This window comes from Salvelinus fontinalis, chromosome 6 (assembly GCF_029448725.1).
Source record: "Salvelinus fontinalis isolate EN_2023a chromosome 6, ASM2944872v1, whole genome shotgun sequence".
Taxonomy (NCBI): domain Eukaryota; kingdom Metazoa; phylum Chordata; class Actinopteri; order Salmoniformes; family Salmonidae; genus Salvelinus; species Salvelinus fontinalis.
The window spans coordinates 16,178,445-16,245,864 of record NC_074670.1 but is presented as its reverse complement, the minus strand read 5'-3'; the positions used below and the strand labels follow the sequence as shown (position 1 = coordinate 16,245,864).

The following is a 67,420-nucleotide window of genomic DNA, read 5'->3' as shown; positions in this document are numbered from 1 at the left end:
TCTTCTTACTCTCAACTTTTTCTTCTCCTCCAATCGTCTTCCTGATCTTTCTTCCTGTCCTTCTCTTTACCTTTCCACCTCACTCTTCCACACTCTCCTCGCTTCACTCTTTTTACTCCCTTAATTTTTCCTTCTCCAAGCTTTAATAATAAATAGTACACTATTAGATAAAATACTTTGGTTAACAGATTCCCATTGCTTGCCTCATTTTGTATTTTATCTCAAAAACATTGTTTGGAATAATAAATTGGCAGGCTCTGTAATCATATCTTTATCTTTCCTCCTATTTCCTTCGCTCTTCTTCCTATCCAGTCTTCCTCCTCTCCACTCTAACAGAAAACATTATGCTAATGTTATCCATGAAAATTTCGGAATATATTTTCACACTACTTATAATGCCAAACCATTAAAATTATAATATACAAATAAATATTCTAATAATTGTGCATTAATTTAATATAATCATATTTTCAAAATAGCCCGTCCACTGCATGTTTACATGTGAACGTTTTTTAACCTAGCAACCATGACAGTAGCTGGCTAACCTAGCTAGATAACGTAGTTGGCATTGTTGGTAAATGGTGACAGACTGACTGATCTGCAAGTAATAATAGATATGTATTTGTTATGCAAAGTGATTTGTAGATCAGTCAGTCTGCGTGTGGAGGAGGATGAAGACCTTTAGTGACGTGCAGGACATAGTAAAACACACACGCTATAAATGATATGCAGCTTTTCTCATAGACGGGGGAGGTTACTATGTGAAGGAATTTGTTAGGATTTGAAGTTTTCTCTTTATGTTTTTTTTGAGATGGTACGGCCTCTGAGGACCCCCAAGACCAACTGGATGAGGCTATTAAAAAGGCAGAACACCTTGCTGAGGAGCTCAACCGAGAGAAGGACCCACAAACCCAACTGGATGAGGCCATTAACGAGGCAAAAAGACTGGCTGAGGAGCTCAACCCAGAACTGGTAATGTAACAAGTCGTACATTACCGGTAATGTAACCCCTACAGCTCCCATACGTGCATAAATATTCCCACCACAACCCCAGCACCACACACAGCGTTATGATTTATCATTGCTTTTTGTTTGTCAAAGTAGACCCCATATGGCACAATGTGAATTTAAACGTAGACTCCGTGATATGATCTGAACACGGGCATCAATGATGTTGCCCATTGAGCATGAGGCACATGGATGCACTTGTTAGCATCCTTGTGAATCTCTACACATGTTGGCTGTGTGAGTGAGACAGAACGTGGGTCTACTGCAGGTGCCTTTCCTCAGCTGACAAATCACTTCACCTTACATGAAAATAAAATTCTTGCTTGTGCTCCATATGTGCACAAGCAAGCCATGCTTGTGGGAGACTTTTATTGGTGGGCCAGCCATGATAATTGAAATGCACTTTTTAGGAAAATAAGAAAAAAAAGACAAACAAGCCTCTAGGGATTAGGTTCAGATGGAGACAAAGTGATGAGAGAGGACAGATTGTTCCTCAAACCAGAAAGGCAACTACATCCACTTCTGTTGGTAAGTTTCATCCCGTCTAGGTGTTTAATTTTATTGGTCCCTGATCTGACTTTTTCCTTTCAAACATACTGTATCATAGCATATCAAACGTTAGTTGCCGTGCCATAGGCCGGTCTAGTACCATCTACCCACAGCACATAATACATTACATGCAGGTCTGATCCGACCTTTCCCTGTCTCTAACTGTTGTCTGTTGCTGATGAAAATACATATTTAACCAAAGGAGAGTCAGAATTCCAGCAATTTTTTTGAAATAAAAACCTTTATGTTACACATTTTTTTCAGCTCCAAGGGCCAGTACATCAAGAGCCAGACTAGTGCAACATTTTGGGCCAGTCACTGAGGAGGAAGAATCAGGTATTGATGAGCGATTGAATATATTAATCTATACAATTCCTTGTTATTCAGTGGGCTTGTAATTCATTTATTGTATTTTTATTAAATCTGTAATTGGTAGTTGAAACAATAACAAAGCACACTCCCCTCCCCTGTTTTGGTTAAAAGCTAGGTGATGGGGTTGGCGAAATGTAACCACTTTCAATTTATTGACAGAGCTATAATTGCAATAACATACCATCAATGTTATTAAAATAATAGTTTTAACCATATATCATTAATATAAATTCAAAAAAGGCTTTATCAACTTCTGAATTCCCCTTTAAGTCTAATCCTTTCCTTTTTTGCATATCTTATTTTAGAGACAAGGACCAGTGGATTGGATTCCACTCCAGTTTTAAACATTGATGAAGGAATAGGTATGTTTAAATTGTCTTACTTTCAAAATTGGGGTCATCTTGGTGTTACTGAATTATACTGCACTACATCTTTATTTTGACAGTGATGCAACATTTTTAAATGTCTCAAGTCTCCAGAATTTTGGATTTGAGATTGTGTTATGGGATTTTCATGAATAATGACAAAATTATGTATACATTTAACGTAGAACTATAACTAAAACTATCCTGTCATTGTATGATTGTATGAAATTTATTAGAATCATACCAAATCAAATCAAATTTTATTGGTCACATACACATGGTTAGCAGATGTTAATGCGAGTGTAGCGAAATGCTTGTGCTTCTAGTTCCGACAATGCAGTAATAACCAACAAGTAATCTAACCTAACAATTCCACAACTACGACCTTATACACACAAGTGTAAAGGGATAAAGAATATGTACATAAAGATATATGAATGAGTGATGGTACAGAACGGCATAGGCAAGATGCAGTAGATGGTATAGAGTACAGTATATACATATGCGATGAGTAATGTAGGGTATATAAACATAAAGTGGCATAGTTTAAAGTGGCTAGTGATACACGTATTACATAAAGATGGCAAGATGCAGTAGATCATATAGAGTACAGTATATACATATGAGATGAGTAATGTAGGGTATGTAAACATTATATTAAGTGGCATTGTTTAAAGTGGCTAGTGATATATTTTTACATAATTTCCATCAATTCCCATTATTAAAGTGGCTGGAGTTGAGTCAGTATGTTGGCAGCGGCCACTAAATGTTAGTGGTGGCTGTTTAACAGTCTGATGGCCTTGAGATAGAAGCTGTTTTTCAGTCTCTCGGTCCCTGCTTTGATGCACCTGTACTGACCTCGCCTTCTGGATGATAGCGGGGTGAACAGGCAGTGGCTCGGGTGGTTGTTGTCCTTGATGATCTTTATGGCCTTTCTGTGACATCGGGTGGTAGAGGTGTCCTGGAGGGCAGGTAGTTTGCCCCCGGTGATGCGTTGTACCGCTATAATCCTGATGTGTGTAGTTTTAGTCAGAATTAGGACAAGGACTTTTTGTTCCTTTTTAGTATGTAAGCAGGGTGCAAGTGTGAGACAATGTATGAGATAAGAGGAGCTATCGACAGACAAGCTCTACTACTGTGTTCCTTACAGGACATTCTGTCCCCACCCAGGGAGGGGAGAGACCTTGGGCTTGTAGTAGATTGTATAACAGGTGGCAGACAATGTATGACAGGAAGACTTGTGAACTATATTGTCATTGTTTCTGAGAGGAGGGACATTTATGACGAAATGTGAGGTATATAGACCAATGTACAGGAAGTAATAGGCAGAATGTTCCCGTAAATAAACATTTGACTTTTGTAGACTGGGCCTCTGTCTGTTTTTATTTCTATCAGTATCCTACAAATCCTGATATAGCAGACTGAGTAATTTAATTTAATTGGTTAAAGAATATGAGAACTTAATTCTCCTAACAGATCAAATCTATGATATGAGGTTACAGTACAGAATGTCACCTTTTATTTCAGGGTATTTTCAGACTTCTGATTTACCGTTTTGAAAGCACTTTATATGTCTAGTTGCAAGTTTTATTAGTCGTATGTACAGGATACTGATGGTAACACCATCCAACGAAATGCTTACTTGCAGTTAACTTCTCGACAAAGCAATTGAAAATGCTGGAGTATAGAGACAAATTCAACATTTTAGCATCACTGTCCAAATACTTCTGTAGGGGATTGCAATAACAACATCCCGGCAGCGCTTTTTCCTCCACATTTCCTTTAATATGAAGCAATCTGCCATTCCACATTATGGAATTAGTCTCAGTTAAATTCATTCAAATCCACTATTGGAATGTTTACATAGAGTCGTTCCTTTTGTAACCACTGTCTGTAATTGTGAAAGCTGGAAGAATTTGCCTTTGAGGAGAGTTTACTCTGTAGTCAAAATACACTGAGTGTACAAAATATTCCTAACATTGAGTTGCACTCCCTTTTGCCCTCAGAACAGTCACAATCCGTCAGGGCATGGACTCTACAAGGTGTCGAAAGCGTTCCACAGGGATGCTGCTCCATGTTGACTCAAATGCTTCCCACAGTTGTGTCAAGTTGGCTGGATGTCCTTTGGGTGGTGGACCATTCTTGATACACACTGGTAAATGTGATCGTGAAAAACCCAGCAGCGTTGCAGTTCTTGACACAAGCCGTTGGACCTGGCACCTACTACCATACCCCTTTCAAAGTCACTTAAATATTTTGTATTGCCCAGTCACCCTCTGAATGGCACACATACACAATCCATGTCTCAATTGTCTCAAGGCTTAAACATCCTCCTTTAATCTGTCACGCCCTGGCCTTAGTATTCTTTGTTTTCTTAATTATTTTAGTTAGGTCAGGGTGTGACATGGGGAATGTATGTGTTTTTTGTAGTGTCTAGGGTGGTTGTAAGGTTTAGGGGGTTTATTAGAGTAGTTGGGTTTATGTTTAGTATAGAAGTCTAGCTGTGTCTATGGTTGAGTGTATGTTTCTAGGTATGTCTATGGTTGCCTGAGTGGCTCTCAATCAGAGACAGATGTCTTTCATTTGTCTCTGATTGGGAGCCATATTTAAGGCAGCCATAGGCATCATGCATTTGTGGGTAATTGTCTATGTCTATGTTGCATGTTGTGCACTTAGTCCTTGCTTAGCTTCACGTTCGTCTGTTTGTTGTTTTGTTTTGTTTTTCCCATCTTTAATTAAGAGAAGATGTATTTTCCACGCGCTGCATGTTGGTCCTCACTCTCTCCAAAAGACGATCGTGACATAATCTGTCTCCTCCCCTTTATGTACATTGAAGTGGATTTAACAGGTGACATCAATAAGGGATCATAGGTTTCACCTGGTCAGTTTGTCAGGGAAAGAGAATGTTTTGTACTCAGTGTGTTTTTGCTGTTTTAAGAACATTCAGAATTTCTATTCGACGATGGGAGCAAGTTCTATTGTTTGATATTCCAATTTAGACTTTACTCAATATTTTGGTCTGCCCTGTAATTTAATTTACTGTAGATTCAAAGCTGAGGTTTTTGGCTTGTCACACCATAGATTGTGCACAGATATATTTGCTGTCACCTATTTACAGCCCTATGTGCGTTTTAATAGATTCATTACATAACATTCTTAATTTAATCCTTTTCCCATTTTTGTGTTTTCAAAAAAGCAATACTTCTTAGAGAAATTAACATCCTCCTAGCTGACTTAGAAGACTCTGAGTGTTCAAATCCTGCTGTGCCTGGTGCATCACACAGTTGGAGTGTGACATTTACATTTACATTTAAGTCATTTAGCAGACGCTCTTATCCAGAGCGACTTACAAATTGGTGCATTCACCTTATGACATCCAGTGGAACAGCCACTTTACAATAGTGCATCTAAATCTTTTAAGGGGGGGGGGGGTCAGAAGGATTGCTTTATCCTATCCTAGGTATTCCTTAAAGAGGTGGGGTTTCAGGTGTCTCCGGAAGGTGGTGATTGACTCCGCTGTCCTGGCGTCGTGAGGGAGTTTGTTCCACCATTGGGGTGCCAGAGCAGCGAACAGTTTTGACTGGGCCGGGAACTGTACTTCCTCAGTGGTAGGGAGGCGAGCAGGCCAGAGGTGGAGGAAGGAACTCTCACAGGATAGGTGGAGGGAGTCCAGGCCTGAGATTGTAGATTATCTGCTGGCTGCAGAGCATGCTTCTCAGAAGATCTGTCAGTCATGCGATGTGAAAAGGGCCATTCTGCGAAGTAGAGACTTGTCTACCGAAACAGCTTTAATGCAAAGACTGCGATCTCTCTACACATGCAAAGTTTCCCCTGCACAACAGACAGTCCATGATCGAGGGGTTCTACATGCCCCTTCCTCCAACTACAGCCATATCTCTCCACAGTGATGGCAAATATGCACTTCATGAACAGGGTGTGTTTTAATTTTTTTTGCGGTTGAATGTATTATATCAAAGTTCAAATGTATTCTTGTTTATTGTTGTATATAAATATTGTCCCTAGATTGTTTCTTACCATTGGATGTACCAGAGGTGATATGTGGTTGCCTGACAAGCACCATCCATGTTGGCCCTGGGAAACATATAATCCTCGTAGGAATAAATGGTATGTGCAATATCTATAAACAGTGATGTAGCAATGCAATGTAAAACAACATTAACTCAGACTACATTTTTTCCTCAAGGTCGCTACAATGTCACAGTGCCTGTGCTTACCTGCACAACTTGTCTTAGCACCTGGACAGCAAACTTCGCAGATCTGATAAAGAATGGGTACTGGCCTGCCACTGTCAACTGTGACACCATATACCAGGTAGATCTGTTCAGCTCTTTTGAGGAGCTGAAAGTGTCAGCCCCAGGAATGTCCCGTCTGGCGTTTATGTGGATTTTGGAGCAGCGAACTGACTTCTTTAGCACGGTAACAATCAATTATACTCAGCTTTACCAATTTATGACTTCAGGTTAACTATGTTACATTTTGTTACAACACTTTGTGTAACATAACTTTATTTCCAGTACTATAACTATGTTAAAACTTCAGGTCTCTTACTATAGTATGTGTTAGCCTCCTGCACCACTGTCCTGCCATGCACCTTATCTGTGCCCCTCTTGCATCCAATATTTCCTGCTCTTTACCACATAAGTACTCGTCCTACTTTTGCATTGGCTTGCAGTGTCAGTGGACGGGAACAAGAAGCTGTATCGATTCAAAAAAGGGTATGTAAAACTATTCATAATCTATCAAATAACACTGTACTCTATATCATTTAAACAATCCAAACAAGGTTTGCCTTTTCTTTGTCCAGTGTGAACATTTTCAAATGCAGTTGAGGTCATTTTTAGCTTAAATGTTTTGAGTTTGTAATGGGGTGGAACAGAAGGAAGAAGAACAGACATGCTAACCATCCAGGCCATGGGGTGGAACAGAAGGAAGAAGAACAGACATGCTAACCATTCAGGCCATGGGGTGGAACAGAAGGATGAAGAACAGACATGCTAACCATTCAGGCCATGGGGTGGAACAGAAGGAAGAAGAACAGACATGCTAACCATTCAGGCCATGGGGTGGAACAGAAGGATGAAGAACAGACATGCTAACCATTCAGGCCATGGGGTGGAACAGAAGGAAGAAGAACAGACATGCTAACCATTCAGGCCATGGGGTGGAACAGAAGGATGAAGAACAGACATGCTAACCATCCAGGCCATGGGGTGGAACAGAAGGAAGAAGAACAGACATGCTAACCATCCAGGCCATGGGGTGGAACAGAAGGATGAAGAACAGACATGCTAACCATCCAGGCCATGGGGTGGAACAGAAGGAAGAAGAACAGACATGCTAACCATCCAGGCCATGGGGTGGAACAGAAGGAAGAAGAACAGACATGCTAACCATTCAGGCCATGGGGTGGAACATAAGGAAGAAGAACAGACATGCTAACCATTCAGGCCATGGGGTGGAACAGAAGGAAGAAGAACAGACATGCTAACCATTCAGGCCATGGGGTGGAACAGAAGGATGAAGAACAGACATGCTAACCATCCAGGCCATGGGGTGGAACAGAAGGAAGAAAAACAACCTGCACAGAGTATTGTCCAGAAGATACTTGAAGGTGTATTGTGTGGATCAATACATTTATTTGAGAAGTATTATATCTATGCATTTAATTTATTTTAAAACAATTAATTATTCTGTTTTGTTTTTGTCATAATTCTCAGACAATCTCAAAAATCCAGGAGGAGACCCAGACTCTCGAAAAGTTTAAGAGTGATTTGGGTATAGGCGATGAGACTGGTACAACTGGACAACGGAAGTTCAGCAATGGGCTAATACAGGTAAATGAATACAAAAAATAAATAATCCTAAATGTAACTCTCCTGGACTGTCACCTTGACGTAGTGGAGAGGCTTGCGTATTCCAATGACCCTGAGAGCTAACCCTTAGAGGGTGTATTCCACCGACACATGCAATCAAGCCGGACAGGTGGAAGGGTAGGAGGCAGACAAAACATTCCATAGTTTCCAGGTTGGGGCTCACTCACCCCCCACATAACAAATAATTTGTTACAGAAACCTTTACAGGCCCTATGTTCCTCCAGGAAGTGAGTGCAACTACTGTTGTGGAAAATATTAAATCAAATACTACTCAGATACTGGAGCTTGTGAATTCAATTAGACTTTAATTGCAGAGTGCAACAAAGCCGAGCACCTCCATGGAAGTACTGCCTTCTCATTCTTAGTGCTTGGCTTTTATACATGTTAGCCTTTACATAATGTCATCACCCCATTTGCTTTGTTACATATTTTCCATTCTCTTATTGGATCAGATATTGGGGCATAGATTCTATTGGTGGCGTGACATGCATACCCCTTAGCTAAAGTTTCTGTCCAAAGGTCTTTACAAGTTCAGACCTACATTATCAACGTATGCTTAACTTGTGTGCGTGTCCAGTAGCCTTCACAAGATCAGATATGGCCCAGACCAGTCACGTATTGTTAGTTTACCCTGCCTCATCTACACAGATTCTGCTTACGTTCTGTTCTTTACATGTCTCCAACGGTAACATGTCAATTCGATGTTGATCTAGCTTGGACACTCACATAGGTTTAGCCTTCATTCTGCTTACATATGTCTAATATTTAAGCTTATATTGATTATTCTTTCTACTTCAAAGAGAACAGTATAGGTACTGAGAATCATCCGATGACTGGAAAATCTCCAACACTACTCACCGTTGGAGATACGTTGTTCATTTATAGATTTATTGTATTTCAGAGGAAACAAATGAGAACATGGATCGTCCCCAGGTACTACAGAGAACAATTGAAGTCCTGTTTCTTAGCATCAAACAAAGGAAACAGAACCTCTACTGTCAGACAGGTTTGTTAAATTTCATGAATATTGAATTGCACACACTTCATTTCGCTTTCATTTCAAAGCCATGCAATTTAACAAATAATTCCATTCTCCTTTTGTTTTGATGACAGATGGATGCAAGAAAGATATTGGAAGAAAAGGCCAAATTGACAGCTGCCATAGAGGAGTACAACACCCTTGTACCAGATTCAGCAATACCATCTGCAGATGAGATCCTTTCCGCAGACCTTCATGCATGGCCTTGGGCGCTGCATGGACAAAGTAAGTAGTATGTTTGTGTGTCACAATAACTATGTTTCTGTTTTGCTATCTGTGTTTGTTCAGTTGCGCAAACACAGACAGCACTGCCAGCACTGCCAAAGTTACAAATCCACATTGCATTCTTATGAATTTACAGCTGACCTACTCACAAAGAAAATAGCCTTTGACCGGGTGATGCTCCTGAGCCGGCTGAAGGAGGAAGAGTTAATTGTCCTAAAGGAAGTCAAGCAGCACTGGGAAAGCCTAAAAAGGGAATCGGAGAATGTGCAAGACTTTGCTTCACATGTGGCACTTGACCTAAGCAGGAAAAGAAGGGAACTTTCATTAATATGTACAATTGATGTTGGCACCCTGTAATTGCTATTGTATTTAAGGAATACTTCATTGTATTTACCCTACACATTACGATTGTTGGTGTTAGGCTGGAAATTGAATCAGTCAGAAGCTGGGAGCAGAGGTCTCTTCTCCATGCTTCAGAGGAGAGTCAGCAGCCTCAGAAGACACCAGGACACTGTCAAACTGATATACAGCAAAGCTATGGGCCAAGACACCTCCCTCCTAGAAAATAACTTCATAGATGACCTCCTGGAAGAGGACCTAGATGACATCTATGACAGCGTCCACTAAAGCTCTGATGACGAGGAATCTATCACAGACTGAAGGTGTTCGTTTGGGTGGGTGCAGTTTGCACTGGGTGAAAGTGATTCCATTTGTTTTGCGTATGTGCTTTATCTGCCTAGCTAAGGAAAAATAGTTTGATCATTTTATGGAAAATAAACTTGTATGTTTCTTCCTTGTTGACAATGTGATCATGTGGCACAGAGTTGAGAAGGGCGCTATTACTGCTTTTGCCCGGTTACATGACCAGGTCCAATGCACCCCTTTAAATGTCCAATCTGCAGTTGCTACATCCACTTTTGGATGCTTGAAGAATATAATTGATAAACGCCTCATGAATATAGTTCACCTGCCGTACCCAATCAGATCCCAAAATATATATTTTTTTCTACTTGAATGTTTGTAAATAAGGTAAATGTAAACATACACTAGCATGTGTCAAAATAATTCCACTGTCTGCGGGTTTTCGCTCCTCCCATAATTTATGAATTAAGGTCACTAATTAGTAAGGAACTCCCCTCACCTGCTTGTCTAGGTCTTAATTGAAAGGGAAAAACAAAAGCCAGCAGACACTAGGCTCTCCATGGAATGAGATTGATACCACTGGACTATAGCCTCAAAACATGGTGTAAACTATGGTTCCATTTCTCCAGCCCCATCCCTCTATGGTTCCATTTCTCCAGCCCCATCCCTCTATGGTTATATTTCTCCAGCCCCATCCCTCTATGGTTATATTTCTCCAGCCCCATCCCTCTATGGTTACATTTCTCCAGCCCCATCCCTCTATGGTTACATTTCTCCAGCCCCATCCCTCTATGGTTACATTTCTCCAGCCCCATCCCTCTATGGTTACATTTCTCCAGCCCCATCCCTCTATGGTTACATTTCTCCAGCCCCATCCCTCTATGGTTACATTTCTCCAGCCCCATCCCTCTATGGTTACATTTCTCCAGACCCATCCCTCTATGGTTACATTTCTCCAGCCCCATCCCTCTGCTTTTTACAGAACCATTGGCGGGGAGAACGATTTTTTGTTTCACCTGGTGATTTCCGATTTAAACATTGTTAAACTGTAATGTACTGTGCTGGTGTGTGCTTATTAGTTTAGTTAATAAAAAAACAAAAAAAGGTTATCCTTGTCTTCAAGTAATTGTTTGCATCCTGATGGAGCTACATTAGTCATGGGCTTTTAAGTCAACGATTCCTTATGTATGTATGAGATGTACAAATGCTTAACTAGTAGTGAGTACTTTGACCAGTTACTTCTTTACTCTCAAGAAGTTTTCGAGAGGGCTACTTTACTTGTACTTGAGTACAAGAACTGACTCCCATCAGCTGCAGATGAAACCGGTTAGTTGAAAAATGTTGCCTCGGATCTACAGGCACTCGCAATGAATCATCAAAAGTATGGACACTGAATGATTGAAGTGATTATTGTATTTTATTATGCTGACCCAATTATGATCCATGACATATTATGGGAAGAATAATGCATAGCCCTTGTGTGTTAAGCTGCAAACCTATTGAAATGGGGGTTATCCCATCCTGAACAGGCCAGTTGCACGTGACATACTCTTAGCGCTACTATTAGCAACACCGTATTATTATTGAAATTAGATTTAAAAAATGCACTATGCATTATGCATTATGCAGCCAGGTCTGACATAGTGGGAGAATTGTGAACAAGGGCGTATATATATCTGTGTTGTCACAGCGTTTGGCCACGTCTTGGTTTGGTCGTTGAGTTTTTATTTTTTATTTTTTAAATTCATAATACAAAAATCAACTTACATTGCTACATCAAACATGTCTAGCAAACCAAACACAGGTATTAACAATACTCAAAATTACAAAAAATATCAATAAAAATACAAATAAAATAATACAAAAAATAAACAATTTAAGTGCAATTATATTCACTCTGAAAAGATCTTATTATAATGATTCATGAAGATGTTATTCTTGTTGTTATTCACTAGGGTTCGTAGAGTTGGTTTTTGTTATGTGCGTCGCAATGCCCGTGACGTAATAGGCTATGTTTCTACATTTTCTGATTACATTTTTAAACTGTTCATAAATTATTCTTGCGCAATGTTACTTTCATTTGAATGTCGTAAACATTGTCGGATTCTATTAAATAATTGATGTAACAGATAAATTCTTATGTTAAAGAAACCGGAAAAGTTGTGAACTACAAATGTGGCGCCATTTTGTAGTTTTTTACTAACCCTAACCGGTTTGTTTTTATCAATATCTTCGCCAATATCATTCTAATTGATGTGTAGAATGATCTGTACATTCATTAGGACATACATAACGCTGTACTGCATCAGCACATGCCAATTCAATGTCTGAAGTAGTGCACTTTCTGAAATGTGTTTTTCGTCATAACTATTTAAGTTTGACATGTGTGATTCTTTTGATTTAATAAGGACCCCTTACTAAACCTTCATGTCAAATAACGTTCGGATATGTTAATCTATTCTTGATTTTAAAAATCATCAAAGTTTGGGGAAAAGTCAACTGTTGGTAGAGCTACTGAGCACCCCATGGCCACTAGGGGTGTGGGATTGCATAATTATGTTTAATTCATGCAAAGGATTATTTGTGCCAAGACATAAATCTAAGCTACAAAAAAATATATTTTTTGGGGGGTGAACTCTATGACGAGAGTTTAACTCTTACAAAGGTTTCCTAGGGGTGTATAAAGGTTCATGGCAGAAAACAAGTGTATGTATAGAAATGCTTATATAAACATTGTTACATCGATATTGACGCTTCTAGAAGTTAAAAAATAGACATTCAACAGTCTATATGTGGCCTTTCAACCCCTATACCCATTACCCACATGGCCGCATAACCGCACCTCTATTGCCATGGTCCTCGGCACATCATATTCCTGATAAGCAACAATGCTGAAAATTAATTCTCACTGCCTATTCAAAAAAAGCAGTTGTGAAATGATTTGGCTTTCACCTTCATTAAATATTTTCCGTGGACTACTAGCCTAGAGACCAAGCAGATAGACGGTCTGCATCTATGCGCTAAACATGTTGCATGCCAATATCACTCAGGGGTAGGCCTATATCCAACATATTTAATGCAGGTAAAGTAATATATGTAATAGCATTATATATACTGTATATATAATCTTTATATATGTAATCTATTTTGATTTACACGTAGGCCTATGTATTATAATATATACCCTAGCTGCGCCGAGCCTATGGGCCTATAATAAACTTGGATATGAATTACGAAGTTCAAGGTCAGTCGGCCAAAATGCTGTCCCAAAATGCAATATTCTCATCACTTTTGATGATTCGTTTGTCATTACTGAGACATTCACTAAGTACTAAAGTTGATCAGCCCAATCCACTGCTCATATCTAATGTATCAACATTGTACTATGCGCCTAGGCCTCTGGTCAAAAGTAGTGCACTTTCAAGGGAATTGGGTGGCATTTGGAAAGAAGTGATCCAGTACCTTTATCCATTGAACTAACAGTCAGTAGAAAGACAGAAGGAAACAAGTGACCTTTCAATCTCAGATTTGCATTAATTTGTTCCAAACAGAATGTTGTAGCTTTACTATATTGGAAAAGGCCCACGTAAAATTAAGAACTGTGTATGTTAACCTGTGCGCCTTTTCTAATAGTGCGCCGGCATTTTATTTCAGGACTACGAACAGCTACTTTTAGCTAGTGCGGCAGAAATGCAGGGTATGCCGTGGCGAGTTCAGAACCACGGCAGTGGAGACTGGAGTGTCACTAACAAAAACAAAGACCACAAAATGATTTTTGCCTACTGTAAACATTGGCATTTCAAATCACGATATGAATCTGATTTTCAACAACCATCTGACCTACTACTGTCTGATTCATATACAGTGGGGCCAAAAAGTATTTAGTCGGCCACCAATTGTGCAAGTTCTCCCACTTAAAAAGATGAGAGAGGCCTGTAATTTTCATCATGGGTACACTTCAACTATGACAGACAAAATGAGGAAAGAAAATCCAGAAAATCACATTGTAGGATTTTTAATGAGTTTATTTGCAAATTATGGTGGAAAATAAGTATTTGGTCACCTACAAACAAGCAAGGTTTCTGGCTCTCACAGACCTGTAACTTCTTCTTTAAGAGGCTCCTCTGTCCTCCACTCGTTACCTGTATTAATGGCACCTGTTTGAACTTGTTATCAGTATAAAAGACACCTGTCCACAACCTCAAACAGTCACACTCCAAACTCCACTATGGCAAAAGACCAAAGCGCTGTCAAAGGACACCAGAAACAAAATTGTAGACCTGCACCAGGCTGGGAAGACTGAATCTGCAATAGGTAAGCAGCTTGGTTTGAAGAAATCAACTGTGGGAGCAATTATTAGGAAATGGAAGACATACAAGACCACTGATAATCTCCCTCGATCTGGGGCTCCACGCAAGATCTCACCCCGTGGGGTCAAAATTATCACAGAACCACACGGGGGGACCTAGTGAATGACCTGCAGAGAGCTGGCACCAAAGTAACTGTCACGTTCCTGACCTGTTTTTTATGTGTGTGATGGTCAGGGTGTGAGTTTTGGGTGGGCAGTCTATGTTTTCCGTTTCTATGTTGGTTTTGGGTTGCCTGGTATGGCTCTTGATTAGAGGCAGGTGTTTTGCGTTTTCCTCTAATTGAGAGTCATATTAAGGTAGGGTGTTCTCACTGTTTGTTTGTGGGTGATTGTTACCTGTCTCTGTGTTTGTGTTCTGCACCAGATAGGTCTGTATCGGTTTTGCACATTTGTTATTTTGTAGGTTGTTTGTAGTGTTTCTCTTGTGTTTGTATTAAACATGTTTAACACTAGCCGCGCTGCATTTTGGTCCTCTCCTTCACCCCTGGAAGAAAACCTTTACAGAATCACCCACCAAACCCAGATCAAGCAGCGTGGCAACAGGCAACGGCGGCAGCAGCAGCAGCAGCGGGAGCTAGCAAGGCAGAGTGGCTGGAAGCCCGAGAGGCTCCCCCAAAAATTTCTTGGGGGGGGGGGGGGGGGGGCACACGGGGAGTATGGCTGGGTCAAGTGGGAGATTTGAGCCAGTTCCCCGTGCTTACCAGAAGGAGCAGTGGGCTAAATTGAGGTACGAGTCGGAGAATGTGGAGGAGTTATTGGACAGATTGGAGGAAAGTGAAAGGATGGGAGATTATGAGAAATTTGATGAGTTGTTGGTGATATTGGGGGAGAGCGAAGAGAGAGAGATGTTGGTTTGGCGTAGCATACACGGTACTCGCCCTGAGGTGTGTGATTACCGTGGAGAGCGGGAGTATGGGCAGACAACGTGTTATGCGGAAGAGCGCACGGTGTCTCCTGTACGCGTGCTTAGCCCAGTGCGGGCTATTCCACCTTGCCGCACTGGGAGGGCTAGGTTGGGCATCGAGCTGGATGTCATGAAGCCAGCCCAACGTATCTGGCCTCCAGTACGTCTCCTCGGGCCGGCGTACATGGCACCAGCCTTACAGGTGGTGTCCCCGGTTCGCTTGCATAGCCCAGTGCGGGTTTTTCCACCTCGCCGCACTGGCAGGGCTACGGGGACCATTCAACCTGGTAGAGTTGGAGAGGCTCGGTGCTCAAGAGCGCGTGTCCTCCTTCACGGTCCGGTATATCCGGCGCCACCTTCCCGTCCCAGCCCAGTACCACCAGTGCCTACACCACGCACCAGGCTTCCAGTGCATCTCCAGAGCCCTGTTCCTCCTCCCCGCACTCGCCCTGAGGTGCGTGCCCTCAGCCCGGTACCTCCAGTTCCGGCACCATGCACTAAGCCATCTGTGCGTCTCCAGAGCCCTGTACGCACTGTTCCTTCTCCCCGCACTCGCCCTGAGGTGCGTGCCCTCAGCCCGGTACCTCCAGTTCCGGTACCACGCACCAGGCCTATAGTGCGCTTCGAGAGGTCAGTGTGCCCTGTCCCTGCTCCCCGCACTAGCCTTGAAGTGCGTGCCGTCATCCCGGTACCTCCAGTTCCGGCACCACGCACCAGGCCTACTGTGCGCCTCAGCAGGGCAGAGTCGGCCGTCTGCCCAACGCCTTCTGCACTGCCTGTCTGCCCAGCGCCGTCTGAGCCATCTGTCTGCCCAGCGCCGTCTGAGCCATCTGTCTGCCCAGCGCCGTCTGAGCCATCTGTCTGCCCAGCGCCGTCTGAGCCATCTGTCTGCCCAGCGCCGTCTGAGCCATCTGTCTGCCCAGCGCCGTCTGAGCCATCTGTCTGCCCAGCGCCGTCTGAGCCATCTGTCTGCCCAGCGCCGTCTGAGCCATCTGTCTGCCCAGCGCCGTCTGAGCCATCTGTCTGCCCAGCGCCGTCTGAGCCATCTGTCTGCCCAGTGCCTTCTGAGCCATCTGTCTGCCCAGCTCCTTCTGAGCCATCCGTCTGCCACGAGCCATTAGAGCCGCCCGTCTGTCCCGAGCCATTAGAGCCGTCCGTCAGTCAGGAGCCGCTAGAGCCGTCCGTCAGTCAGGAGCCGCCAGAGCCGCCAGCCAGTAAGGAGCCGCCAGAGCCGCCAGCCAGTCAGGAGCCGCCAGAGCCGCCAGCCAGTCAGGAGCCGCCAGAGCCGCCAGCCAGTCAGGAGCCGCCAGAGCCGCCAGCCAGTCAGGAGCCGCCAGAGCCGCCAGCCAGTCAGGAGCCGCCAGAGACGCCAGCCAGTCAGGAGCTGCCAGAGACGCCAGCCAGTCAGGAGCCGCCAGAGACGCCAGCCAGTCAGGAGCTGCCAGAGACGCCAGCCAGTCAGGAGCTGCCAGAGACGCCAGCCAGTCAGGAGCTGCCAGAGACGCCAGCCAGTCAGGAGCTGCCAGAGTTGCCCTCCGGTCATGAGCTGCCCTACAGTCATGAGCTGCCCTACAGTCATGAGCTGCCCTACAGTCATGAGCTGCCTTACAGTCATGAGCTGCCTTACAGTCATGAGCTGCCTTACAGTCATGAGCTGCCCTACAGTCATGAGCTGCCCTACAGTCATGAGCTGCCACTCAGTCATGAGCTGCCACTCAGTCATGAGCTGCCACTCAGTCCGGAGCTGCCACTCAGCCCGGACCTGCCAGAGTCCCTCAGCCCGGACCTGCCAGAGTCCCTCAGCCAGGACCTGCCCCTTATCCCGGTGCTGCCCCTTATCCCGGTGCTGCCCCTTCATTTAGGTGGTTTTAGTTGGAGGGTGGTCATTGGGAGGGGGATACAGAAGCGGGGAGTGACTATGGTGGTGTGGGGACAGCGTCCGGAGCCTGAGCCACCACCGTGGTCAGATGCCCACCCAGACCCTCCCCTGGACTTTGTGCTGGTGCGCCCGGCGTTCGCACCTTGAGGGGGGGGTTCTGTCACGTTCCTGACCTGTTTTTTATGTGTGTGATGGTCAGGGCGTGAGTTTTGGGTGGGCAGTCTATGTTTTCCGTTTCTATGTTGGTTTTGGGTTGCCTGGTATGGCTCTTGATTAGAGGCAGGTGTTTTGCGTTTTCCTCTAATTGAGAGTCATATTAAGGTAGGGTGTTCTCACTGTTTGTTTGTGGGTGATTGTTACCTGTCTCTGTGTTTGTGTTCTGCAACAGATAGGTCTGTATCGGTTTTGCACATTTGTTATTTTGTAGGTTGTTTGTAGTGTTTCTCTTGTGTTTGTATTAAACATGTTTAACACTAGCCGCGCTGCATTTTGGTCCTCTCCTTCACCCCTGGAAGAAAACCTTTACAGTAACAAAGCCTACCATCAGTAACACACTACGCCGCCAGGGACTCAAATCCTGCAGTGCCAGACGTGTCCCCCTGCTTAAGCCAGTAAATGTCCAGGCCCGTCTGAAGTTTGCTAGAGAGCATTTGGATGATCCAGAAGAATATTGTGAGAATGTCAGATGAAACCAAAATATAACTTTTTGGTAAAAACTCAACTCGTCGTGTTTGGAGGACAAAGAATGCTGAGTTGCATCCAAAGAACACCATACCTACTGTGAAGCATGGGGGTGGAAACATCATGCTTTTGGGCTGTTTTTCTGCAAAGGGACCAGGACGACTGATCAGTGTAAAGGACAGAATGAATGGGGCCATGTATCGTAAGATTTTGAGTGAAAACCTCCTTCCATCAGCAAGGGCATTGAAGATGAAACGTGGCTGGGTCTTTCAGCATGAAAATGATCCCAAACACACCGCCCGGGCAACGAAGGAGTGGCTTCGTAAGAAGCATTTCAAGGTCCTGGAGTGGCCTAGCCAGTCTCCAGATCTCAACCCCATAGAAAATCTTTGGAGGGAGTTGAAAGTCCGTGTTGCCCAGCAACAGCCCCAAAACATCACTGCTCTAGAGGAGATCTGCATGGAGGAATGGGCCAAAATACCAGCAACAGTGTGTGAAAACCTTGTGAAGACTTACAGAAAACGTTTGACCTCTATCATTGCCAACAAAGGGTATATAACAAAGTATTGAGATAAACTTTTGTTATTGACCAAATACTTATTTTCCACCATAATTTGCAAATAAATTCATTAAAAATCCTACAATATGATTTTCTGGATTTTCTTTTCTCATTTTGTCTGTCATAGTTGAAGTGTACCTGTGATGAAAATTACAGGCCTCATCTTTTTAAGTGGGAGAACTTGCACAATTGGTGGCTGACTAAATACTTTTTTGCCCCACTGTATCTTGATTATTTATGTTTGTTCTTTATTATATCAACTGATTGCTTCTGTGTGGGGTGCTTTGGCTGAAAGACCAACACGTTTGATCTGGAGAAAAATAGACCATTAAACTTGCAAATGAACTGTCTTTAGTAAATATAATTGTATATACTCCATAAGATAATCAGCTATGTGCATTGTGTTATAGAAATAGGCATAGACTAAAGGTAAAAAATTTGAGTGAAATTAAACGTATATATTTAACAACACAAAAATACTCAACTTCTGACTACTTTAATACACATAAATTAATTTATCACAATACATTTGGTCCCCCAAAATGGTGAGGCTATGTACAAAATGTGCTGTAATTTGTAAACGGTTCACCAGATATGGATGAAAATACACTCAAATTAAAGACGATGGTCTGCACTTTAACCTCATAGTCATTGTATCATTTCAAATACAAAGTTCTGGAGTACAGAGGCAAAACAACAAAAAATGTGTCACTGTTGCAATACGTTTGTAGCTCACTTTATATGAAGATTATCTAAATGCATATTCTCATGAAAGTGATTGAGATCAAATGGTTGGCATGCTGATGCTCCATGAATGTTTCAATGGTAAACCATGGTGAATTTGGCCAACCATTTATGATTGACAGTGATACATGTGAAGGGAGAGTGAGGAATACATTTGTGCATTAAGTAGGTTAAACTGGAGAAACGCGGTCCTCTGCCTTGATCCAGTCATCGTCCCATTTCTTGCCACTGTAAGACAAGAAAGAAAACATAAGGAATGTCATGTTTTTAAGCAGAAATAGATAATAAATAATTCAATATGTAATCGTGAGCAAGGTGTCACGATCGTCATAATAACTGGACCAAAGAGCAGCGTGATCTGGGTTCCACATCTTTTTATTTCTAAGTGAAACGCACAGCAAAACCAAAACAATACATCTCCAAACGAAACGTGAAGCTAACAATAGTGCTAACAAGCAACTATCCATAGTCAAGATCCCACAAAGCAGAAATGGCTGCATAAATATGATCCCCAATCAGAGACAACGATAAACAGCTGCTGTGGAAGTGAATGGATACAGGCTGGTAAAAACAGGAAACTAAAGCAAGGCCATAAGTGCATAGAATAGCTGGACACACCGAGGTCAGAGGGACATACAAAAGAGGTGGCCAGCCAAATGACCGACAGATGAACTATAGGCATAATACATATTTATATTAGGACACTGAGAACATCCTGGCACCATTGTAATCTAATCGAGAGCGGATACAGGCGTTATTGGGCACGAACAAGCAGGAAGCCTGAAAATGAAAGACAATGATAACATATGACGTATGAGAAGTAACTTAATGTGCGTATGTAATGGACTGAGATACTGTATGTGTATAAAAACAGAGCCAGGGCTTAGGAAAGGTGGTCTTTCCGTGGACTGACACGGCTTGTGATAAATTGTATTAAAAAAAGCCTATATTGATCTCACAAGTTCTTGTAAGAGTGTTATATTTCTGAGACGATTATCCACGACACTGCCTCTGATTGGGAACCATACCAGGCCAACATAGAAATATAATTACCTAGATGACCCACCCTAGTCACACCCCGACCTAACCAACATAGAGAATAAAAGGCTCTCTATGGTCAGGGCGTGACACAAGGGTTGCACCTATTCCTTTGAAAAGGGTTTTATGATTTTTGGTTAAACCTAATCTGACATTGGTCAAGTGCCTTCTTCTCCACTCAAATATAATATTTCAACTACATAAAGTACCTTGTAAAAGTATTCATACCCCTTGGATTTCGCCACATTTTATTGTGTTACAATGTTGGATTGAAATTTATTTAATTTATATATTTTTGTCAACAAGCAACTCAAAATGGTGTACCGTACTCTAATGTAAAAGTGGAAGAAAATTTAGATTTTTTATAAAGGCATACCTAAATTAGTTCACAAGTTAAATTTGGCTTAACAAATCACATAATATGTTATATGGACTCAATAGGGGTTAACATTATTTTTGAATAACTACCCATACATCTGTACCCCATACATATAACATCTGTAAGGTCCCTCAGTCAGGTATTGAATTTCAAGCAACAAAGACCAGGGAGCTTTTCGAAAGCCTCATAAAGGGCAGTGATTGGTAGATGGGTCACAATAACAAATCAGACATTGCATATCTCTTTAAGCATGGTCAAGTTAATAATTATGGTGTGGGTTATGTATTAAACCACCCAGACACATCAAAGATAGTCGTTCTTCTGAACTGAGCTGCAGTACATAAATGCAACTGCTCAGGGGTGTTACCATGAGGCCATTGGTGATTTTACAGTTACAAGCTGTCATGGTAGAACAACGGAGGAGGGATCAACATCATTGTAGTAACGCCACAAGAATGACTTAAACTACAGTGAAAAGAAAAATACAAATATGCAACAAGGCATTGGAGTTAATACTGAAAAAAACTGCAAAGGAATATACTTTCTGGCCTAAATGCAAAGCCTTTTTTTTCTACCAGACACTGGGAGAGGAATCCACCTTTCAACAGTACAATGACCTACAACACAATGACAAATCTACACTGGAGTTGCTTACCAAGAAGACAGTGAATGTTCCTGAGTTGCCAAGTTCAAGTTTGGACTTAAATCTGATTGGAAATCTATTGCAAGACTTTTAAATTGTTGTCTATACATGATCCCCAACATATTGACAGAGCTTGAAGAATTATAAAAAGAATAATGGGCTAATTTTGCACAATCCTGGTGTGTTAAGCTCTAAAAGACTCACAGCTGTAATGACTCTAAAAGACTTACCCACGAAGACTCACAGCTGTAATCACTGTCAAAGGCATTTCCAAGGGCTCTGACTACTTTTACAAGGCACTGTAACATCCAATACCAAGGTACAGCCAAAACCATATGTATTTGGAGAGTGAAGCTAAAATGTGAAATTTGGATCTATACTCCAGAATTTAGTATTTTAAATAAAAGGTTTCATTTACTATAACTTTAATACACTTTAAGTGAATTTGTCCAAATACTTATGGCTCCTTCAAATTGGGGGGACTATATACATAAAGTGATTTCCTTTCTAAATTGTGAAAAGGTGACCTGTACTATCGCCTCATATGAAACATTTGATTTCAAATCCAAAATGCTGGAGTTTAGAGTCAAATTGTACATTTTAGCTTCACTGTCCAAATACATATGGTGTTAAGTGTACAGTATATCCTCTACATATGGTGTTGAGTGTACAGTATATCCTCAATACATATGGTGTTGAGTGTACAGTATATACTCAATACATATGGTGTTGAGTGTACAGTATATCCTCTACATATGGTGTTGAGTGTACAGTATATCCTCTACATATGGTGTTGAGTGTACAGTATATCATCAATACATATGGTGTTGAGTGTACAGTATATCCTCAATACATATGGTGTTGAGTGTACAGTATATCCTCTACATATGGTGTTGAGTGTACAGTATATCCTCAATACATATGGTGTTGAGTGTACAGTATATCCTCTACATATGGTGTTGAGTGTACAGTATATCATCAATACATATGGTGTTAAGTGTACAGTATATCCTCTACATATGGTGTTGAGTGTACAGTATATCATCAATACATATAGTGTTGAGTGTACAGTATATCCTCTACATATGGTGTTGAGTGTACAGTATATCATCAATACATATGGTGTTGAGTGTAAAGTATATCCTCAATACATATGGTGTTGAGTGTACAGTATATCATCAATACATATGGTGTTGAGTGTACAGTATATCCTCAATACATATGGTGTTGAGTGTACAGTATATCCTCAATACATATGGTGTTGAGTGTACAGTATATCCTCAATACATATGGTGTTGAGTGTACAGTATATCCTCTACATATGGTGTTGAGTGTACAGTATATCCTCTACATATGGTGTTGAGTGTACAGTATATCCTCTATACATATGGTGTTGAGTGTACAGTATATTCTCTATACATATGGTGTTGAGTGTACAGTATATCCTCTATACATATGGTGTTGAGTGTACAGTATATCCTCTACATATGGTGTTGAGTGTACAATATATCATCAATACATATAGTGTTGAGTGTACAGTATATCCTCTACATATGGTGTTGAGTGTACAGTATATCATCAATACATATGGTGTTGAGTGTACAGTGTATCCTCAATACATATGGTGTTGAGTGTACAGTATATCATCAATACATATGGTGTTGAGTGTACAGTGTATCCTCAATACATATGGTGTTGAGTGTACAGTATATCCTCAATACATATGGTGTTGAGTGTACAGTATATCCTCTACATATGGTGTTGAGTGTACAGTATATCCTCAATACATATGGTGTTGAGTGTACAGTATATCCTCTACTTATGGTGTTGAGTGTACAGTATATCCTCTACATATGGTGTTGAGTGTACAGTATATCATCAATACATATGGTGTTGAGTGTACAGTATATCATCAATACATATGGTGTTGAGTGTACAGTATATCCTCAATACATATGGTGTTGAGTGTACAGTATATCCTCAATACATATGGTGTTGAGTGTACAGTATATCATCAATACATATGGTGTTAAGTGTACAGTATATCCTCAATACATATGGTGTTGAGTGTACAGTATATCCTCAATACATTTGGTGTTGAGTGTACAGTATATCCTCAATTCATTCTAGGAGATTAGTTGAAGTAAACATACCATCCAGAGCATGGCTTCCACCTCACCTTCTGCTCCTGACCCTTTATTATGAAACAAATAGAAATGTCTGTTTTATTTTAAAGCTGCACTATGCAGAAATCGCACCGCAATGTCATGGTAGCTAATATCAGTTGTATGAAGCTGTTGTACAAACCAAAGTAATAGACTCAATAACAAAACTTAAGAACGGGAAGCATAGAAATAAGGCACACTGTAGAACAGATCTACTGCTTCTTAGACTTGCTTTCAGGTAGAATGATGATCTGTAACGAACCTTTCTATGTGAATTTGGTCGGGCCACCCAGAAAGTTACATATTGCCACTTTAACTACAAGGTCTATGCACTGAAAGTTAACTACAATTGGTGTTGCACTAGGATTAGCCTGTAAATACAGTCACGGGAATTTCAATGTTCTGCAGATTTACCTCCTTTGAAGTTCTATTGGCAAGAATCTTGAGAATAGGGAAAATTGTTTGCCCCGGATGCACTGGACACTCTGAAACAATAAATGCATGTATATATTTAATCACCACCCACCAGAACATGAATAAAGTTAGCAGGACAGTCAATTGCATTATTAATTTTACATCTATGCCTAGCCTTAGACTACATTCTTAGAAATGGTCCTTTGGCTGTCACCATAGGAGAACCCTTTTTGGTTCCGGGTAGAACCCTTTTGGTTCCATGTAAAACCCAATAGAGTTCTACCTAGAACCGAAAAGGGTTCTCCTTTAGGGACAGCCGAATAACCCTTTTGGAACCCTTCTTTCTAAGAGTGTACAGTATGCCTGCCTCCTGAAAAGTAGGAGACCATCAATCACTGAAATTGTTTTATACATTTATTAAAAGCATAATTTAAGTTATTGACATCATTAACATTTTTGAATAAACAATATAAGTTAGATACTAATTTACCTTTTGCATGTAGTCATATTTCCTCTTCCTTGGTCGGGGTTGGATGGGGTAGGATGGGGTTGGATGGGGTTGGATAGGATTGGATGGGATGGAGTTGACTGTCATGCTCATTGATTTGGAGGGTTTTTTGAGGGTGACAAGGTGACAGGACTTTCTCCCCGTCTTCTTTGGTTTGGTGTGGGTGTAGCTGGTCTCCTGGGTGGTGGGGGTTATTGGGGGTTTAACCTGGTTGGGGATCCGGGTGAAGCTGGTCTCCTGGGTGGTGGGGGATATCGGGGGTTCAACCTGGTTGAGGATGAGGGTGTAGCTGGTCTCCTGGGGGGCAACTGTATCAGACAGTTCTTGGGCAGCAATAGGAGGAGGGTTGGAGGGTTGTAGTGTGGGGGTATGGGTGTTGATTGCCACTGCGAAATAGAACATATTAAGGAAATGGGACAGACAAGCGGGCAACAGTTTCCAATTGGCAGAGGTGAGCATGTATATTTAAGCAATAAGGCCTGATGAGGTGTAGTATATGGCAATATACCACGGCTAAGGGCTGTTCTTATGCATGACGCAATACGGAGTGCCTGGATACAGCCCTTAACCGTGGTATATTGGCCATATACCACAAACCCCCGAGGTGCCTTATTGCTATTATAAACTGGTTACAAGCGTAATTAGAGAAGTAAAAATACATGTTCTGTCATACGGTCTGATATACCAAGGCTTTCAGACAATCAGCATTCAGGGCTGGAACCACCCAGTTTATAAATAAACTTCTACACAGGATATGTGAAAAGAATGTGTTGAAATGTTGCTTGCCTGAACTAACTCCTCTACTTTAATAATAACAATAATTATACATGAAACATACATAGCTTTACAATTGTAGAAACTAACAAACAATCACTAATATAACTAAATAACAGCAGACTAAACAAAAGGAAGAAAAACATTCAACAAAATACTTTGGTGCAAACATGCATCCTTTGTCCTGATCTTGTCCACATTCTGACTGTGCACACATTTTTAGAAATGCATCTACACATGGTCTTATCAGTCCACTGTGTCCGCATTGTGAACAGATTTACTGGTCCCGCCTTGTATGCTAATTCTTTGACAGATATTCTTTCAAAATAATACTTATTTATTTTAAGACACATATATATTACATAAGTCGATGGTGCCACCTGTCAATGAAGGCAGGATGATTTAAACGGTTTTACTGTCAACTCCAGACGTGGTCAGGAAGATCTGATCAAAATGCTTCTTTTAATTGTCTACACCTGTCTGAAAATGTGAGCATAATCAGACTGTGGACAAGATCAGGACATATAATGCATGTTAGAACCAGGTATAAAAGGGGCTAAATAGAGGTAAGAAGGGCTCAAGGGTGTGATGTGTGAGTATGTGAGTGAGATAGCAGATGAGTGAACGAGCAGGTGTTGCGCATATGTGTGAGTGTGTGTACGAGTGTGTGAAACAGAAGAGGTGTGTGTGGGAATGGTGGAGGGGGAGGTAAGGGTAGGCCATGGTGAAGAGGTGAGTTTTTAGGCGGGACTGAAAGACGATGATGGACTCAGAGTCACAAATGGCTGGAGGGAGGGAGTTCCAGAGCCTAGGAGCAACCCTGGAGAAGGCCCTGTCACTGAAACTCTGGACCTAGGGATGACAAGATGGCCAACTGTGGTTGAGCGGAGAGAGCATGAGGGCTGGTAGGAGAGAAGAAGGTCAGAGAGGTAAGGGGTAGCAAGGTGGTGGAGAGCTTTCTTAGGTCAGGAGGATCTTGTAATTAATGCGGTGGGAGACAGGGAGCCAGCGGAGTTCACAGAGGATGGGGTGATATGCTGCCAGGATGATTTAGTGTGGGTTAGAAGATGGGCTGCTGAGTTTTGAACCATTTGGAGCTTATCGAGGGAGTCTGTGTTAGTGCCGGGGAGTAGTGAGTTGCAATAGTCTATTCGGGAGAAGAAGAAAGCATGGATGACAGTTTCGGCCCTCAGTACAGGAGAGGGAGGGGCTGTCTTTGGCAAATTTGCCTAAGTGGAATAATTAGTTATTTACAGTCTGACGTATGTGGTGGTTGAGGGATAGGGTCTTAAGGTAGACAAACATACATATTTCTGTCCAAATACCTTTCACAATTGCCTCATACAACATTTGGATTGCTGCCATTGAGGTCTGATTCATCATACCACTGTGAGGACAGAGCACAGTTGACGACAAAATGTTATCCTTCTTCCTCTTGCTGAGGAGTCGCAGGGAGTACACTCCTACCTTGTGGAACATATGTACCTGGAATCATTAATGACTAAATAACTTCCAGAAACAACAAATATCAGTCAAATAATGACATTTAGATTTACAGTCAAATGACACAATGAGACAACAACAAATAAGTGCATAGGGCCTATCATATCCCTAAGCTAGAAATGCAGAACTATTTTTAGAGGAAAACATAATAAAGCTTACCAGCTTGTTTGCTGCATTAACCAAGGTTGCATATCTTCCATGTTTCATTGTCTTATTTGCCCATTCATCTGTAGCCTTCATTTTTTGGGCCTATAACCCTTTAGCTGTATTGTTGCACCACAGAACTTGCACTTCTTTGATGCTACTCCTATTGATCTGTTACAACTAGGACACAGCTTACAGCTGGAGCCAGGAGCCATTCTGCATGAAAGGTGGATACGAAAGTGTCAGAAAGAATAGCCCTATACACATAACTTGACTGATGAAATGCACCAGGGAGGTCCACTCTGGCAATGGGCTTGAATTGACAAGGAGAACTAGAGATTGTGAGATAAAAACTATACTAACAATAGCAATTAATAAAGAGAGTTTGGTCAACTAAGGAGCTGACGTTGAGTTCGCATTAAACATCAAGCCATGACCCTTCTCAAACCCACTAAAGAAGTGCTGTGTGTGTGTGTTTGAAGGTGACATGGGTTTCAATGACTCAATCATATGGGTCAGATCTGATAATGGACCTCGTCTCGTAATAAAACTAAGCCTGAGGCTTTAACATGCCATACTGTAACGTAATATGTCATACTAACTGTTGACTACTATTGTAACCTAGATGTAGGCTACCTGCCATAGCCTCAGGTGCACAGTGCAATGAGTGTCGTTAGTTGAAATTATGAAACAATACCTGGGACAGTGGGATTTGGTTACTTATTTTAAGATATAATTTGAATAATCTCCTCACAGTTGGTTTGCATTTTAAAACTACAACCTGGTTTGTTTTTGAAAACACAAGAAATATGAAGAAAGCTTAATTAAAAGAGAAAAAGTTTTCACTTACTTAAAATGCAGCCAGAGGATAGATCAAGAGATCTGTATCAAGAGGATGGATAGAAAGAGAGAGAGATAGAGGCTAAAGGTGTCAGCCGTAGGTCGGAGTGGTCTGAAGAGAAGGGTGGTAAGTGTGAAGGGTCTTTATTTGGAGCTGAAAAGTAGAGAGAATAGAACAAGTTTAGAATTGTATTTCACAGCTGTATATGTAGGATACTTATTTTAATTTAAAAAATGTAACTGGGCATTAAAATGTACTTAATTTGTAAGTGGATTATATCACAAAAACTACAGGTGGTGTACAAAAATGTAAAGAATCTGAATGACGGATAACAAGATGACCATTGGATTCACTGCAATGGGAGCATTGCTGTCTGGTGGTCCCAATTCATCCATTGTTTGGAATTGTTTTCTCCACAAGATCTAAAACTGTCTTTAGAAAGACTTTGCAAAGACAAGTTGAACTAGCTCTATTAGACAGGGGTGTGAAACTCATTCCACAGAGGGCCGAGTGTCTGCGGGTTTTTGGTTTTTCATTTCAATGAACACCTGGATAAACTAACCAGGTGAGGGGAGTTCCTTAGTCATTTGTGACCTTCATTTATCAATCAAGGGTGGAGCAAAAACCTGCAGACACTCGGACCTCCCATGGTAGGAGTTTGACACATGTGGATTAAAGTAATGAACCACTCAAACTAGTTTAATCAGGTGTGTAGACGTTGCCCAGAACAAAACCCTGCGCCCACCATGCAACTCCATAGACTGTAGCCTAGCTCGCTAGCTAGCTGAAACTGTTGAGTAGGCCAATAGCTAAGATTTTTATTGAAAACCTTGACATATCAGTGAAAATGCATAGTGGTTTGAGAAATGACGTAAAAAGCAATAAATCAATCTCCATAACATTACATACTAGCGATTAGAACCACATAGTTTATTTGCATACTTCACTTACCGGGAAAGAGAATGATCGCATGGGAGGATCGGGTAGGATCGGGTACTTTCCAAGTTGCCTTCTTTGTTGAAGTCATGATGCGCATATGTGTTGTAGGTCAAATTACACCGATTCTGCACAGAATAAGAATACACATTTAAACTGCCTGGAAAAGCGTTTCTTAGAATCATTTAATTTGATATTGTTATATAAATTGAACAACACAGAAAGTAACCTCCCCTGCAGCCGAGTGTGTTGACGAGCTGGAACGTGCTCCGCATTACATTGGGTTGAAGTTGCATATGTACAGTACTGATCTTGTGGTCAGTTTTCCGTTATTTTCTCGTACGACTTGGGGAGAGAAAGCAACATCACCCGAAAGTGTTTTGATCGGCCAACATATGTTTTCTGACTGTAATGAGCGCAAACCCCAAAAATATTAAGTGAAATCAAGCATAGAAAACAGTATTTGCCATTGATAATGTATTTAAATCTTCCCTGGCAAAGATCCCAAAGAGTGTCATTACTTGGAGTAATCTATGAACGGTTTCAAAATGCCTACTTGTTGAATATCATCTTGTCTGCAGTAAATACATGTATCGGAAGAGTGAAGTGGAAGATTAAATACATTTCTTTCAATGGAAAAATCACCCATAAAATAATTCTGAACACAGATGTAGGATATGTATGTAGGCTGCTATTACACATACTAATGCCTCGTTCAGGTACTATCGGAGTTCTCGGGAATTCCTAGTTCCGACTGGGAAGTTTCACTTGAATGACCCTCCAAATACGAATTACAAGTGGGGAATTAGAAAATTATGTGGCCAATCTTATTGGTTTAAGAATTGTTCAGACTTCAAAAGCACTTGAACACAATCATGTCGGAGTTACAACTTCCCATTTTCCCATTTCCCACGAGAATGTGAAGCCAGCATAATACTGCATTCAAGAGCTAGTCCGTACTAGGAAACGGACATTTCTGACTTGTTAACTAGTTGAACGCGTTACAGTAGCCTAAGTATATGACATGAGTGACATGACCGTAATAATCATAATGGAAAGGCCTTGGAAGTGCCATAAGTGTAAGCCAGCATCAATCATTATTTTACATTAACCTGTTTAACATGTAATACATGCATTATGAAGAAAATTGTGTGATTTAGGCTCCACGAAATATGAAATGGGTTATTAAGAAAATCGTGTAGTGTTGCCTACATGACAAAAAGGCCTTCTGATTACAAGTGCACCAGTATCCAAAGTATTAAGCGAAATCAAGCACAGAAAACAGCATTGGCATTATTAAATAAAAAATTCACACGACTTAAGTCGCACGTAAATGTGCGTCTTTTCTCAAAAATTATGTTCAGCAAGTCTAAAACAGTACATATAGGCATACAACGACACATTTTAAAACATGGTTAAACAAAGATAACATTGCTGTATATTCATACCGTTGAATTAGCCATTAAGAAGAACAAAAATGAAATATAAACTATCGCGTCTATATGGTTGTTGCAAAGGCTTGTGTGTAGCCTACTGGTCAAATTTGTGTCTTTTCTCACTAATTAAGCCACACAAAAACGCACAAAAAACACAGTAGCCCGTAAAAGCCCGAACGGATATAATGCAAGAGTTGAATAATGTTTGCCATATTCTAATAATTATAATGTGCCAACGTATCGCCACGGTCCGTGCCATGGTGAAACGTGCACTCCTGTAGATCGGAAACAATTGGATGGTTAAACTTGCCAGCCAACCACAAAAGGCGAAGCAATTCAGGCATTATTGAAAGTCTGTACAATCCTTGTCCTGCAAATAAACATTATTTGTATAGTTGAATGTTTATTTTGCAAGAAGTAGGCATTTAAAATTAAATGTGAAGTGGAACGTTAAAGTTACAGTGACATAACGTGCCCAACGTAGCTACCTTCAAAAATTATTCGTCCTTCACCATTTATTCGAAAAACACAGTTTCCATCATCATTTGCCGCAATAAAGAAAGTTCTACAAAACAAATATTCACCCCTGTGGAACGAATAAAAATGTTGTCTATCTTTAGAAGGTTTCTCCTATATCTGCCGCTTCAATTAGACGTCGTAATAAAAAAAAAATTGCGACTTTGCTTTTGTCGAATAAACTTGTGTCAATGGAAACTTGTCTAATATAGGCTACATTCACTTCTTAGATTAATAAGACCAACAAATAATGGAAATTGTAGGTATCAAAAATATATACGAGGTAGGCCTACTGACTTCTATAATTCCATGTAAAATTAGGCTAAGGCGTATTTTGATAATTGATTAATCTGGGTGGCTAATAACAAGCCGAAACCGTTACAATACCTTCTTCAATGGATAAGCAGAGTGTAAATAACAAAACTAATCTTAGGAAAACGCTCCAGATCATACGTTGAATAAATTGGGCCGGCAGGTAGCCTAGTGGTTAGAGTGTTGGACTTGTAACCGGAAGGTTGCAAGAACGAATCCCTGAGCTGACAAGGTAAACATCTGTCTTCTGCCCTTGAACAAGGCAGTTAACCCACTGTTCTTAGGCAGTCATTGAAAATAAGCGATTGTTCTTAACTGACTTGCCCAGTTAAACAAAGGTAAAAAAATGTTTTTTTACCATTTATCATTAAATCTAGTAGCCTAATCTACAAAACAGATATGAAATAATACTCTCCAAAGTCTCGTTTATTCACTAGGTATTATTTTGAAAATATAGGCTACGTTACAACAAGCGCTACTCCACTGTCGTGGACGGTGCTGAACGGTCAGGTATTTAAGATTAACTCCAATAATGGCTTTCGACCATCTCGCCCCACCTAAAAAGAGTGTACCAGCCTACAGCTATCCACCCTATGACTGTAGCTGAATTTAATAAGGTCCAATGCAGCCGTTTTAATCTCATTATCAAATAATTTCTGGGTAACAATTAAGTACCTAACTGTGATTGTTTTCAATTAAAATTGTTTAAAAAAATAACTATGTATTTTTGTAAATAACAGCTGGTGCAAGATATATAAGGAAGTCTCAAGGTTTTGCTCGCCTGAGGTAGAGTATCTCGTGATAAGCTGTGGACCACACTATCTACCTAGAGTTTTCATCTGTATTTTTCATAGCTGTCTACATGCCACAACAGACTGATGCTGGCACTAAGACTGCACTAAATGAGCTGTATTCTGCCATAAGCAAATAGGAAAATGCTCACCCAGAGGCTGTGCTCCTAGTGGCTGGGGACTTTAACGCAGGGAAATTTAAATCCGTATTACCAAATTTCTATCAGCATGTTAAATGTGCAACCAGAGGGAAAATAAACTCTGGACCAACTTTACTCCACACACAGAGACAGATACAAAGCTCTCCCTCGCCTTCCATTTGGCAAATCTGACCATAATTCTATCCTCCTGATTCCTGCTTACAAGCAAAAAATTAAATCAGGAAGCACCAGTGACTCGATCAATAAAAAGTGGTCAGATAAAGCAGATGCTGAGCTGCAGGACTGTTTTGCTACAACAGACTGGAATATGTTCCGCTATTCCTTCGATGGCATTGAGGAGTATACCACATAAGTCACTGGCTTCATCAATAAGTGCATCTATGACGTCGTCCCCACAGTGACCGTGCGTACATACCCCAACCAGAAGCCATGGATTACAGGCAACATTCGCGCTGAGCTAAAGGCCAGAGCTGGCGCTTTCAAGGAGCGGGACTCTAACCCAGAAGCTTATAAGAAATCCTGCTATGCCCTCTGACGAACCATCAAACAGGCAAAGCATCAATACAGGATTAAGAGGAAATCGTATTACACCGGCTCTGACGCTCGTCGGATGTGGCAGGGCTTGCAAACCCTTACAGACTACAAAGGAAAGCACAGCTGAGAGAAGCCCAGTGACACAAGCCTACCAGACGAGCTAAATGACTTCTATGCTCGCTTCGAGGCAAATAACACTGAAACATGCATGAGAGCATCAGCTGTTCCGGAAGACTCTGTGATCACGCTCTCCGCAGCCGATGTGAGTAAGACCTTTAAACATGTCAACATTCACAAGGCTGCAGGGTCAGACGGATTACCAGGATGTGTACTGTGAGCATGCGCTGACCAACTGGCAAGTGTCTTCACTGACATTTTCAACCTCTCCCTGTCCGAGCCTGTAATACCAACATGTTTTAAGTAGTCCACCACAGTCCCTGTGCCCAAGAACACTAAGGTAACCTGCCTAAATGACTACTGACCCGGAGCGCTCAAGTCTGTAGCCATGAAGTGCTTTGAAAGGCTGGTCATGGCTCACATCAACACCATTATCCCAGAAACCCTAGACCCACTCCAATTTGCATACCAAATCTCTTGCTGTTTTACTTCAGTGCCTTATTGAAAACCGGATGGATGTTTTGGAATATTTGTATTCTGTACAGACTTCCTTCTTTTCACTCTGTCATTTAGCTTAATATTGTGGAGTAACTACAATGTTGTTGATCCGTCCTCAGTTGTATCCTATCACAGCCATTTAACTAGTGGTTTACAATTACCATTGGCCTAATGGTGAAATCCCTGAACGGTTTCCTTCCTCTCCGTCAACTGAGTTAGGAAGGATGCCTGTACTTTGTAATGACTGGGTGTATTGATACACCATTCAAAGTGCAATTAATAACTTCACCATGCTCAAAGGGATAAAAGGGATACTTTTTTTTTACCCGTCTACCAATAGGTGCCCCCCTTGGTGAGGCATTGAAAAACCTCCCTGGTCTTTTCTGTTGAATCTGCGCTTAAAATGTACTGTTCGACTGAGAGACCTTACAGATAATTTTATGTGTGGGGTACAGAGATAAGGTAGTCATTCAAAAATCATGGTAAACACCATTATGTACACAGAGTTAGTCCATGCAATTTGTTAAGCACAATTTTCCTCCTGAACTTATATAGGCTTGCCATAACAAAGGGGTTGTGTAAGTGGGGGACGGGATATATACCTGTATGAGTGTGTTTTATGTGTTCTTTTACAGGAGACACACTGTAGACATACACAAATATATGCTGTAGACATACACACAGACATACTGTAGACATACTGTAGATATGTTGTAGATATACACAAAGACACTGTAGACATACTGTATACATACACAAAGACATATTGTAGATATATTGTAGATATATTGTAGACATACACACAGACATACTGTAGATATATTGTACCATACACAAAGACATACTGTAGACATACACAAAGAAATACTGTAGACATACTGTAGATATGTTGTAGATATACACAAAGACACTGTAGACATACTGTATACATACACAAAGACATATTGTAGATATATTGTAGACATACACACAGACATACTGTAGATATATTGTAGATATATTGTAGACATACACACAGACATACTGTAGATATATTGTACCATACACAAAGACATACTGTAGACATACACAAAGAAATACTGTAGACATACTGTAGATATATTGTAGACATACTGTAGACATACACACAGACATACTGTAGATATATTGTACCATACACAAAGACATACTGTAGACATACACAAAGAAATACTGTAGACATACTGTAGATATATTGTAGACATACTGTAGACATACACACAGACATACTGTAGATATATTGTACCATACACAAAGACATACTGTAGACATACACAAAGACATACTGTAGACATAGACAAAGACAAACTGTAGACATACACAAAGACATATTGTAGACATACTGTAAACATACTGTAGACATACTGTACTGTAGACATACACAGACATATTGTAGACATACACAAAGGCATATTGTAGACATACTGTAGACATACTGTACTGTAGACATACACAGACATATGCTCATAACAATGAACTATTTCTCTCAATATGGAGCCTTACATAGTGCACATTAAAATAATTCCTTTTTCATGTGCCTGTTCGTGCTGTTGAATGCCTCCCTGTTTTGAATCAGAGAATATCTCCTGGCTGACCATGAGACAGCAATCTCCGCTGTTACCCATAATGCTTTCTCATCACAGATACTGCGTTGTTGCATTTGCTTTGTTAATAAATAACTGTACTCTCTCTCTATTCATTCTCCTCAAAAATGTCACGGCAGGAAGCTCCCCTTCTCTTCTGTGGCCTTAAAGGCAACCAGGGAATTGGGAAATGGTACAAGCCAGAGCCGCAGGGGCTAGCGGTACCGCTGCAAATGTATTCACCTTTCTGGCATAATTGAATTTTCCTGTTATATTCCAGAGGGGTGGGGGTTAGAAATTAAAAGGCAAAAATACTTTAAAAAGATTCATCCTTCTCCCATTCTTTGGGGATCTTTTATTTCCTATTAGTTTTTTAACCTTCTTCATTTGATAAATAATTAAGTTGAATATTTGGTGTCTGGTGTCTGCAGTGTCTGCAGAGTGTGCTGGTATCTGCTGGTGTCTGCAGTGTCTGGTGTTTGCTGGTGTCTGCTGGTGTCTGCTAGTGTCTGCTAGTGTGTGCTGTTGTCTGCAGTTGTCTGCTGGTGTGTGCTGGTGTCTGCTAGTGTCTGCTGGTGTCTGCTGGTGTCTCCACTGTCTGCTGTGCCTGCTGGTGTCTACAGTGTCTGCTGGTGTCTACAGTGTCTGTTGGTGTCTCTAGTGTGTGCAGTGTCTGCTGGTGTCTACTGTGTCTGAAGTGGATGCTGCTGCCTTCTGGTGTCTACAGTGTCTGCTGTTGTCTGCAGTGTCTGCTGGTGTCCGAAGTATCTGCTGGTGTCTGGTGTGTCTGCTGGTGTCTGTATTGTCTGCTGGTGTCTGCTGGTGTTTGTTCTCTCACAAAACCAGTGACTGACGTAGACTTGGGAAACCAGAGCAATCAGAGACCTAGGAAAGGTGATCAATTAAGCAGACTCTGCAGCCCCTGATTACCAGAAAAATATTAAACTCAATTATTTATAGAATGAAGATGGTTAAAAAAACAAAGAAGAGACAAAAAAGACCTGCATTTGGCAAAAGCCTTCACATGAAATATTTCAGTTCTTGAATTTCTACCCAGGCTGTGATTCCATTAAAGGCGCATTCAACACTGATTAAATTCCAGGGTTGAAAGACTATGAGGATTTGGTTGGTACTTTTGCTCCAAAATACATAAACGGTGCTCTCTGTGAAATACATTAAGAGGAAGTTAAATAACTGAAACATTTAATGTGAAGGCTCTTGCCACATGCATGTTGGCATTTCTTAAGATGACACATGTACTGGAGGCAGCTCTGCAGGTAGTCACTAGCTGGCACAGCCACAAAGTCATACAATCTGATTTTAAACTTAACCTTAACTCTAACCTTAACCACACTGCTAACTTTGAGCCTAACCCTAACCTTTAATTAAAACCTTAACCCCCCCCCTACATTTTCACAATATATAGCCAATTTTGACTTTGACACTGGAAATTGCTCAGTGCTGCCTCCAGGAAAATACTCATCCCTATAAACGTCAACCTTCTCACCAAACTAATCCATAAGCAAGGGGGGGGGGGGGGGTAGCCATTGATTTGTAGGGAAGTGGATTCTAATGCTTTGACAGATATGTAAGCAAGCAATTTTTGCTGGAGTAGGAGATGCACACACACACACACACACACACACACGTGCACACACACACACACACACACACACACACACACACACACACACACACACACACACACACACATGTGCATACACACACACGTGCACACACACACACAAATTAAATAATGATAGGGTAGCCTAGTGGTTAGAGCAGGTAGCCTTGTGGTTAGAGCGTTGGGCCAAATAACCGGAAGGTTGCTGGATTGAATCCCCAAGCTGAAAAGGTAAAAATGTGTTGTTCTGCCCCTGAGCAAGGCAGTTCACCTACTGTTCCCCTGGCGCCGAAGACTTGGATGTTGATTATGGCAGCCCCCTGCATCTCTCTGATTCAGAGGAGTTGGGTTAAATGCAGACACATTTCAGTTGAATACATTCAGTTGGACAACTGACGAGGTATCCCCTCTTTCCCTGTAAATGTATACATATGCACCCCACATGTCCAATGAGCGAGCATGGTATATCCAAAAGACTGTTGTTTCCACACAGTATAATGTTCCTCTTTTTTATGAAGGAATACGTGCTAGTCTATTAGCAACAGATCAACATATTGTGAAAATCCTTTTTCACAGCCTTTGAAAATCGTGTTTTGTGGCTTAACCACCTAAGCATTGGAAGCCAATTGTGATCGTCAGAGGGCTCGTCAAACTGAACATTTTCACTAGTTTTTCTTCTTCCATCACTCAGGGACTTGAGACAAGCCAAGATAACCTCATAGATTGCCGCAAGCGATTACATTTCTGTTATTTCGCCAAGGCTACATGCTCATATTGACTCGTTCCCCCTTCATTGGTTAGACACCAAGGACTTAGTAGGAAATGGATTTGGATCAGGGCGACTGGGACTAATTTTAAACGTCAGTCAATAAATTGATGTCACAGCCGGCGCAACGCAGAACGGATTAAACAAGCACCTAGGAGTATATAGAGCACCCAAAATTCTATCAAGCAAAGGCAGCAGGTGCAGCAAAAAAAATATTTTGGGGGGGGATTGTGAGAGGCCTGTAATTTTCATCATAGGTACACTTCAACTATGACAGACAAAATGAGAAAAGAAAATCCAGAAAATCACATTGTAGGATTTTTAATGAATTTATTTGCAAATTATATATATATATATAATATATATATATATATATATATATATAATAAATCCTACAACGTGATTTTCTGGATTTTTTTTCTCATTTTGTCTGTCATAGTTGAAGTGTACCTATGATGAAAATTACAGGCCTTGCTCATCTTTTTAAGTGGGAGAACTTGCACAATTGGTGGCTGACTAAATACTTTTTTGCCCCACTGTACATTAACCTAATATTCATATAGGTCTGATAATGACACTGCTTTAGTGAAGACTAAACCACCGTAATTGTTATTTTACAATAATGTACTTAAATTACTCAAAACATACTATTTCCTGCATGGGAAACAAGATGAGGGGAACACATCTCGACAATCTGGTACAAAAAGTAAAGGACTGAGTAGTCTGCATACTCGGAAAAGGATAGTCATTTGCTAAGTTTCCATGAACATGTCCAGTGATTTTGTTTTGTCGACATTTAGAAAAGTCGCATTTAGAAAATAAATTTGACAATTGCCAGCCAGCTATGGTACATTTCCGTTTAACCATCTTGTGTCACAATAGCTATCTTTTATCGGTGCAATAAAAGACAATTCATTAAAGGTTTTTATAGGCTCTCCGAGAGTTTGTTCTTATTAAAAGGAGTTTTCATTCAAATCAAATTTTATTTGCATATGCACCGAATACAACAAGTGTAGTTCTTTAAAAAAAAATCACCTTTATTTAACCAGGTTGGCCACTTGAGAACAAGTTCTCATTTACAACTGCAACCTGGCCAAGATAAAGCAAAGCAGTGCGACACAAACAACAACACAGAGTTACACATGGGATAAACAAACGTACAGTCAATAGCACAATAGAAAAATCTATATACAGTGTGTGCAAATGTAGTAAGATTAGGGAGGTAAGGCAATAAATAGGCCACAGTGGCAAAATAATTACAATTTAGCAATTAAACACTGTAGTGAAATATAGTGCAGAAGATGAATGTACAAGTAAAGATACTGGGGTGTAAAGGAGTAAAAAAAAAAATAACAGTATGGGGATGAGGTAGTTGGGTGGGCTATTTACAGATGGGCTGTGCCCAGGTGCAATGATCGGTAAACTGCTCTGACAGCTGATACTTAAATTTAGTGAGGGAGATGCTTATTTAAGATGGTGAGGAAAGCACTTTTAAAGAATAACCAGGCATCCTCTACTGACGGAATGAGGTCAAAATCCTTCCAGGATACCCGGGCCAGGTCGATTAGAAAGGCTTGCTCGCTGAAGTGTTTTAGGGAGCCTTTGACAGTGATGAGTGGTGGTCGTTTGACTGCGGACCCATTATGGACGCAGGCAATGAGGCAGCAATCGCTGAGATCCTGGTTGAAGACAGCAGAGGTGTATTTAGAAGGCAGGTTGGTCAGGATGATATCTATGAGGGTGCCCGTGTTTACGGATTTAGGGTTAGAGAGAATATAGTAGACGGCACACGTCAAACGTGTGATTTATGAACTTACTTTATGGTTCAGGTGTGTGTGCCCATATATGGGCATCCTGCAGGACATCCTGCCTTCAGTTCTCACGCCTTAGAGTGAGTGTTTATTTAACCAGATAGTGCATCTGTTCCTTTGAAGCTGTCATGATGATTGATGTGTAGGGATCTCATTGAACTGGGGGATGTGTTTGAACATTTCAAAGAGTATGTTGTAGTGACCTTAGGGCTGTTGTCTATGAATCAGGAATGTCCAGGGTTATTGGGGGGCAGCCGCATTATAAATAAACCCCAGAACACCACAAGCGACCACGATAAACCACTAAAGAAATTAAACATGGATTTTGTGATCAGTGACACACATGTGATGACCAGAACAACGGAAGCAGGACCTCGGTTGAAACAGAGAAAGGCCAGAGTATAAAGCATCAATATACGATGCGCCAAAAAAACGGTTGCTAAATATGTATAGAACCCAAATACCGCCCGCAACTGCGCTGACAGATCAAGTGATGATGTCTAATGGACAGCTATGGGGTTATCTGTTTGATTACCAGGCCTGTAGAGTGAAGCTCTATACCATAGCCGAAGGAGAAGAATTTACAGACCAGACTTTAGGAGTGGACTACAGGCTTGAAGACTGTCAGGTGTTTCGCAAGGTGGTGTGTCCTGAACTAAGAGTTATCACAAAGGGGTATAGCTTGTTTACGGGCTACGAGACCCGTCGGGAAGGTGCCCCTGACTCCTCAGGAAGAATATTTCATAGGGTGAAAATACAAAGAAAGAATGAACTTCCATGTGGGTGCGTGGAGTTCTATATCAGCAACGAGAAAATCCGCAACGAAAACAGTGATGGTGGTCTGACTGGGGATTTTAGGTTGCGTATGCTTATTCCTTTTAAAAGTTGGAATATAATGGAATTGAAAATGTTAGTTAGTGGATGCTCTTTTTGTACAGAGCCAACAATGGCAGAGTATTGTTCAGCTAAGGAAGTGCATGATATATACGAATCCTAAGGATTATGATTCAAAAGAACCCCAAGAAGGTCCATCCTCAGAAGGGTCAGCCCCCATTGAAAACTAAGTACGCGGCTGCTACGTTAACCACGCCCCGATACCAAAGGAATGGTTCAACAATAAAAGGGGTGACCATAAAGCCTCCGGTTCATCATTTTAGCATATACCATGGATATTCATACACCATACCAGGACTCCGATACGTCATGGGTATCAGACCCTAAGGACTCTATGCCTCACAGTCCTCCATTCTACTCCCCCCAGGCATGCCCCCCGACAAGTACACCGCCTGAGGATGCGTTTGATGGGGTGGTCAGTACTATTTTTGTGGACACCATCAAGGCCTCTGTAGCCGCACTTTTAGACGTGGTGATTGGAGCGTATATAAGAGAAAAATTAATCGGTTGTGAGATTAATCACCCCAGCCAACGATGACATCCGTGTTTATATGACCCACCCCGGTACTACTTATTCAACCATTTTGAGGAGCTGGTGAAAAGACTGTGGTCCAGCCGCTTTATACCGTCGCTGGTCAGAGCCCTGGAGTCTATGGGTCTTGTACCATCTATTCCCAGAATTTACGGGGTAACCGAGGCTTTCCTACATGAGCTGAAGGAGGTGATCTACATCCACAAGAAACTCAAAGAAATCCGGCACACACTGGTGGATGACAACAAATACAAGGAAGCTTTGGTGGCTGATGTGGTGACTTTCTGGCTCAATAAACCCCAAGAGAACCAATAACAAAACTTATTTTTATTTAGATGTAAAGCAATGTGTAACTATATGCATACGATGTTAGAGAGAATAAACACATTTTTTCTTTTGCGAGAACTTACAAATGTTTTGCAGCAAATTATTGAAAATAAAGTGAACAATGTATCATTGTACACAACCCACAATACATGGGGTAATGCAGAGCGTGTGCTAAAAATGGAGCAAATCATGAATCATGTAAGACATACGGGCGGGAGTCTACAATGGACACAACTGGTATCCCATCTTGTGGATGATTCTGAAGAACTAGAAACCCCGCCTTGTCTAAGATTTTACTTTATTTGTTTGAAACACTGTTTAATTGTAACATGTATCATTTGTTGTTTATATACTTATATAATGGATGTGTGTATTAAAAAAATTCTGCGATACAAGCCTGTAAATGTAAACCAAGTACACAAGATGTTGCATGCATGGGTCGTTGAGAAAAGGGGCACTAATATCCTGCTACGTATCCTGAATTGTCTGTACACGTAATACTTGATGTTTGCAAAAATAAAATGCAAAATGAAAATGTTCTGGTTATTTGAAAGGGGCTCATTAACGTTATTGTACATCAGAGAGGCAAGAAGGATGGCGGAGCAGGTCTTGAAAAACATTTATTATACCCCTTCTAACCAAATCCATCAAGTTTATTTTATATAGCCCTTCGTACATCAGCTAATATCTCGAAGTGCTGTACCTAAAACCCCAAACAGCAAGCAATGCAGGTGTAGAAGCACGGCGGCTAGGAAAAACTCCCTAGAAAGGCCAAAACCTAGGAAGAAACCTAGAGAGGAACCAGGCTTTGAGGGGTGGCCAGTTCTCTTCTGGCTGTGCCGGGTGGAGATTATAACAGAACATGGCCAAGATGTTCAAATGTTCATAAATGACCAGCATGGTCAAATAATAAATCAGGAGTAAATGTCAGTAGGCTTTTCATAGCCGATCATTAAGAGTATCTCTACCGCTCCTGCGATCTTTAGAGAGTTGAAAACAGCAGGTCTGGGACAGGTAGCACATCCGGTGGACAGGTCAGGGTTCCATAGCCGCAGGCAGAACAGTTGAAACTGGAACAGCAGCAAGGCCAGGTGGACTGGGGACAGCAAGGAGTCATCATGCCCGGTAGTCCTGACGCATGGTCCTAGGGCTCAGGTCCTCCGAGAGAGAGAAAGAAAGAGAGAAGGAGAGAATTAGAGAGAGTATACTTAAATTCACAAAAGGACACCAGATAAGACAGGAGAAGTACTCCAGATATAACCAACTGACCCTAGCCCCCCGACACATAAACTACTGCAGCATAAATACTGGAGGCTGAGACAGGAGGGGTCAGGAGACACTGTGGCCCCATCCGATGATACCCCCGGACAGGGCCAAACAGGAAGGATATAACCCCACCCACTTTGCCAAAGCACAGCTCCCACACCACTAGAGGAATATCTTCAACCACCAACTTACCATCCTGAGACAAGGCCGAGTATAGCCCACAAAGATCTCCACCACAGCACAAACCAAGGGGGGGCGCCAAACCCAGACAGGAAGATCACGTCAGTAACTCAACCCACTCAAGTGACGCACCCCTCCTAAGGACGGCATGAAAGAGCACCAGTAAGCCAGTGACTCAGCCCCTGTAATAGGGTTAGAGGCAGAGAATCCCAGTGGAGAGAGGGGAACCGGCCAGGCAGAGACAGCAAGGGCGGTTCGTTGCTCCAGAGCCTTTCCGTTCACCTTCACACTCCTGGGCCAGAGTACACTCAATCATATAACCTACTGAAGAGATAAGTCTTCAGTAAAGACTTAAAGGTTGAGACCGAGTCTGCGTCTCTCACATGTCTAGGCAGACTATTCCATAAAAATGGAGATCTATAGGAGAAAGCCCTGCCTCCAGCTGTTTGCTTAGAAATTCTAGGGACAATTAGGAGGCCTGCGTCTTGTGACCGTAGTGTACGTGTAGGTATGTACGGCAGGACCAACTCGGAAAGATAGGTAGGAGCAAGCCCATGTAACGCTTTATAGGTTAACAGTAAAACTTTGAAATCAGCCCTTGCCTTAACAGGAAGCCAGTGTAGGGAAGCTAGCACTGGAGTAATATGATCAAATTTCTTGGTTCTAGTCAGGATTCTAGCAGCCGTATTCAGCACTAACTGAAGTTTATTTAGTGCTCTATCCGGGTAGCCGGAAAGTAGAGCATTGCAGTAGTCTAACCTAGAAGTAACAAAAGCATGGATAAATTTTTCTGCATCATTTTTGGACAGAAAATGTCTGATTTTTGCAATGTTACGTAGATGGAAAAAAGCTGTCCTTGAAACAGTCTTGATATGTTCGTCAAAAGAGAGATCAGGGTCCAGAGTAACGCCAAGGTCCTTCACAGTTTTATTTGAGACGACATTACAACCATCAAGATTAATTGTCAGATAACAGAATATCTCTTTGTTTCTTGGGACCTAGAACAAGCATCTCTGTTTTATCCGAGTTTAAAAGTAGAACGTTTTCAGCCATCCACTTCCTTATGTCTGAAACACAGGCTTCTAGCGAGGGCAATTTTGGGGCTTCACCATGTTTCATTGAAATGTACAGCTGTGTGTCATCCGCATAGCAGTGAAAGTTAACATTATGTTTTCGAATGACATCCCTAAGAGGTAAAATATATAGTGAAAACAATAGTGGTCCTAAAACGGAACCTTGAGGAACACCGAAATGTACAGTTGATTTGTCAGAGGACAAACCATTCAGAGACAAACTGATATCTTTCCGACAGATAAGATCTAAACCAGGCCAGAACTTGTCTGCGTAGACCAATTTGGGTTTCCATTCTCTCCAAAAGAATGTGGTGATCGATGGTATCAAAGGCAGCACTAAGGTCTAGTAGCACGAGGACAGATGCAGAGCCTCGGTCTGATGCCATTAAAAGGTCATTTACCACCTTCACAAGTGCAGTCTCAGTGCTATGATGGGGTCTAAAACCAGACTGAAGCATTTCGTATACATTGTTTGTCTTCAGGAAGGCAGTGAGTTGCTGCGCAACAGCTTTTTCTAAAAAGTTTGAGAGGAATGGAAGATTCGATATAGGCCGATAGTTTTTTATATTTTCTGGGTCAAGGTTTGGCTTTTTCAAGAGAGGCTTTATTACTGCCACTTTTAGTGAGTTTGGTACACATCCGGTGGATAGAGAGCCGTTTATTATGTTCAACATAGGAGGGCCAAGCACATGAAGCAGTTTAGTTGGAATAGGATCCAGTATGCAGCTTGAAGGTTTAGAGGCCATGATTATTTTCATCATTGTGTCAAGAGATACAGTACTAAAACACTTAAGTGTCTCTCTTGATCCTAGGTCCTGGCAGAGTTGTGCAGACTCAGGACAGGTAAGCTTTGGAGGAATACGCAGATTTAAAGAGGAGTCCGTAATTTGTATTACTGCTGAAGTGAAAGCCATCCTCACTTGGGGAATGCTGCTTTTTAGTTAGCTTTGCAACAGTATCAAAAATACATTTTGGATTGTTCTTATTTTCCTCAATTAAGTTGGAAAAGTAGGATGATCGAGCAGCAGTGAGGGCTCTTCGATACTGCACGGTACTGTCTTTCCAAGCTAGTCGGAAGACTTCCAGTTTGGTGTGGCGCCATTTCCGTTCCAATTTTCTGGAAGCTTGCTTCAGAGCTCGGGTATTTTCTGTATACCAGGGAGCTAGTTTCTTATGACAAATGTTTTTAGTTTTTAGGGGTGCAACTGCATCTAGGGTATTGCGCAAGGTTAAATTGAGTTCCTCAGTTAGGTGGTTAACTGATTTTTGTCCTCTGACGTCCTTGGGTAGGCAGAAGGAGTCTGGAAGGGCATCAAGAAATCTTTGTGTTGTCTGAGAACTTATAGCACGACTTTTGATGCTCCTTGGTTGGGGTCTGAGCAGATTATTTGTTGCGATTGCAAACGTAATAAAATGGTGGTCTGATAGTCCAGGATTATGAGGAAAAACATTAAGATCCACAACATTTATTCCATGGGACAAAACTAGGTCCAGAGTATGACTGTGGCAGTGAGTAGGTCCAGAGACATGTTGGACAAAACCCACTGAGTCGATGATGGCTCCAAAAGCCTTTTGGAGTGGGTCTGTGGACTTTTCCATATGAATATTAAAATCACCAAAAATTAGAATATTATCTGCTATGACTAGAAGGTCCGATAGGAATTCAGGGAACTCAGTGAGGAACACTGTATATGGCCCAGGAGGCCTGTAAACAGTAGCTATAAAAAGTGATTGAGTAGGCTGCATAGATTTCATGACTAGAAGCTCAAAAGACGAAAACGTCTTCTTTTTTTTTGTAAATTGAAATTTGCTATCGTAAATGTTAGCAACACCTCCGCCTTTTGCAGGATGCACGGGGGATATGGTCACTAGTAACCCTGGGTCTTATGGGGGTAAGGAGCGGTTCCAGAGAGCTATAGCCGAAGAAACAGGTAGCAGGTTAGGCGCTGCTCAAGTGAATGAATGGCTAGCAGAGCAGGACGCTTACACTCTGCATAAAATAGTTTTCTACTCATCCCTTGTCCCAGTTTCAGGCAGATCTATGTGACATGCAAGACCAGGCAGATAAAAATTATAGAAATCGCTACATGCTAACAGTTATAGATATTTTCTCTAAAATAGCATTTGTACGGGTCTTAAAAAATAAGAGTGGCGCAGAGGTGACCTGGGCCTTTGACTCTATCTTGAAGGAAGGAGGAGCACTCAAGTGCAGACTGACGGCGGAAAATACATTTTTAATAATACTTTTCAAAAAGTCACATAGAAGCACAATATAGTAAATTTTGCTACAAGTTCGGATTTGAAAGCTTCAGTTGTGGAACGCTTTAACAGAACTTTGAAGAAGGGGATGTGGAAAAACTTTACAGCTCACAACACACATAGATATGTCGATATAGTTCAAGATTTAGTAAAGGGTTACAACTACAGCTACCATAAGAGTATACAGATGAAACCCTCCGAGGTCTCTTCTGAAAACTCTTTGCAAGTCTTTAAAAATCTGTATGGTTTGTTCCCCCTTCGCTGTAAGAAAAAAATTGATTTTAAATTCATAGTGGGGGACTTGGTACGTATATCCAAGTTGAGGGGTGTTTGACAAAAAATATGAGCAGGGTTACAGCGATGAGTTGTTCACAGTTACCGAATGTCTACCACGTATACCTCCTGTCTACAAGTTAAAAGATTATGACGGGGAGCTTATAGAGGGTTCCTTTTATGAGAAGGAACTACAGAAGGTACAGTTGGGTAAAGACAAAGTCTTTCACGTGGAGGAGATTCTGGATCAAAAGAGAGAAAAGGGTAAAAAAATGGGTGCTGGTCCGTTGAAAAAACTGGCCCCAAAAGTTCAACAGTTGGGTATTAGAGCACGAAATGGTGGAGGCAGCGGGGGTTAACTTAAACCCTCATGCATGATAAAAACACCATCATTAGAGTGTACACAGGAGTGCATCATGGAGCACAATGGATTCTACCTGACTCTCCCCAGTAATGCGTCTGCACATATATATATGAATAACCAAAGTTCGAATTATACAACCAATTTTACAAAGCCTGTAGAGTTATCAGAGGCCTGGGAAGTAGGTCTCAGCGAGATTACATACCCCCATAGTTGGTATAATATCAAGGAAAAGGACCGTGATTTTTATTGCAAAAGGATATCGGAACCCCCAAAACTTAAAAAGCTTAAAAAAGGGTTCTATTGAACTGTAGAGAGGATCATCTCAGAGTTGAACGAACTCCTAACCCTGAACAATATGGAAATACTCTTGAACTACAATCCTATTCATAAACGTGTACAAATCTCAGGGGATGCTGATGGGGGTATAAAGACCAGCGGTAATTTAGCCTACATGTTGGGGATGAGTTCCAATAAATGGACGTATGTGAGTGATAAATTATTCCCATTCCCTGCGGATATACATGCAGGGTTTCACAACATATTTGTGTATACCGACATCATATCCTATCAAAGGGAAGGAGACAGTTGTGTGCCCCTCCTGAGAACAGTTCATATAGAGGGAAAGGATGGTGATGTAGTCACTGTTAACTATGACAAGCCACACTATGTACCTGTAAGCAAGAAATATATTGAAAACATTCTGGTTGAGCTTAAAACGGATCAGAATGAAAGTATCGAATTTACTTATGGTAAAACGATTGTAAAACTCCACTTTAGACCCACCAGAACCTCTCTACATATCTAATATATTATTAGTATTATACGTATATATCTATATTTTTTTATAAACATAATACTTATAAATTAAAATGGTTATGGTACACAGAGAGAATAAAGTAGACGGCGCGCGTCAAACGTTTGATTTATGACCCTATGTCCGGATGACGTGTGTATGCCCAAATACTGGCATCCGGTCAGGACATCCTGGCGGGAACGTGTCACGTGGTTATGCCAATATAAGGGCATCCTGCTCCTGTTGTCAGGTGTTAGAGTGTGTGTTAATTTGTGTCTATATTGCATCTATTCCTTTGAAGTTGTCATGATGATTGATGTGTAGGGACCTCGTTGAACTGGGGGGGATGTGTTTCAACAATTCAAAGAGGATGGCCCCACACACCCTATTTTATTGCCCTTAGGGCTGTTGTCTATGAAGCAGGAATGTCCTGGGGGGATTGTGTTGGTGGCAGACACATTATAAATAAGACACAGAACACCACATGTGGCCCCAGAACACTAAACAAGATTTTAAAAATCAACCCACAACATTAAACAGAAAATTATGTCTCCTAGGCCAATTCTCGGGGTGCTTTGCGCTTCTTGTCACAAACCCAATGATAAAAGCATCGAGGACCTTTTGTATGAGGCCCCTGAATGTTTTAAAGGAGGTTTGGATACAAGTGCTGGACATATGATTTACATATTCCAACCTGAGGATTCAACTGTGAAGATTTTCACAGACAGTGGTCCCAACCCACTTTATCATGCAAAAGGAGTTTTTCTCCTGCGCTGCGTATGAGAGAATGGCTTAAGATACGGCTAGCGCTCTGTCAAATTGAACAGGCCCTGAGTGGTACAACCCTGCCAGGCTATGCATTGGAAGAGCTTGTGTGCGGGCGCAGTGATTTGAAAGCCATAAGGATCTCTTCAATAGCGTATAGCCCTGACTCCAAAGTGACAATTTTAGCATGTGAACAATATGATAGTACAAATGTGACAAAATCTGTCAGGTCATATGTATTTTCCAAAGCCTGCAAGGATGTTAACTTTTTTATGCCAGTGTTTAGCTTTAAATGGATTGATTACCCTATTTTCATAACCCTGATGAATAAGCTGGACAGTCTTTTCCAAAATCGTGAACAATTTTGTCGCTTGCCGCTTCTATCCTTAAGACATACCCAGGGTCTATATGCAAGACGTTTGATCTATCCATGGAGTGAAACTGACGGAGCTTTGATGGCGCGTGCAAGAGAGTCTGTCTTGACGACGGGAATTGGAGATGGATGGATGTCGGGGATAACCTATAACCTGGCCCTTTATCTGTAAGAAAGGAATAGTAAAAATGTTTAAAAAATTATAGCATGTTTTAAAAGGTCTGTACTTTTATTTTATTTAACCAAGAAGGGCTCATTGAGATTAAATCTATTTTTCAAGAGCATCCTGGCCAAGATAGGCAGCACCAAGTCATTACAAAAATTACAGACAAACAACATGAAAAACTACAAGTAATCTAGTAAAAACCATAGAATTCACAAGAGTATAACAAAATCAAAAACAGCAAATTAAAAACATTGACAGGTCAGGGAATCAGTCTCAAGATCATTCATCAGTGATTTAAAAATACCAATCGGGACAAGTTCTTCCAGTTTAAAAGTATTTTTTAAGGCTGATACTAGCCTTCTGGCTTCAAAAGAAAACCAAGCCTTTAGGCCTTATTCCTAAAATAAAATCCCAAATTCAGCTGTTGAATATGCAATTTAAAAGAGAGGCCGTCTAATTAGTTTACAGAGCGAGGGTGACGTTTTTCGGGCTACATCCTGTATGCAAAAATGGTCATATTGTACCCCAGAATGTTTAGAGACCCAAAAACAACAGGAGGGTGTCTCGACATATTCTGTCTGCCAGTATTGCATTTATGCTTCATAGCACCTCAGGGGTAGGAGCTTGGGGGATGTCCGATGTAAATGTATAGACCTGGGGTGGGGGGACCATTAGTATATGTGCTGATTAGAAATAACATGTGTTTTAAACCGTAGGAGGTTGTCTAGACATGATATATTCTGTCTGGGTTGTTTGACTTTTTAGCCCCCCCACATCCTCTGGGGTGAGATAAATACCTATTTGAAAGGCATGTTCGGTAATGAATTCGAAAGTGCCAAGCCCAAACCTTTTTGGTTTCAAACGCCCCATGCAGAGACACACACCCCACCCCCTTTTGTTTTGAAACACTATCTCTCATTAGAGACACGATCGGGCGCAAGTGCATTGCGCAGAATCACCCCAGCCCGAGAAGTGTTACTGGGCCGGAAACTTACTGCTTCAAGAAACGGCGCTACATGGACACGGTATGAAGCCATTATATGTTATTAGTTATACATATTTTATTATTATATATACATTTTTATGATTGAATATGTTAAAACAATGACGAATAATGTTTTTTCAGACTCCAACGATGACATGCCCGGCAGAATCTGGAATGCCTGGTGAAAAAAGTCTAGAGCCCACGGTATCCGCGATTCGTCAGAACAGCCCGCGTCAAAAAAGCAGAGGTAATTTAATTATCTATTGTTAATATATAGTATTATATCTGAAATGTATTTGACATTTTTTATCTAATATATTTTATGTTTAATAACCTATTTTGTATATATTATTTTCTTTCAGACTCCTCCCCGGCGTATAACGGGACAGCAGACCATACACAACAAGAGCACGCGGAGGATTTCGGTGCACCAGACATTCACAGTAAAACACGGAACCCGGACGATTTCAACGTTTTAAATTACATTTCAGAGGTAGACGACTTGATGTTATGTGAAGCGGCCAGCCTTCTTGATTCAGCCAATTCTTTTGTAGAAACACCCAAACCTGAAATAGAACAAGCTAGGTTTCTCACAGCCTTTTCCAGGGCTCTAAAATCCAGAAAGATTTTGCTACACAAACGAATGGTAGCTTTACTCGAGCGGCAACACAGTCAGGATCTATCCTTCTGGCATAGAACAAAGCCACGTTTGTTAAACAACAAACCGATTAAAAAACGCAAATACAGGCGCTAAAAACCTATATGTAACATGGATCCTTCCAGAATACCGCAAGAACACACATCATTAATTACCCAAATGGATGAGCCAACAGACATAAGACATAATTGAGACAGTTGAAACCCTGTTATCCCAGATACCGCATGAACTCCAAGCTTTAATTAACCAGATGAATGATGCAGGGGTAGCATCAGACATAATTCCGATAGATGAAACCCTATTGCCGAGATTCCCACTGAACTCATAGAATTAATTAATCATATGAATGAGTCCGGGACGACCAATGAAAACCTGTTATCCCAGATCCCTGACGCACTCATATTGTTAATTAACCAGATGAATGAGAGCATAAGATCTTCTACACAGGACCCCACACAGACCCCGCCATTAACTCCCATGTCCGAAGAGTCTGAAACACAATTCGATGTTTTTGAGGAATTGGAAAATTGTCTACTAAATCAGGAGGGAGATGGTCTTGATAGAAGTGTCCGGGGTTGTGTACCAAAATAAATTCAGCAATACAGAGATTCGTCAGTTTTTCAATTTCACATGGCTGAATCAGAATCTTGACTATGCAGTGTTTTATGTGATGATATTGGATACTCTGAACGAACTGTTAGACAGGGCAAGAGATTATGGCGAACCTCGGGATGTCTTACAGTTGGAAATTTGTGGAGATAGCATGCAAAACACTGTATCTCTTATTTTACCCAATGGCGAAGCAGACATTGACAATTTATAGCCCTGCTGGAACGACTTGTTCAGTCAAATTTATCCGTCATAGCCGATAGGACCCTCGAGCTTGTAGTGCAAATAATACGTCAACCCCTGGGTGGTGGGGGCAGAGAAGGAAACTAGATAGCCTCATGCAATCAGAAATCATAAGCAATAAAAGGGCATACCTTATAAACGTTCACAATCCTGGTAATAAGCTTTGCAATAGGCCTAGTACATTTACTCAACCCTGGATGTACGGATCTAGCAGCGTTACAAAAGGCTAGAGAGCTCCAAATTGCCGTTGGTCTAGGTATACAGGATGCAGTGGCATTCTCTGACAGTCAAATTTGAAAACTTTCTGAACATCAAGATTGTGGTTTTGTACCACAGTAGAGCTAATGCAGCACTCTTGACATTTCAAAACAACCGACAACCTCATCCTCAGATTCTGTACTTTTATGTGCAAAACGACCATTATTATGCTATTACCAACATCACAGCGTTTTTAGGCGCACCATATGTGTGTCCAGTCTGTCATACAGGCTACACCCGAAAGGGGGGCACTCGTGCCGTTATAACTGTTCAGTATGTCTGGATAAATTGCCCAATGCAACCCTTAAACCTGACACCCTGTGCGGATTGTCACCGCACATGTTGTTCGGCCTACAGTTACGAAAAACACAAAATTTAAACATGGCACTCCAAGGCCTGTAAATCTGTAAGCAGTTGTGATATTAACAAGAAATGTCCAAAATGCCTGTGCAATTACAACCTTAAAATAGACAGCTCTAAACCTCATGTGTGTGGAATCATACATTGTCCAATCTGTAAAGGGCCTTTGAAAAGCAGAGACTCTGAAGTGGTTCTAGAAAGGCTAAAAGAGTGTTATATTCAGCCCTTGGCTGAAGATGAACATTCAGAGAAATATGTGTTTTATGATTTTGAGACTAATCAGCAATCAGGGGTTCATTTGTCTATTTTTGTATCTACCATAACTTTCAAAGGTGATAAGTGGTCAGCAGAGGAGCCCAATTGTGCACTCCTCTTTCTAAAACACTTTAGAAAACCCCAGTACAGAAACTTCACCTTTATAGCGCACAATTCTAGAGCCTATGACTCCTACCTTCTTTTGAACCCCTTGATACAGCAAGGCGTTGCACCCAGTGTCATAGCTCAAGGTAGTAAAATCTTGTGTTTTGTAGACCCCACCTTCAACCAGAGATACATTGACAGTTTAAGCTTCTTACCCATGAGATTGGCTCAAATGCCAGAGGCCTTGGGTTTTGAGAACTCTGTGAAAGGCTGGTTTCCACATTTCTTCACATCTGAGGAGAATCTACATTATATTGGAGCTTATCCCAGCCCCGAAATGTACGGGTGTGATCAGATGTCTCCCAAAGAGCGAGAGAGATTCATGACATGGTACGAGACAGTATGTCACAGCACTTTTGATTTCCACAAAGAGATGGAGTCATACTGTGACAACAATGTAGTTATACTTCATGAAGGATGCCTCAGATTCAGAGAAGAGGTAATCAAAGATGCAGGCATTGACCCCTGGAGTTGTACAACTATTGCATCGGCATGCATGAAAACCAATCGTACACACTTTCTACCTACAGCATCTATAGCTATCCCCTCGCCTGACAACTACCGACGCCAATTCAAGTCATACTCTAGTGGGTCAATTCAATGGTTTGAGTACTTGGCCAAGGATAAAGACATTTTTATTCAACATGCTTTGAATAGGGGTGAGAAGGCCTTTGGGCCTTATCGTGTAGATGGATACACACAGATTGACGGTGTTGAGACCGTGTTTGAGTACAACGGTTGTTTTTTCCACGGTTGTAAATCTTGCTTTGTGCCCCAGGCCATGTGTGTCCTAACCCAAAATACTTTTTGGGAAAAGTACCAAGACAAATTGGAATCGTTACAGGCTACTTACGGGTTGAAAGTGAATGTGATGTGGGCGCATGAGTGGACCGCACTCAAAAAGTCTGATCCTCATGTTCTTTCCAGCTTTGACACACCAGAACCCTTAGAACCACGACAGGCCTTGTATAGAGGCCATACCAATGCTTTGACATTGCGGTATGTAGCGTGACCCGACGAGACAATAGGATATGTAGATTTTACATCCCTTTATCCTCATGTAATGAGTTCCTCCTGCTATCCTATGGGGCATCCTGAAATTATTCACCGCGACTTTAACTTACCCCAAAACTATTTTGGTCTGATCAAAGCAACTGTCTACCCTCCTAGGGGTTTGTTTATACCAGTGTTGCCTTACAAGGGACCTCAAGGAAAACTTTTATTTTCCCTTTGTCGCACCTGCAGTGAAAACAACAACCAGGAAAAGCCTTGTAAACACTCAGATCAAGAAAGAGCCCTGACAGGTGTATGGGTCGCAGTTGAATTCTCTAAGGCTCTAGAGATGGGGTATCGTGTGGCCAAAATCTTTGAAGTGTTAAACTTTTCCAGGAAATCAGACACTCTTTTTAAAGAGTACATCAAGACCTTCTTGAGATGCAAGCAAATGGCTTCAGGCTATCCTGCATTGGTCACAGATCAAGAGAGCAAAGACAAGTACATTCAAGACTATCACGACAGAGAAGGCATACTTCTTGACCCTGACAGAATAGAGGTCAACAAAACCAAAAGAAATGTGTCGAAATTGTACTTAAACTCTCTTTGGGGGAAGCTTTCGCAGAGATGCAATATGATAACAATGTCAATCATTAAAGACCACAAAGAATTTTGGGAATTTGTTTCTTCGGACCAATACGAAATTTCACATTTTTCATTCTTGAGTCAAGACATTGCCCTGGTGCAATGGAGATGTAACAAGAAGTGGGTTCTACCCCAATGTAATGTAAATGTGTTTCTTGCAGCATTTACCACGGCCTATGGCCGACTTGAACTGTACGCCCTCATGGAGCAGCTTCAGAGGCGGGTTCTTTACCACGACACAGACTATGTGGTCTATGTAAGCAAACAGGGTGATTGGAAACCCCCAATTAGCAACTATCTGGGTGGTTTAACGAGTGATCTCAAAGATGGTGACCATATCACTGAATGGTCCTCCTGTGGTCCCAAAAGCTATGCTTTTAGGACTAAAGACAATCACGTGGTGTTGAAAGCCAAAGGCGTGGCACAAAACTATGAAAATGCCCGGCGTGTAAACTTGGAATCAATCACACGCTTGGTCGAGGGGTTCATAAACGACCGGAATAGCAACTTGGAGATTTTGAGCTCCTACAAAAAAAATGTTAGGGATAAAAAGTGCTTCCATCTAAGGAATGCCCCACATACTAAAAGATTCAGGGTAGTCTATGACAAGAGACTGCTTTTACCTGACAGGACCACATTGCCCTTTGGCTACTGACTTATGCTACAAGCCCCAGTGTGTCTTAAAGCTTAAGATATAATGGCTGCTGTAGAAGGTTTTGACCCCCGGTTGCAACTACCATTTTCGGCCTTAATCGCAGGCCACTCCAATAGTGGTAAAACTTGTTTTGTAAAAAGTATTTTAGAGAATTTGAACATGTGTTATCTCAGAAGCCTGACAATATTGTGTGGTGTTATTCGTATTATCAAAACCTTTGTATGATGAACTGTTGAAGAAAATAAAAATCAAGTTTGTTGAAGGAATACCTGAATCATTGTCTGATGATGAACTTCTCCCTACTCATAAAAACAATCTGCTGGTTTTGGACGATATGCTATTTGCAGGTAGCGAACATCCTGAAATTGCACAAGCTTTTACCCAATATACTCATCATAGAAACCTGTCCGTGCTTTACTTGGTGCAGAATGTGCTTCACCAAGGTAAAAATAGCCGTACCATTAGTTTGAACGCCAATTACATAGTTTTGTTCAAAAACCCTAGAGACAAACTACAAATTAACACTCTAGCTCAGCAGATGTACCCCGGGAAGGAAATCCTACTTTATGAAGAGCTATGAGGACGCTACCAAAGCACCATTTTCTTATTTAATCGTGGATTTAAAAGCAAATACTCCAGAACACCTGAGGCTCCTGTTCCCGTGGGAGTGGCCGGATGCTTACATTCCTAAAAAGTAACCGCTGTCTCTGCGTTTAAAAAGAAATCTGCCCCTCTTGAGAAGCCTAGTTGGGGCTAGCCCTAAAGAACGGAAGGCAATCTTGGGTCACTGTTCTTCAGATCTCATATTATCCCTATGTGAGATTGCTTTGAATCTTCTCAAAGGACGCATTCCACTCACCCTGACCCAATTAAAAAAATTAAAGTCTTCAAAAGAAAAGACATAGCAAACAACAGTCTGGGGGTTTTCTTCTGCCTTTGCTAACTATAGCTGTGCCCTTCATCACCAGCCTTATTGCTGCCCGACGTGGGGTTTGAACACAGAGGGTGATGGCAAAAAAAATGTACTTGGTGCCTCAACAAGAGTTGTATAGACTTAAAAAACAAATGCAGGGTCCTGAAAATATCAGACAAACAGCGGGAAATGATTTGGATACGGTCATGAAGGATATTTTGAACCGAAAAGGGTTGAACCCCTATGATAATGTCCATAAAAACACAAACCTCTTGCAAAGGTATTTGGCCTTGGTAAAACAAGGTGAGAGAGAGACCAACCATTTAACGCTTCCTTACCGGACATTTTGAAAGATGACGCGCCTAGCGAGAGCCAAGCCCCTGTAATGCCTGGACTGGTGATCTTACCGGCTGAAGATCAAATGCCTGTTGAAGATAAAGTTATGCATGATATGTTGACACATGTTCCGGCACGTAACCGTAAAAATGTTAGATACATTATGAACAAGATAAAAGACTCAAAGGGGACCGCTACTTGGAATGACAAAGGAGAATTTATCCTTCAGGGCGCTGTTGTCAAGGGTTCACATATGCTTGACTTGCTTAAAAGTACCACGGCAGCCCACAAGGTTGCTGATGACAGAAGACCTCCTGGGTGGCATCAGTTTCTTACGGCCCTGGCAATCCTCAACATTCCCCTCTCGGGGGTACCCAACTATAAGCTCTGTCAACAGATTCAAGCTTTAAAACAAAAACCTTCAACGAGCTACAGCACCCCTAAAGATGTCCCAACAACCCCTCCCCCCTATGAAAGCGATGATGATAACTCATTTACCCCCCTGAACGTCTCCGGACCTTTTACTAATCCCGATCTCTCAGGGTGGTTAGACTTTTGAATGACTATGATTAAATTCAATCGATTTTATTTGAAAAATTAAGTAATTTAACATTTGTGGAATTATTGAAACATTTGACGTGAGCATACGCCTTGATTACACGGTCTTAACCTCTCTGGGATATTCGGTACGCTAGCGTCCCACCACAACAACAGCCAGTGAAAGTGCAGGCCGCCAAATTCAAAACAACAGAAATATCATAATTAAAATTCCTCAGACATACAAGTATTTTACACTATTTTAAAGATAAACTTGTTATTAATCCCACCACAGTGTCCGATTTCAAAAGGCTTTACGACGAAAGCACACCAAACGATTATGTTAGGTCAGTACCTAGTCACAGAAAAACACAGCCATTTTTTCAGCCAAAGAGAGGAGTCACAAAAAGCAGAAATAGAGAGAAAATTAATCACTAACCTTTGATGATCTTCATCAGATGACACTCATAGGACTTCATGTTACACAATACATGTATGTTTTGTTCGATAAAGTTCATATTTATATCCAAAAATCTCAGTTTACATTGGCGCGTTATGTTCAGTAGTTCCAAAACATCCGGTGATTTTGCAGAGCCACATCAATTTACAGAAATACTCATAATAAACATTGCTAAAAGATACAGGTGTTATGCATGGCATTTTAGATCCACTTCTTCTTAATGCAACCGCTGTGTCAGATTTCAAAAAAACTTTACCGAAAAAGCACACCATGCAATAATCTGAGTACAGCGCTCAGACAACAAAACAAGCCACACAGATATTCGCCATGCTGTGGAGTCACCAGAAGTCAGATATAGCATTATAAATATTCACTTACCTTTGATGATCTTCATCAGAATGCACTCCCAGGAATCCCAGTTCCACAAAAAAAATTGATTTGTTCGATAAAGTCCATCATTTATGTCCAAATACCTCCTTTTTGTTTGCGCGTTTAGTACACAATCCAAACTCACGAGGCGCGGGCAAGTCCAGGTGAAATTTCAGATGAAAAGTCATATTACAGTTCGTAGAAACATTTCAAAAGAGGTATAGAATCAATCTTTAGGATGTTTTTAACATAAATCTTCAATAAAGTTTCAACCGGAGAATTCCTTTGTCTTTAGAAATGTGATGGAACGCAGCTAACTCTCACGTGAGCTCGCGTGATCAGCTCATGCAAGACCCCTGACTCAATCAGCTCCCATTCCTTCACAGTAGAAGCATCAAACAAGGTTCTAAAGACTGACATCTAGTCGAAGCCTTGGGAAGTGCAATCGGACCAAATTTACACTGTATCTTGGATAGGCAAAGAGTTGAAAAACTACAAACCTCAGATTTCCCACTTCCTGGTTGGATTTTTTTCTCAGGTTTTTGCCTGCTATATGAGTTATGTTATACTCACAGACATCATTCAAACAGTTTTAGAAACTTCAGAGTGTTTTCTATCCAAATCTACTAATTATATACATATTATAGCTTTTAGGACTGAGTAGCAGGCAGTTTACTCTGGGCACCTTTTTAATCCAAGCTACTCAAAACTGCCCTCCTGTCCCAAAGAAGTTAGAGGACACATATTTGAACACTTTTGATATTTTCTAACAAAACAAGGTACAACGTTAGCATTACTTCTTAAAGCATCATTATAAAGAGAGATAACATCTTCAAAAGAAACTCCCCGGGCTTTTTGGCATATTTAGAATACACAGTGTTGACCACGTGTAGTGGAAAGGTTATCTTGCACTTGTTTGATGCTGTAGTATATCTTTGATCCGTTTTTGGTCAAAACTCTTTAATAGATTTGGGGAAATGTAAAAAAACGGGGCGAAAGCTGTAGGAATCAAAAAAAGTTGTGATTTTTCTTCCTCCTTCATCTTCTAATGTCACAGCTAGCCAATGTTCACCCGGCATGTGTTTAGGATGGGTATTGACAATAAATATGGCCGGCCGCTCTGACCATTTCTCAATAGGTAATTCATCACAAGCCCACACTCCACAAAATCATTTTCCAATAAATCGGCTCATGAGCCCTTCCAGCTCTTGGGTATTCATGTCTTTGCTCAACGATCCTTAATAATAATCCACTAAGACCTGTCTTTGGACATTTACAAACAATCATGCTAACTGTTGTCACGAGAATTTTCAATTCCAATGATAATAACAATCAATCAATAACTCTGACCAATCCCCAAGATCTGTAAGACCAAGGGTTTAATAATAATTAGTCAAAGACTCAGCTTATGCAAAAAGATAGTACAGTTTATTCACGAGAACGTTCTGAAGTCAAGAATACTAAAACATACATTTTATAGCTGCGCACATACTTCCACACAAACAGTAGGTATCCTACACACATACATACACACAAACAGTCCTTCTCCACAGTTCGCACCACTCTGTATCCCTCCCCAGCCGACAGTTCCATTCCCCCGAGATAAGGGGGACCTTGAGAAGTAAAAAAGATGTAAAGATAAAGATGTGCGGAAACGCATTTCCAGCCTGAGGTTACCTTGGGACACCACAGACAGATGTCCTGAGGTGTCATCATCAGGTGATAAATTGAAAGCATACAATGTGTAACCCTCTGCAAAATAATTTCTGTCAATAGGTAAAGAGAGATCTTTTAGATGCCTCCCGGTAGCCAGGAATAGATTGTAAAATTCTCGCACAGATATGTTGTTATTAAATTGTGGTTGGAAAGCCTTAGCAGGGACCTGACGTCCGTCCTGACAGAGAGCTACATACTCTGCATTGAGGTGTTGAAAATTAAATTGTTTTTTATGTAAGCTGCCTGTATTAGAGGCGTGATTAACCAAACCTATAACCATGTAGCGGGGTAAAGGGCATAGAAAAAGGTTTTCTTGACTGCAGATTCTACTGCCCACAGGTATGCTAAAGGTTTTCATGGTATTTCTTTGGAGAGGGTGAAGGGCATTTCCTTTCATCAAAGCCTGTGAGTGACCCAGACGAACTGCCGGAGATACAGACACTTTTTAAATAAAAAGTGTTGCCCCCAACACTTTTAAACTAAAGTCACCGTCTTGGGCAGACATCAGACAAAACTCATCCTTGGCCCTGGTTAACTTCTCTAGGGTAGGAGGCAGCATTCGGAATTTTGGATGAAAAGCATGCCCAAATTAAACTGCCAGCTACTCATCCCCAGAAGATAAGTATTAGTAGATTTGGATAGAAAACACTCTGAAGTTTCTAAAACTGTTTGAATCATGAGTCACTTGAAGTGTCCTGTTTGTTAGAGGCGCGAGACCAGAAAGCTAGCTACAGTTGGTTTTAATCCTGTATTGAACACAGATCATCCCGTCTTCAGTTTTATCGATTATTAACGTTAAAAAATACCTAAAGTTGTATTACAAAAGTAGTTTGACATTTTTTGGCAAAGTTTACAGGTAACCTTTGAGATATTTTGTTGTCACGTTTGAGCAATTTGGAACCAGTGTTTTTCTGGATCAAACGGGCCAAATAAATGGACATTTTGGATATATATCGATGGAATTAATCAAACAAAAGGACCATTTGTGATGTTTATGAGACATATTGGAGTGCCAACAACAGAAGCTCGTCAAAGGTAAGGCATGAATTATATTTTTATTTCTGCGTTTTGTGTCGCGCCTGGAGGGTTGAAATAGGATTGTCTGTGTTTGTTTACTGAGGTGCTGTCCTCAGATAATAGCATCGTTTGCTTTCGCTAGCGTCCCACATATCCCAGAGAGGTTAAGAAGTCAATAGGAATCATCTTTGAGTCATTTATGCTCATAACTATTTATCATAACCATGAGAAGTATATTACAAACAGTGATCGGTTATTCAATCTATGATCCCCATTAGTTTGATATCAGAATCGATCACTTCAGCAAACAATTATGTTTCATATTTCACCCTTTCAAGTGTCTTCATGTGTACATGTAATTTCATGACATATTAACCATATATCGATGGCATAATTGGCCTGAGATGATCCGTAGGGCCGTGATCATTGACCATTCACATTACATAATAGATTTGAAGCGTGCGCTCCAAGTCGTGCTCCGCGGTAATAACTATATACAATAACTGATGGCCCACTCTCCCGATCGCAACAGATAGTTCAGATGAAAGGTAACAAATTCGGTGAATTTACGTGGATTCATGGACGCACAGAACTTCAGGATTAGGAGTTAAGGAAGAGAAAGCAGCGAGATCGGGCGATGGCGATTTCCTCCTTTTATGGGGATGAGATCTTTCGGACATTTCCACCTGACCTAATTAAAGCGCCCCTGGCCCAGCTGAGTAAGTGGCCATGAAGTTGTTCAGAGATAGAGTCCATAATGCATCATGGATCTTTGTTGGGGGGCTGTCCACTGTAAACACAAGATTAGCTTTTAAAATAGGGTACACACATTTTGTTTTAATGTATAAATATTATTACGCATTTTATTTTTGACTCACGTCAAAAATAGCTTTTGGCCGTAGGGCCGCTGTTTGCACCTCTGATTTCTCATCTAATGTTGGATGATTCAAATCAATTATTCCAGGTAGCAGATGTGTAAATGTCAGGTATCATATTGACGTTTTTTAAATAATATTAACATTATTTATACGAAATATATACATTTGAACTTTAAAAAAGAACATACATTTGACATAAATACATACCTGAAATGTCGATGTCCACCCCTTTAAGAATATGGGTAAAAACATATATAACACCGGTTTAATAATAGAGAGAGAGAGAGAAAGTTCCAAACCGTGCAGTAATTTTGTAATATCATACATTTCCCCCAAACTACCTAACGCACACAACATCGAATATATTAATTCCAAATCCACACCTTCTAAATTCTGCATGTGTATAAGCTTGCAGAAAAGCTGGAAATTACTTTTCAAGTGAGCAGCAGTGTCAAAATGGCAAAGATGTATGGAATAAATTTACAGACCTGGGGGTTTGTTTTGTTGTTTGACTGTTTTTTTTGGAGACAGCCTGTGTGCAAATGAACCTATAGTGTCGATATTATTTAGAAAGAAACATTGTTTTTAAACCTTAGGGGTGTCTAGACATATTCTATGCTGGTTGTTGGGATTGACTGTTTCTCCCTACAGCCCAGGAAATAACACCTGCTGTTTTTGGAGACAACCTGTGTGCAAATGATCCGATAGTGTCGATATTGTTTCAAGCACAATTGAAGAGACACACACACGTAACCCCCCCTCCTCGGGATAAAACGTCTGTTTTGAGAGGCTTATGTGCAGATGACCCCTAATTTTAAATTGTTTCAAGCACAATTGAAGAGACATATGCACACACATAGACACACACCCCCGAAAAAAACATTGTTTTGAAACACACGCCCGCACACACACGCACACACACATCTTTCCTAAAAGCCTTTCTCTGAGACACACTGGGAGAGAGAAAAGACAGATACCTTTCGTTAAAAGGTGAGATAGAATTTTAAAACCCTTTATTTAATTCTAAATATTTAGTACAGACCTTTTAAAACATGTTATAATTAGTTAAAACAATTTTACAGCGCAATATTTAACCATGCCAGAATGTTTTTACACACAAAATTTGTTATACAACATATATATATTATTACAACACTGTATTAAACTTTAATACCCTTTAAATGCTTATATTTATAACTGTCTGTTGTAGGAAAGACTGTATTCATATGAAAATAAAAAACATTGTTTTAAAACCACCGCAGACACACACAACCCCCCCGAAAAGCCCATTGTTTTAAAAACGCACACAGGTGTCTTTCCTGAAGCATTTTCTCCGAGACAGACAGAGAGAGAGAGATGGATATTCCATTCGTTAAAGGTGAGATACAATTTTAAAACCCTTTATTTAATTCTAAAAATTTAGTACAGAACTTTTAAACATGCTATAATTAGTTAAACAATTTTACTATTCCTTTCTTACAGATAAAGGGGTGGCTATATGGTTAACCCAGATACCCATCCATTTCTAATTCCACATCTTCCAGACAGGGTCTGCCTCGCAAGATATCCTGCACAATCCACGTTCCGTAAGTTTTCTTCACCCAGATAGATCAAACGTCTTGCATTTAGACCCCGGGTATGTCTTAAGGATGGAAGCGCCCAGCGACGTAATTGTTCACGATATTGGAAAAGATTGTCCAGCTGTTTCATCATGGCCAGGAATATATGATAATCGCTCCACTTAAAGCTAAAGACAGGCACAAAATAGTTCACATCCATGCAGGATTTGGAAAATACATATGAACTAACCGATTTTGTAGCATTTTAACTATTGAATTGCTAAAATTGTCGCTTTGGAGTCTGGACTATACGCCACTGAAGAGATTGTTATGGCTTTCAAATCATCTCGCCCGCACACTTCCTCTTCCAGCGCATACCCGGGCAGCGTTGTTCCACTCAGGGCATGTTCGATCTGGCATAGCCCGAGCCGTATCTTAAGCCATTCTCTCATACGCAGCGCAAGAGAAAAACTCCCGGGTTTTGTTTGATAAAGGGGGCTGTGGCCGCTGTCTGTGAAAATCTTCACAGTTGAATCCTCCGGTTGGAAAATGTAACCCATATGTCCATCACTCATATCCAGCACTCCATTAAAACATGCAGGGGCCTCACACAGAATGTCCTCGATGTTTTTGTCATTGTGTTCTTGACACGAGGCACAAAGTACACCTACAATTGGCCTAGGAGACATGTTTAATTTGTTGTTTAGTGTTCTGGGTTTATTTTAATTTCTTGTTTGGTGTTCTGGGGTTTATTTATAATGCGGCTGCCCCCCAATAACCCAGGGCATTCCTATTTCTTAGACAACAGCCCTAAGGTCACTACAACAGGGTAGGGGGCCATACTCTTTGAAATGTTCAAACACATCCCCCAGTTCAATGAGATCCCTACACATCAATCATCATGACAGCTTCAAAGGAACAGATGCACTATCTGGTTAAATAAACACTCACTCTAAGGCGTGAGAACGGAAGGCAGGATGTCCATATATGGGCAGACACACCTGACCTATAAAGTAGGGTCATAAATCACACGTTTGACGTGGGCTGTCTACTGTATTCTTTCTAGGGTTGTACCTGGTAGGATTCTTGATCATTTGTGTGAGATTGAGGGCATCCAGCTTAGATTGTAGGACGGCCGGGGTGTTAAGCATGTCCCAGTTTAGGTCACCTAACAGTACAAATTCTGAAGATAAATGGGGGGCAATTAATTCACATATGGTGTCCAGGGCACAGCTGGGGGCTGAGGGGGGGGGGGGGGGGTCTATAACAAACGGGAACAGTGAGAGACTTATTTCTGGAAAGGTGGATTTAAAAAAAAGCTTGAACTGTTTGGGCACAGACCTGGATAGCATGCCAGAACTCTGCAGGCTATCTCTGCAGTAGATTGCAACTCCACCCCCTTTGGCAGTTCTATCTTGGCAGAAAATATTGTAGTTGGGGATGGAAATTCAGAATTTTTGTTTTTGAACTTGATTGAGCTCTCAACCTGCTCCACTGCAGCCCCTTCGATGAGAATGGGGGAGCGCTCGATCCTTCTTTTTCTGTAGTCCACAATCATCTCCTTTGTCTTGATCAGTTGAGGGAGAGGTTGTTGTCCTGGCACCACATGGCCAGGTCTCAGAGTGATGTTTTGCCTTATTCATCAACAAAATCCTAAGTGTACGAAATACCTTCAAAACTGTCCCTATAGGCTCTTATGCTCTTTTGTACATGGGCTAAACAACCATGCTTGATAATCCATATAGGCCTACTGAATTAAATAATAATAATAATAATAATGAAAACATAATGTGTCACGTTCTGACCCTAGTTATTGTGTTAATCCTTTGTTTTTTGGTCAGGACGTGAGCTGGGTGGGCATTCTATGTGTTGTGTTTCTATGTTGGGTTTAATGTGTTGCCTGATATGGTTCTCAATTAAAGGCAGGTGTTTGACGTTTCCTCTGATTGAGAACCATATTTAAGGTAGGCTGTTCTCACTGTTTGTTTGTGGGTGATTGTCTTCCGTGTCTATATGTATGTTCGTACCACACGGGACTGTAGCGTTGGTTTGTAGTCTGTACCTGTTCGTGCGTTCTTCGTGTATTTGTAAGTTCTCATGTTTTAGGTCAGTCTACGTCGTTTATTTGTTTTGTAGTTTGTTAAAGAGTTTTCGTGTTTCGTCGTTCTGTTAATAAATATTCTTTATGTCTTCACAACCCGCTGCATTTTGGTCTGATCCCTACTCCTCCTCTTCGTCCGAAGAGGAGGAAAGAAACCATTACATAATGATGCATTAACCTAATATTCATATGGCCTGATAATGACACTGCTTTAGTGAAGAGTAAGCCACCATAATTGTTATTTTACAATAATGTGCTTTAAATTATGCTAAAATATTATTTAGTACATGGGAAACCAGATGAGGGGAACATATCTCGACAAAGTGGTACAAAAAAGTGAAGGACTGAAGGCCTTTTATCATTAAATAAAAATTCATTCATCAATTAAATTGCAGGTGACCCAACACAGTCTCACATTCAATTCGCGCATATATGTACAAAATGTATTTCAGCAGATTTCGTGCGTTTTTGTGCATTTTTGGGGTGGTTCAATTCGTTTGAAAATACACGAATTTCTGTGCTACTTAATTCGTGCGAAAAGACACAAATTTAACCAGTAGGTGACACACAAGCCGTTGCAACAACCATGTAGACGCGATAATTTGTATTTCATTTTTGTTCTTCTTAATGGCTAATTCAACGTCATGAATATACAGCAATGTTGTCTTTGTTTAACCATGTTTTAAAATGTGTCGTTGTATGCCTATATGTACTGTTTTAGACTTGCTGAACAGAATTTTTGAGAAAATACGCACATTTACCTGCGACTTAATTCGTGGGAAATATTGTTTTATTAATGCCAATGCTGTTTTCTGTGCTTGATTTCGCTTAATACTTTTGATACTGGTGCACTTGTAATCAGAACGCCTTGTTGTCATGTAGGCAACCATACACGATCTTCTTCATAACCCATTTCATATTTCGTGGAGCCTAAATTACACCATTTTCTTCATAATGCATGTATTACATGTTAATGTAAAATAATGAATTATGTTGGCTTACACTTATGGCCTTTCCAAGGCCTTTCCATACTTTAAGGGAACATTTTAGCACTCGCCATATGGTTAGTGAGAAACGCCACATTGCAAATGTAAGGTCCCTTACTAGACGTCCTGCAACGTTTCTAAAATTCGCGGACGGCGTCGGGCCGTGCGCGGGGGAGAGATCTTTCAGGAAGTCATCAAACTAAATCTCTCGGACGTTCGGTTTCCGTTTTATAAAAATAACACATTTTGGTCATTTTTCCGCAGTCTAGGAAATTCCCACCAGAGGGAAAAGAAATAATATTGCAAATGCACAAGCACATTGCAAATGTATGTGGCCTTTTCTCCTAAACGGAAAATATTTAGAAGACGTAATGGACAGTTGGCCCCGAACAAGATGGCGTCGAGGCTTCAACGCTTTTTGAGTTATGGCCATTTTTCTGGGATTAAAGGTCAAAAAACGTAAAGTAGGGTGCTAATTTGACCGCTTCACGTCAAAGTACATAAGCATACGGTGTCAGGAAAAAAAGAACCAGCCATTTATCTATCGTAATTTAAGAGAAATCGTACATTGACAAATTGGTCATGTTTACAAAAAGGAGTTAAAAAAATAAATAATTACAGATCCAGTTGCAGTGTGTTCAGACGAACATTTTTTAAGTGGGTCTCGAAGCTCTGCCACTTCATCGCAGTGCTAGCTGCGCCACCAGAGTCTCTGGGTTCGCGCCCAGGCTCTGCCGCAGCCGGCCGCGACCGGGAGGTCCGTTGGCCTAGCGTCGTCAGGGTTAGGGAGGGTTTGGCCGGTAGGGATATCCTTGTCTCATCGCGCTCCAGCGACTCCTGTGGCGGGCCGGGGGCAGTGCGCGCTAGCCAAGGGGGCCATGTGCACGGTGTTTCCTCCGACACATTGGTGCGGCTGGCTTCCGGGTTGGAGGCGCGCTGTGTTAAGAAGCAGTGCGGCTTGGTTGGGTTGTGCTTCGGAGGACGCGTGGCTTTCGACCTTCGTCTCTCCTGAGCCCATACAGGAGTTGTAGCGATGAGACAAGATAGTAATTACTAGCGATTGGATACCACGAAGAAAAGGGGATAAAAGGATGGAGTGAAAAAGTACGGTGCTTAAAGACACACAAAGCCTGCAATGGCATTGCCATTATCTCCAGGCCGTGCCGAGTTCAACGAGATGCCCCGCTTGACCGTAGCTAGCTCGGTCTGAGTGCAGCGACCGTTACAAGAAGAAGGACCCAAATGACCCTTTGACCTCAATTTCATAGTTTTTTGCTTTTGGGAGACAGAGAGAGAACCGTTAAGGTTAGAAGCACAATTTGACCTCAGGAACGTTCCTAAGGTCCTCCCGATCTGTGCAAGCCTAACATTGACCGTGTGGCATTAACCCTTAATAGTTAAAAGAAGGTGTTTACATCAAACAGTTTACAATGACATGTCTCCCCATAGGAATACATTGCCTGCTCCCCTAAATTCAACCTGAAGCCTATGTGGGTTAATAATGCCTTATGAACCTGTCTTCGATGACAATCCATCAGGCCACTATGAGGTCTACCTGTGTCGATTCTAAGCTTCCTGAAGCAACCGGAAGTGGTTAAATCACCCTAAAAGTGTTTGCCATACCCAACCTGCAGTTTTCAGAGAAATAGTGCATTCAACCCTATGTAAATCAGTGAGTTCTTAACGTATAGACTTAAAACTCAGGATTCTGTAAAAGCCCACTCCAATGAGGATATGTGTTTACTTTCAGCTTCCTGTGCCAACCGGAAGTGCCATAATTGGTGTCAAAAGGGCTGTTTCGAAGGGTTAAAAAAGTCAAATCTTTCCAAAACTTAATATATGTGAATAGGCAACCCTCATGAACTGTAAATCAGTCATTCATCCCATCAGATTTCAAGGAAAAATTTACACACCCACACAGAAAGGATGGAGTGACACACTGAGGGGCTTAGAGGCAGACAGTGCCTGCAATAGTTACTTTTGTTTGAACTTTTAAAGAACCGTCAGACCTAGAGTTCTGAAACTTTACAAACCTGTTCTAGACCTCAGGTCGATTGTGCACGGTGAGTTATGTGGCTCTAGAAGGTTCTCGGATCGATAAAAAGCCTCGGTGCATTTGCATTGACTTCAATTCATTTTGAGCATTACAAAATGGTGACATTTAGAAAAGTCCCAGAGTTGCAAGACTAGGTGCATTGAAACCGGCTCGGCCCATAGAGACGGACCCCGACATTTCTGTCCGATAGCTCATTCAAGGACCCCGTAACAAGGCATGGAAAAAAGTGGAATTTCAGCACCAATTAAGGTTTTGCTCGGGCACCGAATTACCTATCTAGCCGAAACTTGGGATTCGAGGTCGCCTCACATAGGGCTAAACATAATGTTAAAACTGGACCCGCAGCTAGAACATAACTACGTATTATTTGTTTTATTATGGTTTAAATGGAAGGCGCTGTGAATTTTGGGCCTGCTCTGAAATATGTGATAGTTGGCTTCTAAACGAGTTGGAAAAAGTGAGTTTGGAGTCAGATGGTATCAGTTTGGTGTCTGAAAATATCTAATTAGCTGATGGACACTGACTTGCTAGTTGACTTTTGTGCATTTGCAATATGTTTCAACAGTGAAAAACCACCAAAATAGCATTCTGAAATCACCACTAAAAATGACATCACCATAGCCGTGCCGAGTTCAACGAGATGCCCCGCTTGACCGTAG

The 67,420-nt window shown here is 41.2% G+C and overlaps 2 protein-coding genes across 4 annotated transcripts; one reads left to right on the top strand and one right to left on the bottom strand.

The window, feature by feature from the left end:
* Positions 1 to 18,966: 18,966 nt before the first annotated feature.
* Positions 18,967 to 31,110, bottom strand: LOC129857165 (uncharacterized). Of its 3 annotated transcripts, none has more exons than XM_055925142.1 (8): positions 28,591 to 31,110; positions 27,649 to 27,792; positions 26,814 to 27,014; positions 26,477 to 26,636; positions 24,360 to 24,763; positions 23,870 to 23,940; positions 23,444 to 23,484; positions 18,967 to 19,458 (listed from the first exon to the last, which is right to left on the bottom strand). In XM_055925142.1, the coding sequence occupies exons 3-7, from the start codon at positions 26,892 to 26,894 to the stop codon at positions 23,466 to 23,468; spliced, it is 735 nt and encodes a 244-aa protein (XP_055781117.1). In that variant the 5' UTR covers positions 26,895 to 27,014; positions 27,649 to 27,792; positions 28,591 to 31,110; the 3' UTR covers positions 18,967 to 19,458; positions 23,444 to 23,465. The 3 variants fall into 3 exon arrangements, with proteins under 3 accessions (XP_055781117.1, XP_055781118.1, XP_055781119.1); XM_055925143.1 differs by having other exon boundaries at positions 26,477 to 26,618; positions 28,591 to 31,109; XM_055925144.1 differs by having other exon boundaries at positions 26,477 to 26,538; positions 28,591 to 31,108.
* Positions 31,111 to 48,923: 17,813 nt separating this feature from the next.
* LOC129857164 (uncharacterized) lies at positions 48,924 to 54,099 on the top strand. The gene is made up of 3 exons (XM_055925141.1): positions 48,924 to 49,032; positions 49,134 to 49,239; positions 49,355 to 54,099. The coding sequence occupies exon 3, from the start codon at positions 52,604 to 52,606 to the stop codon at positions 53,831 to 53,833; it is 1,230 nt and encodes a 409-aa protein (XP_055781116.1). The 5' UTR covers positions 48,924 to 49,032; positions 49,134 to 49,239; positions 49,355 to 52,603; the 3' UTR covers positions 53,834 to 54,099.
* The last annotated feature ends 13,321 nt before the right edge of the window (positions 54,100 to 67,420 follow it).

Bases quoted from the DNA above. Each gene is read 5' to 3' on its own strand.
- LOC129857165 (XM_055925142.1), bottom strand. From the start codon at position 26,894: ATGAAGGCTACAGATGAATGGGCAAATAAGACAATGAAACATGGAAGA. The intron at 26,637-26,813 runs GTAAGCTTTATT...TAATGATTCCAG, and splicing joins TTAATGCAGCAAACAAGCTG to GTACATATGTTCCACAAGGT. The intron at 23,941-24,359 runs GTAAATTAGTAT...TTATTGTTTCAG, and splicing joins AATATGACTACATGCAAAAG to AGTGTCCAGTGCATCCGGGG.
- LOC129857164 (XM_055925141.1), top strand. From the start codon at position 52,604: ATGAGTTCCTCCTGCTATCCTATGGGGCATCCTGAAATTATTCACCGC.